We start from the raw sequence: 72089 nt of genomic DNA, 5'->3' as shown, positions 1-72089 counted from the left end.
CGAGAACGAGGCCTCCACCTCCAATGTCACCGCGGACGCCGACGAACTTCTGCCTCCTCCGCCGGCATTCACTGTCCCGCCCATGGACTGGCTGCTGGGCGGGCCAAGCGCCGGGTGGCTTGCCGACGACCCCGAGCGCGACGATGATGAACTGGAGATTCCGTCGCCGATGCTGCGCTACTTCAAGCGCCATGGGAACAGGCCGCGCCTCCCGTCCCCGACGCCCTCCGACGAGGTCGCGGAACACTTCGCGCCGCTGGGCTACGCCGACATGACGGAGTTCTTCGAGCCGCCGGCTGCGGCTCCCGTGGACGCGCTCCCGCCGGCGCTCACCACCAACCTCTAGACGGAGATGGAGGGGAACGAGGCCGTGGCAACCGCTCGTACCCGCACGCTCGTCCCCGACCTCAACCTCCTAGCAGCAGAAGATATGGAGGAGGGGAACGAGGACGCGCCGCCAGCGCCATCCCTTGCCCTCCCCACTCCCTCGCCGGAGGCCAGGGTGCTTCTCCGCCGCTTCGCCTCGGTCATGGCGGCCCGCCCCGCAGGCATCCGTCGAGGGACTTGGTCCCCCGAGGCCCTCGGCCTCACCAACGGCGTCGCGGAGCTCCGCCTCAACGAGGCCGCCTCTCACCTCCCATCCTCCTCCATGGAGAAACCAGGCCGCCGCTAAATCGCTGGCCACGGGCGCTGGCGCGGTGCTAACTAGGCAGAGAAATCGTGGGGACAGAGGAAGGAGACGACGGGATTATTTATCCTGTAGTCTGTGTCTATCCTGTACCACACCTTTTGACCTCTGGTCCAAACGGTGCCGCTGCCGACAGTGCTGGGCTTTCCATGCCACCACGATCGTATTAAATAAATAGAATGCTTATTTAGCTATTGTACATGTTGTAGCAGATTAGTTCATATATGTACAGAATCTGCACATCTACCACTTTAGATGTATCGTGTACTGTAAAGCAATGTCTAGCATAGTTTGTACTTGTTTAGTTTGACAAGTTAGTTTGACAATGTATTGCATTGTAAATTAATATTCTAGACCATATGTCTAATTGAATATGACATGTTATTTGTATATTTGCCTCTAGCATATAATAACATGTTGTTTGGTACAACAATTTTATCCCGCGCTGTAAATTCATCCGCGTTCAAATTGTTCATCAAGAACAAATTTGTTGTTTACCAAAATAAATTTTACTATCAAGTAAAATTAATTAAAATGCATGATCATACATGCAGGAAAAATGGGTGACATCAGTAAAAAAGAATTCCAAGAACTACAACTTGATGGAAGTAACTATCTATCATGGGCCATTGACAAGGGATTAACTTGTCAATGCCTATAGATTGTAGGCTAGGGTTTAGTTAGAAGTAGAGGGTAAGTAGATCTCGAAGGTTTCAGCCGAAAAGTACTCGACGATTGTGAAAACTAGGGTTTGCAGACAATGATTCGGTTGATTCTTTGTCCCTCGACTCCCCCTTATATATGAGGTGAAGCCGAGGGATTCGTGCTATACAAGTTTACAGAGTCCGGGACGGTTTCTAACTCATCCCGCCAGATTACAAACAACACTTCCTATTACAACTCTATCTTTCCTTAGTAAATCTTGGGCTCCCGAATCTTCTTATTCTTCGGGTATTGGGCCTCCAGTAAACCCCGGGTACCATCTTCGGCAGGCCCATTTGGGATGCCTATGTCAGTAGCCCCCGAGATTTTGCTTGAATCGTAGAGTCAGGGAAAATCTCCATTGTTTATTTTTACTCGAAAGCTTTAACCTTTTATATTTCTTCACATAAAATTCTATATTGTACAGGGATACTGGTAATTGGGGCTAGTTCATCTGACGGATCAGGTACTAGTTAACTGCTCTAGTGGCAATCCGCAAAAACCTACTTCAAAATCACGTCCCCGGACATGATCTCGGGATACTGGTGTAAACGTCGACAGGTGCCGCTTAAGGTCTTACCATTCGTCGAGTCCCACCAAATTTATCGGGTACCTAACGCGTCCGTTAGGATTTTTCTTCGTATCTGTTGATACGGATAAAAGTAGCAGAGCGCAGTCTTTGGCGATGCCACGCCCAGCAGAACGGATCTGGGGTCTTACCTTCGCAAATTTGCGGCATTCAGAAATTGATCGCAACTTCGGCGTTCTGAGAATATATTGTCGAGTGCTTTTCCGGCTGTTGGAATGGCACATTTTATCGAGTCATATATGACTTATATTGTTCTCCCGATGGGAGTATATGTAGAGTTAATTATAACTCGAAATATACTCTCTTGTTTTTCTATTTTTGTTAATTTCATCGGGCACGCGAACAGCGTTCCCGATGGGAGTAGCTTCGAGGCTACAACCAAGAACTTGTGCTTGGTTGTAGGCTCAACATTTTAGTCCACCTTGTCGCTATATTTTCATTACTTCCCAATATGATCTCTTTCTTCTTCTCTCTTTTTTTTTATCTCTCGGGTGCGCGAACAGCGTTCTCGATGGGAGTAGCCCCCGAGGCTACAGCCAAGGACTTGTGCTTGGTTGTAGGCTCCCGCAATTTCTATATTTATCATACTCGAAAATTTACTTTTTTCTGAAGTAGCCCCCGAGCATTTGGGCAAAAACTTGTATTTGACCAAAGGTTCCCGAGGTATTGAATAATTCTTTCTGTCGCCGTTTTTCTTGTCGACATACTTCCCTTAATCAAATTTACTTCATCCTCCTCGAATAGTCGTGACTTTTCTGCCCTGTGGGTCCATTGCTTCGACTACGTTGACACGTCGTGCAAGTAGTGGACACACGTCCTCCGCTTTTCCTGGCGCACGTACGGTAACGCCTATTTCAAGAAAATACTCTTTTGCCCTTGTGTCTAGAAGATCCATCCTCACCACACGATTTCTTCATCCAACGGCACACCGTTTCACCCGAATCTTATATAAACCCTTCTTCAACCTTCGTTCATCCTCGCTTGCGCCGCTCACTGTTCCTCTTCGCAAAACTTCCCCTGCGCCCAACTCTCTCCAATCTTCCGTACGCACATACATTGCTCTGCCCACCGCCGTTGATGCCACCGCGCACGCGTCGACTCGCCACAAGCACGCCGGAATCCAAGATGGCCGCCGAGGATCTTGAGTGGGAGAGATCCAAAATCTCCAATCAAGACATCAACACGCCGAAGAGGCTCGGCCTCATGACGAAGGAGGACGCCATCCGCTTTCCTAGCGAAGAAAGCTACCCCAAGCCTCCAATGGAGTATCGGGTTAGTTTTGTTGATCACCTGATCCGCGGCCTTTCAACCCCAATCCACGATTTCCTCCGCGGCCTTCTTTTTGTTTATGGGATTCAACTGCACCAGTTGACTCCCAATTCCATCCTTCACATTTCTATTTTTATCACACTTTGCGAATGCTTCCTCGGAATCACTCCCAATTGGGCTCGTGGAAGCGCATTTTCTCGCCTCCGCCGTAATGGCTCCCACAACGTCACTTATAACATAGGTGGCGTTGTTATCTGTGTTCGGACTGATGTCGATTATTTCGACGTCAAGTTTCCGATTCTGTCCAAGGATGGCGCAAAAAGTGGCTCTACATCCACGAAGAAAGCGCCAATTCTGTGGAGCACAACATAGTTCCTTTCGACGGAAGTGCCGGGATTCAGCGTCGCCGTTCTGGGATGCCGAAGCTTCGAAGAAGAGAAAAAGCGACAGAGGCGCTCATGGCTCGTATCCGTCATCTTCAAAACACTCGAGGCAAAGAGCTATCTGGTGTTCAAATTATCGCCTACTTCCTTAGGATTAGAGTGCAGCCTCTTCAGCTCGCAAAAATCCCCTTTGGACGTATTCCGGTGAAAATGACGCCAACAGAATCTCCAGTGATCTTTCTGTAAAGGACTTGGAAAAATTGGTTCGAAGAATTTCTCGATTAGGCAAGAAGGATCCTATTCCCTCCTCCTGTCGAGTGGAACCATACAGTGCTTCCAATCCTCTTCCCGAGGTATTTTGTCTTCTCGAAGTTTTATCTTGTTTTGAACTGTTCCTCGTATCTTATTTGCAGTGGTATCTCATTTATTCTCTTTTGTCACTATTTCTTTGTAGAATCATCCTACTATGGCTTCCCTTCCTCCTCTTCCTGAGGATGGAGAGGTCGAAGAAAGAGCCGTTGTCGATGATGTCAACCAGGAGACCCCCTCTTTTGTGAATGAACCCGCAGATTCTCGAAAATCTGCGGGATCTACTGAGAAGGATGCTGCCTCTGAAGATACAACATCAGCGCAATCTCCTCCTCCTGCTGTTTCTCCGAAGAGCAAAAGGAAAAGGAGCAATGCCGAAGATTCCGGGACCTCGAAACCCGAAGAAACCGCTCCGCACCTCGAAAAGCAGCTTATGATCCATACATCGAGAGTATCATCAGCTCGTAGGTTCCTTGCTCTTTTCCTTTTTTATTTGAAGAATTTTATTTTGCCTTGCTTTTATGCTGCCACTACTTTGTCACAGTGATGATGAAGAAACACCAACTTTAGATGTGGCTGCTCGAACGAGCACGTCACATACTTTAGTTATTTCAGAAAAACCAGTTGAAGGGGAGGAATCGTCGCCTCCTCAACAAAATGTTGATACATCTACTCCTTCGAGCCCCCGTGCCCCTTCACCAAAAAGGGCACGGGTTGAAAAGATTGTTGATCCTGCCCCTCAGTTGGGCAGTTCGTCGCCCCCGCTCCTAGATGATGTAAGTTTGTCGACATCTATATTTTCTTTATTTTGTTTCTTCACATCTTTTTTTTTTTTTTTTTTTTTTTTTTTTATGCCGATGTTTCTCTTAAGGTTTTAACGTTGAACAGCCTATGATAAAGGATATTATCCGCATCGGTTCCCAAATTATTGGGTACCGTGAATATGCTAATAGAGCCGAAGGTAACAGCTTTCATACTTGTCGTTTTTCCTTAATTTGTCACTCCTGTTACTTGCCGCGATTTTTTGATCTTTCTTCTCTCTTTTTTCCATATCTCGACAGAGAAACTTGCAGAGGCTAACGAACGCGCCGACGCACTGGCTCAAAAACTTGAGCAAAGTGAGGCGGCTCGCAAGAAAGCCGAACTCGCTGCTAGCAAAGCCAAGGTCGAAGCTGATGAAGCTAAGGCGAAAGCTGCCGTGTCGAGGAACTGCAGAAGAAACTTGAGGATGCGACAACTGCCTTGGATGAGCACAAAGCTGCACAAGCTTCTCGTGACGAAGGAATCCTCAAGCGTTTGAAGTCGCAAAGTCGACGTACTCGAGTAATATTATCAATCCCTTTTATTTTACCGCACTTCTGTTTCTTGGTTGTTGGTGATGTCTTGTCTCGTGTGGCAGCCCAAACAAACCAGGATTTTGATCTGGATAATCCTGTCAACGATCCTCTCCTTGACGCACTTTCTCTTACGGAGTTTCACGGGCGCGAAATTCGTGAAGGCGTGGCAAATGCTAATGCAGGATTGTCGCCGTTGTTCCCTTATTTCTTCCCGAAGAAAGAGGAACCCGCAACTTTCCTTAACCTCGCCAAGATGTTTAATGCTTCGGAAGACCTGGGATTGAAGATGCGTCAGAGAATATGAAGGTTCTTGTCGAGAGTACTGTTGCCCTGGTTGCTGATAGCCAACGTACGCTTGATTGGATGAAGGTTGGCGACACCGATCAGATAGAGCGATCAAGATGGAGGTCGCTGATCAAGGCGGCCAAGCCCAACACGAAGAAGATCTTGGCGTATCCGGGGATCAAGCCGGCTTCAACTCCTAGCTCCTCGAGGCCGGAGGTCTAGTTGCATGCCTCTGTTTTTCTTCTGTTTCTTTTGCTTCGTCGCCAAAGTAGTCATTTGGCGACACGTACTTTCTTAACTCCACCGTAATGCCCTTGTAATTATTCCAAGAGATTAATGAAGACTTCTATCTTTGCTTGTTATTTGATGTTGTCTTGTTTATTTTTCAGTTGATATTTGATAACTATACTCCATCTTCTCGCTCCTTCCAATGTTTCGCCTTCTTCTTCCCGCGCGAGGAAAGCTTTTGGTGATACCGCTCCTGTCGACGATACCTTGTCGCAAGAACTGGATGAACTTCGGCAACAACTTCGGTATGCGAAGAAGCAAACACTTGTGATGATGGAGCAATTTCGTAAGTCATCTGAAGCCGAAAAAATTGCTCTTCAACAAGCTCGCGAGGCCGTAGCTGCTAAGGAAATTGCTGCTTCCGAGGCTGAAAAGGCGACTATTCGAGAAAATTTCATGCTCGAATTAATGAATGAAGCCAGCGAGATATGTCGGGTATGCCTGTTTCATCCGCTGATATCCTTTATCTCGCATACTATTGTTTCTTTGAAGGTTTCCGCTTTTTGTTTTGATAGGTGCCTTTACCGATGCTGCTGCCGAGGAAGAAAGGGTGAATGCTAGGACAACCCTCCTTGTTAATCTCTCCTTGGACCATGGTTCTTTGTTTTGGGCTACCCGGAAAGGACCCGCCAAATTGTCAGATTTCAAGATCGCGCCTCTCAAACTCGCGATTTCCTCGACTTCTGTACCAAGACCTTGTCCATGGTTTACAACTCCATGTTTCCTCGCAACGTCCAACCAAAAACTCTTCCTGAATTGATGGAAAGGTTCAAGGATGCTCGCAGTATCCATGATTTTGTCAAAGCTCAACTAGTAGCTGGCGCAGATTTGCTCTTATCATGCTCCAAATCTGCCACTCGAAGCTTGACCTTACCCAGGTTGTCGAGAAGGTTCACCAAAAAGTAAAACGGCGGAGAGTTGGTGTTGACAGGATTAACACGAAGGTTACGCCTATAGCCGAAGAAATGATTGAGGACCTACTTCGGATGGATGCCGACTTTTTGCCGATGGCCATTATGCCGATTTTCTTGGTGCTGCTCCTGAGGAAAACAGGTTACTCTTGATGACATATTGAATCAAGACTAGTTAGTTTCTTCTTGTAGATATTTCTTCTTTGTAATCCATGACTATATTGTAAAGCAATCATTATATTTCTCTGTTTGTTTAGCCCCCGAGTGTTTCGGTGACTCTTTACTATATTTGTATACTTGCGAGGTTTTGAACCAGGGCATTTATATATTTAAGGCGAATATGAGCCCCCTAAGCTTTTTATTGAGCACTATTTTGTATTTTTGTTGACTCACGAGGTATTTGAATACCAAGGCAAGTTTTTCCTTTTGTCGATGAACTATATTGAAATTCGTCGGAGCGAAGACTTTGGTCATGTCGATAAAGAAGAAAAGTTATATTGTCACTATCTTTATTATATTGCAGCACCGCGAGCCCGCCTCATTAAAAACCTTCTCCGGCCCCACTCGGTGCCCCGAAAAAGGAAAAGAGTGCGTCTGAAAACTCGCGGGCGTTTCAAGACATTGAAGCTTTACAAAGACTATATTTTGACTCTAGGCGTAAAAACGCCTAAGTTGCGCCACGTTCCAGGGGTTTGGCTCCTCCACCCCTGTCTTCTTGTCCTTTATTCTGTATGCTCCTCCTCCAATTACTTCCGTGACAATGTAAGGGCCAAGCCATGGTGACTCGAGTTTTTCATGACTTTTTTGCGTGAGCCGAAGAACTAGGTCTCCCACCTGAAAAGATCTTGGCCGCAAACGTCGACTGTGGTAATTCTTCAAGTCCTGTTGATATTTGGTTACCCGAGATAATACTTCATCTCGAGCTTCATCAAGTGCGTCGACGTCGTCTTCTAGCACTCTTCTCGACGTTTCTTCATCATATTCAGCGACACGTGGAGAGTTGTGCTCTATCTCGATTGGTAGTACTTGCCTCTGCTCCATGAACCAGGAAAAACGGAGTTTCTGCGTTCTTGTGTTTGGTGTTGTTCGGATGCTCCACAACACGCTTGGTAGTTCTTACGGCCAGGTATGTCGAGCTTTTTCCAAGTGGTCCTAACAAGCGCTTCTTGATACCATTGCAGATGATGCCATTGGCTTTCTCGACTTGCCCATTGGTTTGAGGATGTGCAACTGACGCAAAGTTCAGCTTAATACCCACCTCTTCGCAATAATCTTTGAATTCATGGGATGTGAAGTTGCTGCCGTTGTCCTGTGACGATCTTTGTGGGGCACTCCAAATCTGAAGACGAGGCCTTTTACAAATTTTACTGCGGATGCTCCATCTGGTGAATTTATCGGCTTCGCTTCTATCCACTTTGTAAACTTATCGACAGCTACTAGCATGTACTCCTTTCCTCCTGGCCAGGATTTGTGTAACTTACCCACCATATCAAGTCCCCATTGAGCAAAGGGCCAAGACAATGGTATTGGTGCTAGCTCTGCCGGGAGAGTGAGGTTTTGCGGCGAACCTTTGACATGCGTCGCAAGTTCTTACTATGTCCTTGGCGTCCTCGATTGCTGTCAACCGGTAGAATCCTGCCCGAAAAACCTTGGCTGCGATAGCTCGACTACTTGCGTGGTGGCCACATATTCCTTCGTGTACATCCTTCGTGATTACTCTTCCTTCTTCGGGTGTAACGCACCTTTGCAAAACGCCTGAAATACTTCGCTTATACAATTCTCCCTTGACCACCGTAAAAGCTTTGGAGCGTCGAATTACTCGCCTTGCTTCAACTGGATCATCGGGTATTTCTTTCCTCATGATGTATGATATGTACGGCTGCATCCACGGTATCTGTATCACCATGACCAAGTCCTGATCCTCTTCTTCGTCCTCTTGCTTTTCCTTGGCAGCTCCCGAGGGTTTCTTCTCCTTCTTTTTGACTTTGTTGGCTTAGTAGATCTCTCTGTTATCTCTTCCCGTAATACACCTGGCGGGACTGGAAGGCACTGTGACCCGATGTTTGCAAGAACGTCGGCTTCGTCGTTGCTCAACCTGCTAATATGATTTACTTCGCATCCATCGAATAACTTCTCAAGCTCGTTGTACACCTCCTTGTATGCCATCATGCTATCATTGATTGCATCACATTGGTTCATAACTTGCTGAGCCACCAACCGTGAATCGCCAAAGATTTTTAAGCGAGTTGCTCCGCAGCTTTTGCCATCTTCATCCCGTGTATGAGAGCCTCATATTCTGCTTCATTGTTAGATGCGTTAAGGAACGTCATCCGGAGGATGTACTTCAATTTGTCGCCTTCAGGTGATATGAGTACTACTCTGCGCCAGCCTCCTTCTAGTCTCTTGGACCCATCAAAGTTCATGGTCCAAGTTCTCGATAAATCTGGAGGTCCTGTATTTTGCAACTCCATCCATTCTGCGATGAAGTCTGGCAGTATTTGCGACTTTATTGCTTTTCTTTTTTCATACGTGATGTCCCGAGGGAAAGTTCTATTCCCCAAAGGGAGACACGACCCGTAGCTTCTGGGTTATTCAAGATATTTGATAAGGGAGCTTCATTGACCACTATGATCGGGTGTGCCGAAAAATAGTGGCGCAATTTTCGTCTTTATCGTGAACACTCCATATGCTAGTTTTTGGTACTGAGGGTACCTTTGTTTTGAAGGTGACAAGACTTCGCTCACGAAGTATACCGCCGCTGCACTCCATGGATTTTCCCTTCTTCTTCTCTTTCGACAACTAATACCGTGCTAACCACTTGGGGCGTGGCTGCAATATATAGCAGGAGAGGTTCCTTTTCCTTTGGAGCCACCAGGATTGGTGGTGTCGAGATTTTTCGCTTCAGATCCTCGAAAGCTCTGTCGGCCTCTTCGTTCCACTGGAATTTATCTCCTTGTTTTATCAGCGCATAAAATGGTAACGCTTTTTCTCCTAACCTCGGCGACGAACCTGCTCAAAGCTGCGACTACTTGATTAGCTGCTGTATTTCTTTCAACTTTGTTGGCTTTCTCATTGTTACTATGGCTTGTATTTTGTCGGGATTTGCTTCAATCCCTCTTGCCGAAACTAGAAACCCCGAAGTTCTCTCTGGGACGCCAAAAGAACACTTCGTCGGGTTCAGTTTGAGGCAGAATTTGTCGAGGTTGTCAAAAGTTTCTTTGAGATCCTCGATCAATGTTGTCCCCTTTTTTGATGTTATGACGACATCATCGATGTATACTTGCACGTTTTTCCCGATCTGTGTTGCTAAACACTTCTGCATCATCCTCTGATATGTTGCTCCCGCATTTTTTAGACCAAAGGGCATTGTCTTGTAGCAAAACACGCCGTAAGGTGTAATAAACGCTGTCTTGGCTTCATCATCTTCTTTTAATCTGATCTGGTTATAACCAGAGTATGCATCCAAGAAGGAAAGACGTTCGCAACCTGCCGTGGAGTCGATAATTTGATCGATCCTTGGGAGGGGAAAGTGATCCTTAGGACAATGTTTATTGAGACACGTAAAGTCGACGCACATGCGAAGGACTGTCGTGTTTTTCTTCGGCACCATCACTGGGTTAGCTACCCATGTGGCTTCTGTAGATATTTCTCTGATAAAACCAGCTTCTTCGAGTCGATTTATTTCTGAAAGCATGGCTTTGCGGTTTGGTTCCGAAAAACGCCGCAAAGGTTGTCTGATTGGTTTTGCTGTTGGATCCAAATTTAGGTGGTGCTCGGCAAGTTCCCTGGGTACTCCTGGCATGTCAGCTGGACACCATGCAAAGATTTTCCAGTTCTCACGGAGGAACTTGACGAGCGCGCTTTCCTATGCGATATCCATATCGTTTGCGATAGATGTCGTCTTTTTTGGATCTGTCGGGTGAATCTGCACCTCCTTAGAATTTTTCTCTGTGTTGAAAGTTGATTCTTTATTTGCCCTTCCAGCGTCTGGCAGTACGTCGTAATCAGTCATGCTTTTTGACGCCAAGTACTCGGCTTGCATCCCGAAAGTTTACGCCAACTTTGTGAAAATCCTTGTCGCACTTATCGGCTAAGGCAAAGCTTCCCTTGACTGTGATTGGTCCTCTTGGTCCGGGCAACCTCCACAACAGGTATGTATAGTGTGGTACTGCCATAAATCTAGCATATGCTGGTCGTCCCAACAGAGCGTGGTATTGTGATGGAAAATCCACGACTTCAAATTCGAGCTTCTCGATTCTATAATTTTCTCGGGTCCCAAATTGAACATCGAGATTGATTTTTCCCAATGGATAACTTGGTTTCTCTGGTGTGATGCCGTGGAATCTTGTGTCTGTTGGTTTCAAATTTGCTAAGGATATGTTCATCTTCCTCAATGTATCTGCATACATGAGGTTCAAGCTGCTGCCGCCGTCTATGAACACTCGAGAGACATCAAATCCTGCGATAACCGCCGCGAATAAGTGCCGACTGCCCTGGTCGAGGAACTTGCTGCGGATGATCTGCTATTGTGAAGCCGATATCTTGTCCTGACCAATTAAGGTACTCAACTGTTGGTGGAGGCATTTTCTCTGCCATAAACACCTGTCGTGAGATTACTTTTTGAGCTCTATTGGACGGCCTTCCCTTCGAATCATCAACACCGCTCCGTTGGAGTTAGGATCAACATAGGGTGGTGGTGCAAAGCTGCCGCTATTCTTAGCTGGTGTCTATTGTACTCTGTAATCTCGGGTGGTGGCTGTTGATGATACTCGCTCCTTGGCTACCTAGGGTTTCTCTGTGCTGCTCGAGCGTGAGCATTTTCTGCGTATCTGAACATTGCACGAAAATTTCGATGCCTTTCTGCAGGTGCCCTGACTGTCTTTTCCCGTTGCTGTCGAGGAAGAAGTGCATCTGGCACGGTCCGTTCAGCATTTCCTCGGGGGACACGAAAGGTCTTGGAAACCTCGGCCCACTATTTTGCCTGTTGCGTGAATCATCCCTATTATCACCTCGCTGTTCACTGCTTCTCTGGTAATCATCTCTGTTGCCTCCTGTATTTGTCCGAAAACCTGCCGAAATTTGTCCTGGGGCGTCGTAGTTCTGGTACGTCCGAGGAAATCTTCGCCTCGGTTGATAGTTTCGACCACGGTCCTCCTCTGGCGACCTGTGTCGTTTGTTGTGGACAGCGTCTTCTCCATCTGCCCATTTATTTGCTATCTCCATCAACGCGGATACTGTCCTTGGATTGGTCCTTCCCAAATCCTCGACAAAGTCTCCACGCCTGACTCCTGCGACAAACGCATCTATTGCTCTCTCGTCGATATGTTTTCTGCCGAGTTTTTGATGATATTCCACCTCTGGATGTACTTTCTCATTGGCTCATCGGCTTTTGTCGACACGCTCTCAACTCCTCTAACGATGCGGGTTTTTTGCACGTGGATCTGAAGTTCTTGACGAACACGTCCTCGAAACTTTCCCAGCTGTCGATGGATCCTGGAGCGAGTTTCTTTATCCATGATCGTGCGGCACCACTCAGGTGCACCTGGATGCTTTGCATGGCTGTTGCCCTAGTTCCTCCCGTCAGCTTCACCGTCTCCAGATAGTCGACTAGCCAATCCTCTGGATCTTGAAGGCCGTCGAATTTCTTGAAATTATCGGGTAACTTGAATCCTGAGGGGACTCGCGTTTTTCGGACTCTCCTCGTGAAGCATGGTAAGCCGCACATATCTTCGTCGTTAAGTTCTGGGGATTGCCGATGATCCCTTCTGCTTTGCCGCGCTCTGTCGACTCTTGCTTGTGCTGCTGTGTCTCTTGCTCCACTTGGCCCTTCAAAGCCGCCGCCGTTGCTTCTGCGGGTCGCGGACTGTTTTGCCTTGCCACTCCTTCGGGAGGCGTTGATATAAACGCTGTCCCCATAGCTCCAACTCCTGCTACCGCCATATTGTACAGTGTTTCCCTTGGGTCACCGGAGGTGGTTTAGATGCAAGGATAAAAGCATGTGTCGCCATATACCCAGCCTCCGGTGTCTTAGGGATGATGTTTCCTCTTGTATCTATCGACATAAAGGACATGTCGAGGTTTTGAACAAATTGTTCTCTTTACGCCTCGGGTATGTGTTGCAGCCTTGATCTTGCTCTGTTCCGCGCCTCCCGATGGCTATCACCCGTAGTTCTAGATTGTCGACTTAAATCTGCCCTTCTCCCGCTGGATGCGAAGCTGCCTCCTTTCTCCGTTCAACTCAGCTGTCTGTTTTTCCAATTCCCTGGCAGCTCGTGCGAGCCTATATTGATATGCTTGCAATTCTTCTGGTGTGGCTGTGGTAGCCATTGGTTCTGTGCCGTTCATAGCTCTCGCAGCTCTGTCCCACGCTGCTTGTGAAAGTTGAACTCTATCTCGCGGCTCTGGCCCGACGTATTTGTTGCCCAAGCCTTGTCGCAGATTGGAGGGATCGACGTATGGATTTCCCAAACTGTCGAAAGCCTCAGATGTCTCCTCTTGACCTTCAATGGCGTAAATCTGATGATACCTTGTACTCAGATCTATGTTGGGTTTGGTGACATCATCGTTGAGATTGATGAAGACCTTGCCCACTGTGAGAGATTTGTCGATGAAGTCATGACTGTCGACATCGCTTGAGCCATCGCTTATATACGAGTCCGCAGATGACTCAAACGATATGTCGTTGAAGATCTTGGCGAGTTTCTCTCTTGCTCGACATCGACGTAGCGTGTCGCCGAGGTTTCTTCTTCTCCTGACTCGTTTGACGATGCATAGCTTGAAAAATCGGAATCGGCCACTGATGATCCCGACGAAATCGGATTCTCGACACGATACGATCCTTCCTTCTCGACGCGAAAGTGGAACCTTCCGAACGTCATCTCCATGGGCTCCGCCAGATACGCATATGCATCCAAACGGGAGGGTGGGTGAGGAACAAAATCGACAAGACCAGTAGCGATCTGTTTACCTCGATCCATTGTGTTGCTTGCGGTTGACGATGTCGAAGATCTTGAGCGTGCCATCGAGATCAGCTCCTTACGCCTCTAATTCCCACAGACGGCGCCAATTGACAAGGGATTAACTTGTCAATGCCTATAGATTGTAGGCTAGGGTTTAGTTAGAAGTAGAGGGTAAGTAGATCTCGAAGGTTTCAGCCGAAAAGTACTCGACGATTGTGAAAACTAGGGTTTGCAGACAATGATTCGGTTGATTCTTTGTCCCTCGACTCCCCCTTATATATGAGGTGAAGCCGAGGGATTCGTGCTATACAAGTTTACAGAGTCCGGGACGGTTTCTAACTCATCCCGCCAGATTACAAACAACACTTCCTATTACAACTCTATCTTTCCTTAGTAAATCTTGGGCTCCCGAATCTTCTTATTCTTCGGGTATTGGGCCTCCAGTAAACCCCGGGTACCATCTTCGGCAGGCCCATTTGGGATGCCTATGTCAGCCATGGATATGAAAATAAATTTAAATGGTCGTGGCCTTGGTCCCGTGATTATCACACCCCCCGAAAATGCTCCAGAAATACCCCAAGTGGCAAAGTATGCGGCATTACATTTCATAAGGCACCACCTCCATCCCGATTTAAAAAATGAATATTTGATGGAGGAGGATCCACTAGCTTTATGGAACTCCCTCAAGGAGAGATATGATCAACAAAGAGCGGTTATGTTGCCGGAAGCCGAGAGAGAATGGTCTCTCATGAGGTTTCAGGACTTTAAGTCCGTTGCAGCATATAATTCTGCCGTGCATAAAGTTAACTCCAAACTGAGATTTTGCAACAAGCAAGTTTCAGATGAAGATTTAATCGAGAAAACCTTATGCACTTTCCATCCCTCGATGAGGATATTGCAACAGCAATATCGTCAACACAAATACACGAAGTATTCTGAGCTTATATACACATTACTTTAGGCCGAGAAGCATGATGAACTTCTCATGAAAAATCACAATGCTCGCCCAACGGGTGCCATGCCGATCTCTGAAGCACATGCTAATGCTCATTTTACTAATAAATTTGGAAACCGTAAGAGGAACTTCCGAAAATTCAAGGGAAAGTGGAAAAACAATGGTCAAAAGACCAATGGTCAATTTAAGGGGAAAGGTCATTTCAAGAAAAATGATCAAAATGACAACTCTCAAGTTTGTCAAAGGTGTGGATGTGCGAATCACCGTACAACCAAATGTCGTATTCCCAAGCACCTAGTGGATCTATACATGAAGTATGGAGGAAAAGGGAAGCAAGTTCATGGAAATAAGGCTGAAGCTCACTTCAATGCCATTGAAGACAACCCTCAAGCTAGTCCTTCTCAAAGCGCTGTTGAAGAATTCAAGCCAAAGGACAACATCATCCTCGATGAAGACATGCTTGTGGACTACACCCAAGATGTTTTTGGAGACCTCAATTGATCTCCTAAACAATTGATGTCACTTAGCTACTCAAATACTACGATTTGTTATATATTGTGTAACAATAAGTAGAATAAAATATTTGAGACTACATGTATTGTATTATGTGAATCAGACATAATATTGTAATGTATTTATATTTCGAATATGTAATATAAATACTATGTATGTAATTTGATGAATATATGAATAAAATAAATTTATTCTAAAATATTCTCTTTCTATTTTTAGAAATTTACGGGAAAAATCCGATGGAAGAAGAATTATGTTTAGTGGATAGTGCTACTACTAACACAATTTTAAGGGAAACAAAATACTTCCAAACTCTTACTAAGAGAAAGGAAGATGTTATGACTATAACCGGGAGTAAGAAAGCAATAATTGGTTCAGGAAGAGCCACATTCACACTCCCTATGGGTACTACTATCGTAATTCAGAATGCACTCTTGTATCCTGAATCAACGCGTACCCTTATAAGTTTCGAAGATATCCGATCAAATGATTTCCATCTTAAAACTGTTAAGATGGATAAGAAAGAATATTTGCTTTTAACAAAAAGTGACGGATATGAGGAACAAACTCTTGAAAAATTCCCTTCATTTTCATCCGGATTATACTTTACATACATTAAACCCGTACCTTTTGTTGCGTACAAAATAATTTTTCAAAATCTTGATAAATTCAAGACTTGGCATGATCGCCTTGGTCATCCTGGAATAGGTATGATGAGAAAAATTATAAGCAATTCTATTGGTCATAATTTACCAATTAAAAGATTTCCCAAGTCATCAGATTTTGTATGCACCGCATGTGCTACCGGGAAATTAATTATTAGGCCATCCTACCTCAAAGTTAAAAATGAGTCACTTAATTTTCTTGAAAGAATTCAAGGAGATATATGTGGTCCAATACAACCTTTATCTGGACCATTTAGGTACTTTATGGTGCTCATTGATGCATCTACTAGATGGTCACATGTGTGTTTATTATCAACACGTAACCATGCCTTTGCCAAATTAATATCTCAAATTATCAAATTAAGAGCAAATCATCCTGAACACAGGATTAAAACAATAAGAATGGATAATGCGGCTGAATTCAGTTCACGCGCATTCAATGATTATTGTATGGCCTTAGGCATTCATCTAGAACATTCTGTACCTTATGTTCATACTCAAAATGGATTGGCTGAATCTTTAATCAAAAGAGTAAAATTAATTGCTAGACCATTATTGCAGAATTGCAATTTACCAACCTCTTGTTGGGGACATGCGGTTTTACACGCCGCAGATCTGATGCAAATCAGACCAACTGCATATCATGAAACTTCCCCATTTCAAATAGTACGAGGCAATCAGCCAAGTATTTCCCACCTGCGAAAATTCGGTTGCGCTGTATACGTACCGATATCACCACCGCAGTGTACCTCCATGGGCCCCCATAGAAAAATTGGAATCTATGTGGGATATAAATCTCCGTCAATTATAAAATATTTAGAACCCCTAACAGGGGACCTGTTTACAGCCCGGTACGCTGATTCAATTTTTGATGAGGATCATTTCCCGGCATTAGGGGGAGAAACAAACCACAAAGAATGCCAGGAAATAGATTGGAATGTAACAGGCATCCAATTCTTAGATCCACGTACTAAAGAATCTGAATCTGAAGTTCAGAGAATAATAGATTTGCAACACTTTGCAAATAACTTGCCAGACGCATTTACTGATCACAAAGGTGTCACTAAATCATATATCCCTGCAGTCAACGCACCAGAACGAGTAGAGGTACCAACTAAAACTACTGAACTCCCAATTACAAATAAAAGGGGGAGAAATCTGGTCTCAAGGGAAAAGGCTTCTCAAAAGCCACCGCGGAAACAAAGGAAATCTATGACGGTAATTGCATATCAACCTGAAGTTGATAGACACCAAGATGATGTTCAACATCAAGAACCTAGCATAAATGTGCACACAAATTCTATTGCTGGGACATCGAAACAACCAGACACCGTTGTTATGGGAAATCACACGGTGCCTGAATAAATCAATGAAATTTCCATAAACTATATCGATTCGGGAGAATCATACAATAGAAAGACTACACTTGTCGACACATATTTCTCCTCTAAAATTGCTAAAACCCTTCAACTGGATCCAGAGCCAAAATCTATGAAAGAGTGCCTGAAGCGCTCGGATTGGCCTAAATGGAAGGAGGCAATTGAGGCAGAACTGCGCTCGCTTAATAAAAGAGAGGTATTCTCTAAAGTAATACCTACTCCTCAAAAAGTCTTCCCTGTGGGAGCTAAATGGGTTTTCGTTCGAAAAAGGAACGAAAATAATGAGGTGGTGCGATATAAAGCGAGACTAGTAGCACAAGGGTTTACGCAGAGACCCAGTATCGACTACGACGATACATATTCTCCTGTAATGAGTGGAATTACGTTTCGATACTTAATATCATTGGCAGTACAAATGAATTTATCAATGCAGTTAATGGATGTAGTGACCGCATATCTATATGGGTCACTCGATGCGGATATTTATATGAAAGTCCCTGATGGACTTAAAATCCCTAATCCAAATATAAATCGCAACATGTATTGTGTAAAATTACAAAAGTCACTCTATGGCTTAAAGCAGTCGGGTAAAATGTGGTATAACCGGCTTAGTGAGTTCCTTCTTCAGAAAGGATACTCAAATAATGATGATTGCCCATGCGTTTTCATAAAGAAATCCTCAAAAGGATTTTGTATCATCTCAGTTTATGTTGATGACCTCAACATCATTGGTAACGCGACAGATATATCTGTAGCACGCAATCATTTAATGACGGAGTTTGAGATGAAGGATTTGGGAAAAACCAAATTCTGCTTAGGTTTACAACTTGAGCATCTTCCCTCAGGAATACTCGTTTATCCTATAAGAAGAATCAAGATATGACTTTGACTGGCTATACTGATGCCGGCTATCTTTCTGATCCCCATAATGCTAGATCACAAACTGGATTTGTATTTTTATTCGGTGGAACTGCTATCTCATGGAAGTCAACTAAACAGACTCTAGTAGCAACTTCCACTAACCACTCTGAAATAATTGCATTATATGAAGCTTCACGTGAGTGTGTATGGCTTCGCAGAGTGATTAACCATATCCAGACCTCATGCGGCATAGGTTCATTAGAATCACCAACTATTATATATGAAGATAATGCTGCATGTGTTGCTCAAATGAATATGGGATATATTAAAAGTAATATCACAAAACATATTGCTCCAAAGCTGTTCTTTCCTCATGAATTACAGAAAAATGGAGAAATTGATATTTTGCAAACAAAATCATGTAACAATCTTGCAGATTTGTTCACTAAGTCTTTACCAGCAGCTGCATTTCAAAAATGCATTCATGGCATTGGTATGAGACGACTTAGAAATTTGCAAAGTTCAGGGGGAGAAATCTCCCAGGACTGAACTTACTATCTATCATCCGATAATAATATATTGTACTCTTTCCTTATGAGTTCTCCAACGGATTCCTCATATAGGTTTTAGTGATACAATTATTATACCAACGGTATATCGGATTCCTATATTCTCCTTTTATTTTTCCACAGGATTTTTGGAGGACATACTTGGATTGAAGAAAATCAAGTTCTTACAAGATTAAGGACTATCAGGATGTTCGCATTCAAGACGCTATGGATTTTGAAGACAGCGTTGTCCAAGGGGGAGTGTTAGGAATAAATTAGCTTTAGATTTAGGCTAATCAAGCATTTAGCAGATTCCTTGGAATATTCCCTATGGCAGTTAGCACATTAGTAATTTGTCCAATCGCTGTGCATTGTGAAAAGTTGCGTCCCTTCCGAACAGACGCATGTAAAGAAACCGACCTTGTAACCTGACTGTTGGCCTACTATAAATAGCCGCAGTCTCTATCAATAAAGTATTCCATTCGCTTCAATCTCTCTCGCTTCTCTCGTTTCTTCACAGAAATAATGAGAGATTCGGGACTCTGCCACGCCAGCATTGAGGGTGTGCAGAAGAGGTTGACAGCGTGTGGAAGAGGTTGATGTCGGTTGTGTGCCATCCACGAACAAGATGTGTACAACAGTCCACCCAACATTGTCACGCGGCCGAACGCGCTGTGAAAACAGAAGGAGAGAGATGAACATCTTATATCAGATCACCCTTCACCTACCACAGAGCAACCTCCCACTTGCTCAGGCGCTCCCCGCGTCGCCAGCCGAACCAAACCTAGATCGGATTACCAGAACCTTGTAGCGGCGAAGCGGTACACCGACCGAGCACAGAATAGTAGGAGTAGAGAATTTGGATAACATCGCGTGATAACATTTAATACGTGATTGGACTGCACAAGACCAGCGAGGAGGCGCCCCATGGGGCGCCCCAACCACTAGTGATTATAATGGTAGTAGTCTTTTGGTGCCACCTACTATGGAGGATAAATTAATTATGATTACAATATGCCTCCTATATTTGATGATAGCTACCTTGTTGAATTTGCTCCCATTACAATTAATAAGAATGACTATGCTTATGTTGGGAGTAGTAATAATTTTATGCATGTAGCTCATGATAAGAATGTTTCATGTGATAATTATACTGTTGAGTTTGTTCATGATGCTACTGAAAATCTTTATGATAGAGGAAAATATGGTTGTAGAAATTTTCATGTTACTAAAACACCTCTATATATGCTAAAAATCTTGAAGTCTCGCTTGTCTAGTTTTCCTATGCTTGTTGCATTATGCTTAAATGATTTGTTTATTTACAAGATTCCTATGCATAGGAAGCATGTTAGACGTAAATGTGTTTTGAATTTGCTTCTTGATGCTCTCTTTCGCTTCAACTCTCATCTTTATGAGTGCATCATTTAATTTGCTGAGCCCATCTTAATGGCTATAAAGAAAGCACTTCTTGGGAGATAACCCATGTTTTTATTTTACTATAGTAATTTTGTTTTATATTTGAGTCTTGAAAGTTGTTACTACTGTAGCAACCTCTCCTTATCTTTATTTTATTGCATTGTTGTGCCAAGTAAAGTCTTTGATAGTAAGGTTCATACTAGATTTGGATTACTGCGCAGAAACAGATTTCTTTGCTGTCACGAATTTTGGCCTAATTCTCTGTAGGTAACTCAGAAAAATCTGCCAATTTACGTGAGTGATCCTCAGATATGTACGCAACTTTCATTCAATTTGAGAATTTTCATTTGAGCAAGTCTGGTGCCTCTAAAAAATTCGTCTTTATGGACTGTTCTGTTTTGACAGATTCTGCCTTTTATTTTGCATTGCCTATTTTGCTATGTTTGATGGATTTCTTTATTCCATTAACTTTCAGTAGCTTTGTGCAATGTCCAGAAGTGTTAAGAATGATTATTTCACCTCTGAACATGTGAATTTTGATTATGCACTAACCCTCTAATGAGTTTGTTTCGAGTTTGGTGTGGAGGAAGTTTTCAAGGGTCAAGAGAGGAGGATGATATATGATCAAGAAGAGTGAAAGCTCTAAGCTTGGGGATGCCCCCGTGGTTCATCCCTGCATATTTCAAGAAGACTCAAGCATCTAAGATTTTCATCGACAAATTATCAGGTCACCTCTAGTGAAACTATATTTTTATTCCGTCACATCTTATGTGCTTTACTTGGAGCGTCTGTTTGTTTTTTTTGTTTTATTTGAATAAATTGGATCCTAGCATTCATTGTGTGGGAGAGAGACACGCTCCGCTGGTTCATATGAACACATGTGTTCTTAGCTTTTAATGTTCATGGCGAAGGTTGAAACTGCTTCGTTAATTGTTATATGGTTGGAAACGGGAAATGCTACATGTGGTAATTGGTATAATGTCTTGAATAATGTGATACTTGGCAATTGTTGTGCTCATGTTTAAGCTCTTGCATCATGTACTTTGCACCTATTAGTGAATAAATACATAGAGCTTGCTAAAATTTGGTTTGCATGATTGGTCTCTCTAAAGTCTACATATTTTCTAGTAAGGGTTTGAACAACAAGGAGGACAGTGTAGAGTCTTGTAATGCTTGCAATATGTTTTTATGTGAGTTTTGCTGTACCGGTTCATACTTGTGTTTGCTTCAAACAACCTTGCTAGCCTAAGCCTTGTATTGAGAGGGAATACTTCTCGTGCATCCAAATCCTTGAGCCAAAAACTATGCCATTTGTGTCCACCATACCTACCTACTACATGGTATTTCTCCGCCATTCCAAAGTAAATTGCTTGAGTGCTATCTTTAAACACTTCAAAAGTCATTACCTCTTATTTGTGTCAATGTTTTATAGCTCATGAGGAAGTATGTGGTGTTTATCTTTCAATCTTGTTGGGCAACTTTCACCAATGGACTAGTGGCTTCATCCGCTTATCCAATAATTTTGCAAAAAGAGCTGGCAATGGGGTTTCCAGCCCCGAATTAATTAACTTTCATAATTTTACAAATAGACACTCCTCCATGGTATGTGATTGTTGGACGGCACCCGAGGATTCGGTTAGCCATGGCTTGAGAAAGCAAAGGTGGGGAGGAGTGTCATCTAAATAAGAACTAAAATAAAAGGCACTCCTTCATGGTATGAGATTGTTGGAAGGCACCCGAGGATTCGGTTAGCCGTGGTTTGTGAAAGCAAGGTTGGAAGGAGTGTCACCCAAAAATAAAAAAATTCATGGGAGCCGCTCTTTGAGAGTCTGTCTGGCAAGGGGGTTAGAGTGCCCACTACCATTCGTTGACAACAACAAACACCTCTCAAAATTTTACTTTTTATGCTCTCTTTATGATTTCTAAACTTGAAAAGCTCTAGCACAAATATAGCAATCCATGCTTCCCTCTGCGAAGGGCCATTCTTATACTTTTATGTTGAGTCAGTTTACCTATTTATTTCTATCCCAGAAGCAAACACTTGTGTTAACTGTGCATTGATTCCTACATACTTGCATTTTGCATTCATCATATTACTTTATATTGACAAATATCCATGAGATATACATGTTACAAGTTGAAAGCAACCGCTGAAACTTAATCTTCCTTTGTGTTGCTTCAATTCCTTTACTTTGAATCTATTGCTTTATGAGTTAACTCTTATGCAAGACTTATTGATGCTTGTCTTGAAAGTATTATTCATGAAAAGTCTTTGCTATATGGTTCAGTTGTTTAACCGTTATCTTTACCATTGTCTTGAATCGCTGCATTCATCTCATATGCTTTACAATAGTATGATTAAGATCATGTTGGTAGCATGTCACTTCAGAAATTATTCTTTTTATCGTTTACCTACTCGAGGACGAGTAGGAACTAAGCTTGGGGATGCTGATACGTCTCCAACGTATCTATAATTTCTGATGTTCCATGCATGTTTTATGACAATACCTACATGTTTTGTTCACACTTTATGATGATTTTATGCATTTTCCGGAACTAACCTATTGACGAGATGCCGAAGTGCCAGTTGCTGTTTTCTGCTGTTTTTGGTTTCAGAAATCCTACAAAGGAAATATTCTCGGAATCGGACGAAATCAACGCCCAACATCTTATTTTTCCCGGAAGCTTCCAGAAAGTCAAACGGGGACCAGAGGGGAGCCCTGGGGGCCCCACACGTGTGGGCAGCGCGGCCCAGGGGGGAGCGCCCCCCTAGTGTGAGGAGGCCCCGTGGCCCCTCCGACTCCGCCTCTTCTCCTATAAGTTGCCTCCTGACCTAAATCTTCGACACGGATTGACGAATAAGCCACGGTACGAGGAACCTTCCAGGGCCGCCGCCATCGCGAAACAAAAATCTGGGGGACAGAAGTCTCTGTTCTGGCACGCCGCCGGGACGGGGAAGTGCCCCCGGAAGGCATCTCCATTGACACCACCGCCATCTTCATCACCGCTGCTGTCTCCCATGAGGAGGGAGTAGTTCTCCATCGAGGCTAAGGGGCTGTACCGGTAGCTATGTGGTTAATCTCTCTCCCATGTACTTCAATACAATGATCTCATGAGCTGCCTTACATGATTGAGATTCATATGAGCTTTGTATCACTATTAATCTATGTGCTACTCTAGTGATGTTATTAAAGTACTCTATTCCTCCTCCATGATGTAATGGTGACAGTGTGTGCATCATGTAGTACTTGGCGTAGTTTATGATTGTGATCTCTTGTAGATTATGAAGTTAACTATTACTATGATAGTATTGATGTGATCTATTCCTCCTTTCATAGCTTGATGGTGACAGTGTGCATGCTATGTTAGTACTCGGTATAATTGCGTTGGTCTATCATGCACTCTAAGGTTATTTAAATATGAACATCGAATGTTGTGGAGCTTGTTAACTCCGGCATTGAGGTGCTCTTGTAGCCCTACACAATTAATGGTGTTCAGCATCCAACAAGAGAGTGTAGAGTGGTTTTATTATGTGATCAATGTTGAGAGTGTCCACTAGTGAAAGTATGATCCCTAGGCCTTGTTTCCAAATACTGCAATCATCGCTTATTTACTGTTTTACTGCATCTTTACTTCCTGCAATATTACTACCATCAACTGCACGCCAGCAAGCTATTTTCTGGCACCGTTACTACTGCTCATATTCATTCATACCACCTGTATTTCACTATGTCTTCGCCGAACTAGTGCACCTATACATGTGACAAGTGTATTGGGTGTGTTGGGGACACAAGAGACTTCTTGTATCGTGATTGCAGGGTTGCTTGAGAGGGATATCTTTGACCTCTTCCTCCCTGAGTTCGATAAACCTTGGGTGATCCACTTAAAAGAAAACTTGTTGCTGTTCTACAAACCTCTGCTCTTGGAGGCCCAACACTGTCTACAGGAAAAGAAGCGTAAGTAGACATCATTAGCATGTAATTCTTTGTGCCTTTCACATAACGCAATGCCTTCTTTACCATTTTCCAGTGTTCAAAACCTGGATTTTCTTGATATCTACCGAGTACTCCGGTGATAAATGCTAAGTCAGGGCGAGTGCACACTTGTGCATACTGTAGGCTTGCAATGGTCGAAGCATATGGAACCGCTTTCATTTGATCGAGCTCGTATTGATTTTGGGAACTTTGATGTTTCCCAAAACTGTCGCCCTTGACTATAGGGGCAGGTGTGGCCCTGCACTTATGCATATTATACTTACTTAGAATCTTTTCTAACTAAGCCTTTTTGCGATAGTCCTAATACTCCATTGTTCCTATCTCGGTGAATTTCTATGCCCAAAACATATGACGCTTCACCAAGATCTTTCATATCAAAATTTGAGGACAAGAACTTCTTTGTCTCTTGCAGTAGACTAACATCACTGCTGGCAAGCAAAATATCGTCCACATACAAGATTAGGAAAATATATTTCCCACTTTCAAACTTTGCATAAACGCATTTGTCCTCAATATTTTCTTTAAATCCAAATCTCTTAATTGTCTCATTGAACTTTAGATACCACTGTCTGGAGGCTTGCTTTAATCCATAAATGGATTTCTTTAGGCGGCATCTCATTTCTTCCTTGCCTTCCATGATAAAACCCTTGGGTTGTTTGATACGTCTCCAACGTATCTATAATTTTTGATGTTCCATGCTTGTTTTATGACAATACCTACATGTTTTTGTTCACACTTTATGATGATTTTATGCGTTTTCCGGAACTAACCTATTGACGAGATGCCGAAGTGCCTGTTCCTGTTTTCTGCTGTTTTTGGTTTCAGAAATCCTAGTAAGGAAATATTCTCGGAACTGGACGAAATCAATGCCCAGCATCTTATAATGCCACGAAGCTTCCAGAACACCCGAGAGGGACTAGAGGAGGGCCACAGGGGGCCCACACGTGTGGGCGGCGTGGCCAAGGAGCTAGGCGCGCCCCCCTACTGTGTGGTGGCCCCATCAGCCTTCCGACTCCGCCTCTTCGCCTATAAGAAGCCCCCTGACCTAAATCTTCGAGACGAATAAGCCACGGTACGAGAAACCTTCCAGAGCCGCCGCCATCGCGAAGCCAATATCTGGGGGACAGAAGTCTCTGTTCCGGCACCCTGCCGGGACGGGGAATTGCCCCCGAAAGCCATCTCCACTGCCATCTTCACCGCCATCGCTGTCTCCATCATGAGGAGGGAGTAGTTCACCCCCGGGGCTGAGGGCTCTGCTGTAGCTATGTGGTTCATCTCTCTCTCTTTGTGATCTAGTTGAATATCATCTATGTGCTACTCTAGTGATGTTATTAAAGTAGTCTATTCCTCCTCCATGATGTAATGTTGACAGTGTGTGCATCATGTAGTACTTGGTATATGCTATGATTGTGATCTCTTGTAGATTATGAAGTTAACTATTACTATGATGGTATTGATGTGGTTATTCCCCATTTCATAGTCTGTCGGTGATGGTGTGCATGCTATGTTAGTACTCGGTATAATTGTGTTGATCTATCATGCACTCTAAGGTTATTTAAATATGAACATTGAATGTTGTGGAGCTTGTTAACTCCGGCATTGAGGTGCTCTTGTAGCCCTACACAATTAGTAGTGTTCATCATCCAACAAGAGAGTGTAGAGTGGTTTTATTATGTGATCAATGTTGAGAGTGTCCACTAGTGAAAGTATGATCCCTAGGCCTTGTTTCCAAATACTGCAATCATCGCTTATTTACTGTTTTACTGCATCTGTACTTCCTGCAATATTACTACCATCAACTGCACGCCAGCAAGCTATTTTCTGGCGCTGTTACTACTGCTCATATTCATTCATACCACTTGTATTTCACTATCTCTTCGCCGAACTAGTGCACCTATACATCTGACAAGTGTATTGGGTGTGTTGGGGACACAAGAGACTTCTTGTATCGTGATTGAAGGGTTGCTTGAGAGGGATATCTTTGACCTCTTCCTCCCTGAGTTCGATAAACCTTGGGTGATCCACTTAAGGGAAAACTTGCTGCTGTTCTACAAACCTCTGCTCTTGGAGGCCCAACACTGTCTACAGGAATAGAAGCGTGCGTAGACATCAAGCTATTTTCTGGCGCCATTGCCGGGGAGGAAAGGTAAAAGGTACTCATGAAGGAGATATGCCCTAGAGGCAATAATAAAGTGGTTATTATTTATATCTTTATGTTTATGATAAATGTTTATATATCATGCTATAATTGTATTAACCGAAACATTAGTACATGTGTGATATGTAGACAACAAAGAGTCCCTAGTATGCCTCTTAACTAGCTTGTTGATTAATGGATGATTAGTTTCATAATCATGAACATTGGATGTTATTAATAACAAGGTTATGTCATTGTATGAATGATGTAATGGACACACCCAATTAAGCGTAGCATAAGATCACGTCATTAAGTTATTTGCTATAAGCTTTCGATACATAGTTACCTAGTCCTTATGACCATGAGATCATGTAAATCACTTATACCGGAAAGGTACTTTGATTACATCAAACGCCACTGCGTAAATGGGTGGTTATAAAGGTGGGATTAAGTATCCGGAAAGTATGAGTTGAGGCATATGGATCAACAGTGGGATTTGTCCATCCCGATGACGGATAGATATACTCTGGGCCCTCTCGGTGGAATGTCGTCTAATGTCTTGCAAGCATATGAATAAGTTCATAAGAGACCACATACCACGGTACGAGTAAAGAGTACTTGTCAGGAGACGAGGTTGAACAAGGTATAGAGTGATACCGATGATCAAACCTCGGACAAGTAAAATATCGCGTGACAAAGGGAATTGGTATCGTATGTGAATGGTTCATTCGATCACTGAAATCATCGTTGAATATGTGGGAGCCATTATGGATCTCCAGATCCCGCTATTGGTTATTGGTCGGAGTGAGTACTCAACCATGTCCGCATAGTTCACGAACCGTAGGGTGACACACTTAAAGTTGGATGTTGAAATAGTAGAACTTGAATATGGAATGGAGTTCGAATATTTGTTCGGAGTCCCGGATGAGATCCCGGACATCACGAGGAGTTCCGGAATGGTCCGGAGAATAAGATTCATATATAGGATGTCATTTTATGTGAATTAAAATGTCGCGGAAGGTTCTATGGAAGGTTCTAGAAGGTTCTAGAAAAATCCGGAAGAAATCACCAAGGAAGGTGGAGTCCACATGGGACTCCACCTCCATGGCCGGCCAACCCTAGTGGGGGAGGAGTCCCAAGTGGACTCCCCCTTAGGGGGCCGGCCACCCCCCCCCCCCCATATGGAAGGGGGGAATCCCACCCCAAGTGGGATTCCCACCCTAGGTAGGTTTCCTTTGCATATGGAAGGTTTTGGTTTCGGGTCTTATTCGAAGACTTGGAGACCAACACTTGGGGTTCCACCTATATAATGAGGGGCCAAGGGAGGGGGCCGGCCACCCCAAGCACCACAAGGTGGCCGCACCACTAGATGGCCGGCGCCCCCCTCCCAAACCCTAGCCGCCCCCTCTCTCCTCTATAGCTCCCGCACGCTTAGCGAAGCTCTGCCGGGATTCTCCACCGCCACCGACACCACATCGTCGTGCTGTCGGATTCAAGAGGAGCTACTACTTCTGCTGCCCGCTGGAACGGGGAGGTGGACGTCGTCTTCATCAACAACCGAACGTGTGACCGAGTACGGAGGTGCTGCCCGTTCGTGGCGCCGGAAGCGATCGTGATCAAGATCTTCTACGCGCTTTTGCAAGCGGCAAGTGAACGTCTACCACAGCAACAAGAGCCTACTCTTGTAGGCTTTGGAATCTCTTCAAGGGTGAGACTCGATAAACCCCTCGTTGCTACCGTCTTCTAGATTGCATCTTGGCTTGGATTGCGTGTTCGCGGTAGGAAAATTTTTGTTTTCTATGCAACGTTATCCAACAGTGGTATCAGAGCCGTGTCTATGCATAGATGGTTGCACGAGTAGAACACAATGGTTTTGTGGGCGTTGATGCTCTTGTTATCTTTAGTTTGAGTACTTTGCATCTTTGTGGCATAGTGGGATGAAGCGGCCCGGACTAACTTTACATGACCGTGTTCATGAGACTTGTTCCTCGTTCGACATGCAACTTGTATTGCAAAAGAGGCTTTGCGGGTGTCTGTCTCTCCTACTATAGTGAAGATTCAATTTACTCTTCTATTGACAACATTAGTATCACCGTTGTGGTTCATGTTCGTAGGTAGATTAGATCTCTCTCGAAAACCCTAAACCACGCAAAATATGCAAACCAAATTAGAGACGTCTAACTTGTTTTTGCAGGGTTTGGTGATGTGATATGGCCATAATGTGATGATGAATATGTATGAGATGATCATTATTGTATTGTGGCAACCGGCAGGAGCCTTATGGTTGTCTTTAAATTTCATGTTGAGTAGTATTTCAAAGTAGTTGTAATAGTTGCTACATGGAGGACAATCATGAAGACGGCGCCATTGATCTTGACGCTACGCCGACGATGATGGAGATCATGCCCAAAGATGATGGAGATCATGTCCGTGCTTTGGAGATGAAGATCAAAGGCGCAAAGACAAAAGGGCCATATCATATCACATATGAACTGCATGAGATGTTAATCCTTTATGCATCTTATTTTTGCTTAGATCGCGACGGTAGCATTATAAGATGATCCCTCACATTAATATCAAGATAATAAAGTGTTCTCCCCTCGTATGCACCGTTGTAACAGTTCGTCGTTTCGAAGCATCTCGTGATGATCGGATGTGATAGATTCAACAATTCACATACAACGGGTGTAAGCCATGTTGCACACGCGGAATACTTGGGTTTGCTTGACGAGCCTAGCATGTACAGACATGGCCTCGGGACAACGGAAACCGAAAGGTTGAACACGAGTCATATGGATGATATGATCAACATGTTGATGTTCACCATTGAAGCTACATCATCTCACGTGATGATCGGTTTTTGGTGTAGTGAATTTGGATCGTGTACCACTTAACAACTATGAGGGATGTTGTATTAAGTGGGAGTTCATTAGTAATTAGATTAAAACATGAACTAATTATCATAAACATAGTCTGAGTAGTATTTTGAATTAATTTTGTAGTATTGACATCCGTTTACTACTATGCGCTAGTCCTGTAATTGAGATAGAAATACTGTTAAAATCTGACAAGAAACTTTACGGATTGGTACCGTATTGTTAAAGAATCAAGAATTAATTAAGTCCTATTGCAAATTTTTAGTAAACCTCACATTGTTGATTCAAAAAGCTATGGTTTCAATTAGTACCTAAAGTTATCTTGTCTCCGTGAAACTTGAAGTTCAAATCTGTTTGAAAAGTAAGGAGCTGAAAATTTAGTTTTCAGAAATAATCAAGGTATGAGATATATGTGATATCTAAGACCTTATTGCAAGATGATAGAATATAAATTTGGTGAGACTACATAAACTCATAAGTTTTATGGGAATGTATGAAGGTTGAAGACGCCAGGCGTCACAATCCTCCAACTATTGGGGCACTAATAATATTCGCATATCCATGAAGTTATCATCCTTAGTATGCACCGTTGCTAAGACTCGTCGTATCGAAGCATCACGTGATGATTGGGTGTTATAGATTCTACGTGTACTTACAACGGGTGCAAGCCAGATTTGCACATGCAAATACTAAGGTTAAACTTTATGAGCCTAGCATGTACAGACTTGGTCTCAGAAAGTTGTCATGAATTGATGGATAAAATTATGAGTGAAATTGTTCATCATATTACAAAGTTACTAATAGTGAAATCTAGAACACTTTGATCATATGATGATCAACTTCAAAATAAGAACCTCAAGGTTATTGGTATTAGACCAACAAACCTAGAAGTTATTAGTGTTGAAGTGTTTTTCTGAATAATGAGGAAAGCTAAAAGAGAAACTGCAAAAGATATTTTGGCAGAAAGAAAGAAAAGACTAGAAAGTCTAGCTCAGGTGTATATAAATGATATACATGTTATGGTTGTATTCCTAGTTAGGTCACACTATGAAATTCTTGGGTATTATTACTATATTGGTTGGTATGAAGTGTCATACAAAACAACGCAATACAAGAATACAATGGCCTAAGTGACTGACAAGGAATATGATAGAAATGCACGTCTGGAATAAAATAAAGTGTTATTATGTTCGTCGTTGGCATTTTATCTAGCCCTTAGAATTTATAATAAAGAACTTAATAATTGTTATTTTGCTCTCGTCAAATGAAAATAATGAGTTGTTTAAATTATGACATTACTCCATATATGATGGATAAGTTACTATAAATCTTAATGGTGAAACACACATACATAACACTGACGCTAAAATGCCATAAGGCAAATGATTTGAATTCCACTTATTTGTGGAACCGCCATTTAGGTCATGTTAGAAAGGAACGCATGAAGGAACTCCATGCAAATGGATTTTGGAGTCATTTGATTTTTGAATCATTTGGCGCTTGCAAATCTTTTCTAAATAGAAATGATTAAAATGCCGTTCATAGGCCAAGAGTTGAACGGGCAACTAACTTAGTGAAAAATACATAAAGATATATGTGGTTCACTGGGCATAGTTGTGTGCGGGAGATTCTTCTACTTCATGAAAACTTCAAACAATGAATTGAGTATATATATGTGGATATATTCGATAAGGAAGAAGTTTGAATAGATTCAAATAAATTCAGCATGAAGTGGAAATCATCGTAATAGAAAAGTCAAATATCTATGATTGGATCATGGTGAAAATATTTGAATTACGAGTTTTAGCGAACATCTAAGAGAGTCATGAAATTGCTCTACAACTCACATTTCTTGGAGCATCATAATGATGATATAGTATCCGAGAGATGTATCCAATCCTTGTTGGATTAATGATGAAATAAAATATTATGATGCCATTATATTTTTGTGGATTATGCTTTAGTGACTACCGCTTTTTCACTGAATAGAGCATCATCATGATCCGTAGAAATGACACCATACGAGTTATGGCATGGGTATAAACCCTAATAGTCCTTTCTTTAAATTTTGGTCTAAAAGTTAACAACCAAAACCGGATGAATGTCTTTGTTGGTTATCCCAGAGAATTGATAGGGAATTCTTCCCACTATGGAGACAAAGAAAAAAGTGTTTGTCAATGTTTCTTATTTCCAATAAATTGTTTCTAGTGAAGTATTTGAGTGGGAGGACAATATAATTTGATAAGGTTTATGAACCTGAGCATAATGATCAGAGTAGCGCAGCATCGGAATTGGTTTCAGAAGCGGCCATGATGATCATGGCTCCCATGACTACAAAGTGTTTTAGCCATGGAGATCGAAGTACATATTTAACCTTGTAGGTATGGTTTACTTTGTGATCAAATAAATGATTTGTGGACAAAGGATTGATTTTGAACAATGATAAACCAACTACAAACAAAGAAGTTATGATGGGCCCTGACTCCGTTAAAATGGCCATACGCCATGAAATCCAAGATAGATGAATACTTTTTGAAAGTAAATGGATCTATGAAATTGATGGACTTGGATGAAATATCCTTGAAGAAAGCTTGACTTGTCAAAAAATTGTTTACGACAAAGTTCAAAGAGTTGACTACGATAAGATTAGATCTTCCGTAGCAATGCTTATAGTCTATGTGGATTATTCTAGTAATCACTACATATTTCTTTTATGAGATATGCTAGTAGGATGGCAAAATACATTACTTATCAGAAGTATGTATTAAAGGTGTATACAAGATACAACCAAGAGTTTTGCTGATCCATGGAATACTAGATAGGTATACAAACTTCAATTGGATGAAGTGAGTATCGCGGAATTAGAATCTTCACCAGATGAAATAGTCAAAGAGTTTTTGATTTCATCAAGAGACGATGAAGAGGCTTGCGTTTGCAAGAAATTAAGTGGGAGCGCTGAGACATATTTATAATACTTATGTAGATGACATATAGTTGGTTATAAATGATGTAATTATATACTTGATTAAAAGGTTTCATTGAGAAATTAACTTCAATGAAAGGATATAGACAGAAACAAATTTTGTGTCAAGATCTATGAAGATAGATTAAAACACATAATATGTTTAAGTCAAAAGTACATTGAATAGATATTGAAATAGTTCAATATAGAAATATTAAGAAAATATTCTTGTCATGTTAAGTTTTAACAAGACTTGAGTGTATCTGACACTCAATGAGTAAAAACACATGAGTGATTATAGATCACGAATAATATGTACACAATCAGATGTCATGTGCTATAAAGTGTTATGAGCATATACCAGAATGATTCATATGATGATCATTGAAAAACAGTAAGAATATTCTTGAGTACTTGAGAAGAACCAATGATATATATATATATAGTTTTGTATGGAGAAATGACAAAACAAATCGCTGTAAGGTGTTGCACCGATATTGGTTTTTTCACATATAAAATATAATTTCAATCTCAAATTTGACTAAGTGTTGTTTAAAAGGTAGCACAATGAGTTAGAAGTTGTCTATGTTAGATTTAGAAGAGTTCTAAATAATGTGATGGATTCTACAAATGAAAGGCAGAGTATATTATTGTTTTGACAATGACTGAGGATGTTAAGTCAAGAAGTTCTTTGAGAACTTGGTGTAGTTCCGATAGAGTCAGAACTTTGAAGCTATATTGTGTGTGACAATATTAGTGACATATTTCAGACCGCGGAATTAAGGTTTCACCAGAAGACCAAACATATTTAATGCCGACTCATTTGGAAATGAGTGATGCGTTGAGACGCAAATGAATTACAAAATACATACGGTTCTGAGCATGTCAGATCCATTGACTAAAGCTCTCCCTAGGGCAAAGCATGACCAACACCAGAATGCCATGGGTGTTAGGTATATTACAATGTAATCTAGATTATTGACTCTAGTGCAAGTGGGAGACTGAAGGAGATATGCCCTAGAGGCAATAATAAAGTGGTTATTATTTATATCTTTATGTTTATGATAAATGTTTATATATCATGCTATAATTGTATTAACCGAAACATTAGTACATGTGTGATATGTAGACAACAAAGAGTCCCTAGTATGCCTCTTAACCAGCTTGTTGATTAATGGATGATTAGTTTCATAATCATGAACATTGGATGTTATTAATAACAAGGTTATGTCATTGTATGAATGATGTAATGGACACACCCAATTAAGCGTAGCATAAGATCACGTCATTAAGTTATTTGCTATAAGCTTTCGATACATAGTTACCTAGTCCTTATGACCATGAGATCATGTAAATCACTTATACCGGAAAGGTACTTTGATTACATCAAACGCCACTGCGTAAATGGGTGGTTATAAAGGTGGGATTAAGTATCCGGAAAGTATGAGTTGAGGCATATGGATCAACAGTGGGATTTGTCCATCCCGATGACGGATAGATATACTCTGGGCCCTCTCGGTGGAATGTCGTCTAATGTCTTGCAAGCATATGAATAAGTTCATAAGAGACCACATACCACGGTACGAGTAAAGAGTACTTGTCAGGAGACGAGGTTGAACAAGGTATAGAGTGATACCGATGATCAAACCTCGGACAAGTAAAATATCGCGTGACAAAGGGAATTGGTATCGTATGTGAATGGTTCATTCGATCACTAAAGTCATCGTTGAATATGTGGGAGCCATTATGGATCTCCAGATCCCGCTATTGGTTATTGGTCGGAGTGAGTACTCAACCATGTCCGCATAGTTCACGAACCGTAGGGTGACACACTTAAAGTTGGATGTTGAAATAGTAGAACTTGAATATGGAATGGAGTTCGAATATTTGTTCGGAGTCCCGGATGAGATCCCGGACATCACGAGGAGTTCCGGAATGGTCCGGAGAATAAGATTCATATATAGGATGTCATCTTATGTGAATTAAAATGTCGCGGAAGGTTCTATGGAAGGTTCTAGAAGGTTCTAGAAAAATCCGGAAGAAATCACCAAGGAAGGTGGAGTCCACATGGGACTCCACCTCCATGGCCGGCCAACCCTAGTGGGGGAGGAGTCCCAAGTGGACTCCCCCTTAGGGGGCCGGCCACCCCCCCCCCCCATATGGAAGGGGGGAATCCCACCCCAAGTGGGATTCCCACCCTAGGTAGGTTTCCTTTGCATATGGAAGGTTTTGGTTTCGGGTCTTATTCGAAGACTTGGAGACCAACACTTGGGGTTCCACCTATATAATGAGGGGCCAAGGGAGGGGGCCGGCCACCCCAAGCACCACAAGGTGGCCGCACCACTAGATGGCCGGCGCCCCCCACCCAAACCCTAGCCGCCCCCTCTCTCCTCTATAGCTCCCGCACGCTTAGCGAAGCTCCGCCGGGATTCTCCACCGCCACCGACACCACGCCGTCGTGCTGTCGGATTCAAGAGGAGCTACTACTTCCGCTGCCCGCTGGAACGGGGAGGTGGACATCGTCTTCTTCACAACCGAACGTGTGACCGAGTACGGAGGTGCTGCCCGTTCGTGGCGCCGGAAGCGATCGTGATCAAGATCTTCTACGCGCTTTTGCAAGCGGCAAGTGAACGTCTACCGCAGCAACAAGAGCCTACTCTTGTAGGCTTTGGAATCTCTTCAAGGGTGAGACTCGATAAACCCCTCGTTGCTACCGTCTTCTAGATTGCATCTTGGCTTGGATTGCGTGTTCGCGGTAGGAAATTTTTTGTTTTCTATGCAACGTTATCCAACAACTCACACACCAGATCCTGGCAACTAAGCTATTTTCTGGGTGAGTGCTCGAAGCTATTTCCTTTAGATCCTGCAATTGCATCTTTTTGTTTCTTGTTAAACACTAGTTAGGCATAATGGAAAACAACTGTGAGCTTTTTAATCTATTTCCTGAGTTAAGACATAAATGGTGTGTTGCAAAAATTAAAAAACCTATGGAACCTTATTTGCATGCTAATGGCAATGTTATTAGGTTGAATGCTTTGAACACCACTGTTGCTAATGATATGGAAAATTCTAAGCTTGGGGAAGCTGGTTTTGATGAGCATGATATTTTTAGTCCCCCAAGCATTGAGGAGAAAATTTTCTTTGATGATACTTTGCCTCCTATTTATGATGATTATAATGATAGTAGTCTTTTGGTGCCGCCTACTATGGAGGATAAATTTGATTATGATTACAATATGCCTCCTATATTTGATGATAGCTACTTTGTTGAATTTGCTCCCACTACAATTAATAAGAATGACTATGCTTATGTTGGGAGTAGTAATAATTTTATGCATGAGACTCATGATAAGAATGCTTTATGTGATAGTTATATTTTTGAGTTTTCTCATGATGCTACTGAAAATCTTTATGAGAGAGGAAAATATGGTTGTAGAAGTTTTCATGTTACTAAAACACCTCTCTACATGCTGAAATTTTTGAAGTTACACTTGTTTTATCTTTCTATGCTTGTTGCATTATGCCTACATAACTTGTTTATTTACAAGATTCCTTTTCATAGGAAGTGGGTTAGGCTTAAATTTGTTTTGAATTTGCTTTTTGATGCTCTCTTTTGCTTCAACTCTCATCTTTATGAGTGCATCATTTAAAATTGCTGAGCCCATCTTAATGGCTATAAAGAAAGCACTTCTTGGGAGATAACCCATGTTTTTATTTTACTACAGTAATTTCGTTTTATATTTGAGTCTTGGAAGTTGCTACTACTGTAGCAACCTCTCCTTATCTTTATTTTATTGCATTGTTGTTCCAAGTAAAGTCTTTGATAGTAAGGTTGATACTAGATTTGGATTACTGCGCAGAAACAGATTTCTGTCTGTCATGAATTTGGGCAGTGTTCTCTGTAGGTAACTCAGAAAAATCTTCCAATTTTTGTGTGTGATCCTCAGATATGTACGCAACTTTCATTAAATTTGAGAATTTTCATCTGAGCAAGTCCGGTGCCTCTAAAAAATTCGTCTTTACGGACTGTTCTGTTTTGACAGATTCTGCCTTTTATTTCGCATTGCCTCTTTTGCTGTGTTGGATGGATTTGTTTATTCCATTAACTTCCAGTAGCTTTGAGCAATGTCCAGAAGTGTTAAGAAAGATTGTGTCACCTCTGAACATGTGAATTTTGATTATGTACTAACCCTCTAATGAGCTTGTTTTGAGTTTGGTGTGGAGGAAGTTTTCAAGGGTCAAGAGAGGAGGATGATATATGATCAAGAAGAGTGAAAAGTCTAAGCTTGGGGATGCCCCCGTGGTTCATCCCTGCATATTTCAAGAAGACTCAAGCGTCTAAGCTTGGGGATGCCCAAGGCATCCCTTTCTTCATCAACAATTTATCAGGTTTCTTCTCTTGAAACTATATTTTTATTCGGTCACATCTTATGCGCTTTACTTGGAGCGTCTGTGTGCTTTTATTTTCGTTTTGTTATTTTCATTCTCTGAATAAATGCTTGTGTGGGAGAGAGACACGCTCCGCTGGTTCATATGAACACATGTGTTATTAGGTTTTAATTTTCATGGCGAAGGTTGAAACTGCTTCGTTAATTGTTATATGGTTGGAAACAGAAAATGCTACATGTGGTAATTGGTATAATGTCTTGAATAATTTGATACTTGGCAATTGTTATGCTCATATAGATCATGTTTAAGCTCTTGCATCATATACTTTGCACCTATTAGTGAAGAAATAAATAGAGCTTGCTAAAATTTGGTTTGCATGATTGGTCTCTCTAAAGTCTAGATATTTTCTAGTAAGGGTTTGAACAACACGGAAGACAGTGTAGAGTCTTATAATGCTTGCAATATGTTCTTATGTAAGCTTTGTTGTACCGGTTCATACTTGTGTTTGCTTCAAAAAACCTTGCTAGCCTAAGCCTTGTATTGAGAGGGATTACTTCTCATGCATCCAAAATCCTTGAGCCAAAAACTATGCCACTTGTGTCCACCATACCTACCTACTACATGGTATTTCTCTGCCATTCCAAAGTAAATTGCTTGAGTGCTACCTTTAAATTTCTATCCTTTGTCTTTGCAATATATAGCTCATGGGAAAAATAGCTTAAAAACTATTGTGGTATTGAATATGTACTTATGTATCTTATTTCCTAATAAGTTGCTTGTTGAGCGATAACCATGTTCCTGGGGACGTGATGTGCGTGGTTGACGTATTGTCTTTCCGTTCGACACGCGTCCGTTGGGAACCCCAAGAGGAAGGTGTGATGCGCACAGCGGTAAGTTTCCCTCAGTAAGAAACCAAGGTTTATCGAACCAGTAGGAGTCAAGAAGCACGTGAAGGTTGATGGCGGCGAGATGTAGTGCGGCGCAACACCAGGGATTCCGGCGCCAACGTGGAACCTGCACAACACAAACCAAGTACTTTGCCCCAACGAAATAGCGAGGTTGTCAATCTCACCGGCTTGCTGTAACAAAGGATTAGATGTATAGTGTGGAAGATGATTGTTTGCAGAAAACAGTAGAACAGTATTGCAGTAGATTGTATTTCAGTATAGAGAATTGGACCGGGGTCCACAGTTCACTAGAGGTGTCTCTCCCATAAGATAAATAGCATGTTGGGTGAACAAATTACAGTTGGGCAATTGACAAATAGAGAGGGCATGACCATGCACATACATATTATGATGAGTATTGTGAGATTTAATTGGGCATTACGACAAAGTACATAGACCGCTATCCAGCATGCATCTATGCCTAAAAAGTCCACGGTTATCATCCTGTTATCACCAGATTTTGGTCGAATCCAGAGGTGGGCCGTAAGAGAGATGGGCTTGGAAGATTACATGTGGAAGATCTTTGAAGCGGCCTTGCACGGAGAGTTTGGGCTAGTTTGCCCGTGTATCTTTAATTGTAGTAGGTTATATCTTAGATCAAGATTTAGAGTTTGTATCGCACACGGTGGGATATTCCCACGTTAGAAAGTCCGCTGGACTATAAATATGTATCTAGGGTTTATGGAATAAACAACAACACAACGTTCACCCCAAAACAAACCAATCTCGGCGCACCGCCAACTCCTTCGTCTCGGGGGTTTCAATCAGGTAAGCGACATGCTGCCTAGATCGCATCTTGCGATCTAGGCAGCACAAGCTCCACGTTGTTCATGCGTTGCGCGTACTGAAGCGTCTTTGATGGCGCGCAACGTAGTTATCATAGATGTGTTAGGGTTAGCATGGCTCTTCGTATAAACATGCTTACGTAGTGCAACCCCTGCATGTCTAGCCGCCCTCACGCCTATCTCAGGCGTGGGGGCGGCACCCTGCTTGTTCATCATCTAGTAGATCTGATCCATTACGATTGCTCCTTGTTATGCAAGGATTAGTTTAACTAGATGACCCGTTGCGCTATCGCGCAAATGGCAGAATACAGGCAAAATTTAAATTCTAAGTTTTAGCTTATATTTTAGTATTAATAATTAGCTTAAAATTTGACTGATTAGTATAATTGTAGACACATGATTCTATCAAGATGTTGCAATGATATGACAATTTTAGCGCAAAGGCAAAAGCGAAACAGTAGCTCATATATTTTTCAATGAAAAACCCAAGACCATACTGCTAAAGTTGACCAGTTATTTTCAAATCAAGCCAGGAACTTATAGGATGGCAATTCAAGGCAGGAACTTATAGGATAGCAATTCTGCCACTCATTCATTTCATCTCTTTTTGTGTGTGGTCTAATACAATCCCAGGAACGTATATGATGGCAATTGTGCCATTTATAAATGACCCGTTGTGCCCCGGCGCAAAGGCAAAACGGGACATTAATCCAGCCATAAGTTTTACACTAATTGGTTGCTCCATGTTCAGAAGTCAATAATCTTACTTTGCCACTTAAATGAGATGATGTTTAGATTCACTACACATGACAGTGCACACAGAGAAACACATAAGCCCAAAGACCTAAATACCATAGTCTGATTAGGCATGGGAAAACATACCAAATTCATAAAGATTGCCACAAAATAAAGTATTGTAAATTCTCATTACTTCATTTGTTTCCATCCAAACTCAGCAAAGTTTGTCCAGATTATTTTGCAGCGTTGCAGAGAATGGTGTCATTTCGGGAACCATAGCAGATGCTTGTTGCATCTTAAAACAAAGATGAACTACTAAGTCTTCTCGTATTGGCTGCTTGCTGCTTGAGCTCGCTAAACCTTATGGATGATCATTTGTAAAATGGAAAAAACAACAAAACAAGATAAGACTTTATGATGCTCGGAGGAAACAATAATATAAGTGCATAATAGAAATACTCAGTATATCATAACCATATAAGTATATTTTCAAAGAATCATGCACTAAGAGGTTCATCTCTATGTGCACTGTGTCCAAAGAACAAATATATACCGGAACAAGCATTACACACCAGCATATGCGTGCACCATTCAATGGTCAATGAGAATAAGTCATAAAGTAATACAAGAGAATCTTCTTCCTTCATGCACCTGTGCATGCATATGAATCGCTCAAATAATTAAGGATTTTATAACATAATAACTGAAGGGTCTCGCTGTTACATAAGAACCACAGTTCAGCGAGCTCAATGGACACAATTAAAGAGGTTGGAGAAAACGAAATACATTTGAAGGATAAAAGTTTGAAAGCAAAATCTATAACCTGGAATGGAGACATTGCACATTACCAAACATGTTCTAAATATATCTTGGGCATCTACTTTATGCCTAACTAACATAGAGAGCACTTTACATGGCAGGAAAATGAAAACGTTGGAAAAAATATTGGTACCAGTTGTAGATACAACTATCAAAAGGGTCAAAAAAAAAGTTTGCACGAGGACAGGACCTACAAGGCCCCAGATATCCATTCAATCCATACGTGGCGGGTAGAAATTGCAAAGAGGACCCTTTACATCTCTCGCCCTGAGAAACCTAGAATTTGAAGAAAGGCCCTCTACATTAACAAAAAACACCCTAGGACAAAAAATAGAAAAGCAATCGGGTCCCTGGGCGCCGCGGCCACCATTCGCCGACATCCTCAAGCGTCGCCGCCGAGGATCCAGAGCAGTATGCTCAACAGCTCCATTCCTGACGAAGAGTCGAAGCCACCGGTCACCTTCAGTTCACCGGGGACACACCACTTGATGAAGAGGAGGCGCCAAGCTCCAGCAGCAGACTCGAAGAAGGCCTCCGCCGTGGAGGTTGTAGTTTCGCCGCCCTGCCGACAGAAAATCGCAGAAGCCCAGATGGCTCTTGCATGTTTGAGCTCGAAGAAGTAGCACCACTCAGGCAACAGCCTGCTCCAGATGGTATTGTGGCAGTAAAGAACAAACAGTTTTATGTTAGATTTTCAGCAAGTGACGGGAACAGATGAGCTTCTTCTCGCTCGGAAGTGTTGGGTCTCAGGAGCGGAGACAACCCACCAATTCTTCCTAGAATGGCGAGTTACACCTGCCAGTACATCTGCAGAAGGCAAACAAATGAGAAGAAACAAAGAAGCAGGCAATCAAAACCTAGAAATAAAGTACATAACAGTGAACAAATTTGTAGAGCTGCTCCGCAATGATATTTGAAAAAACATGCCCTTCTTACCTTGTATACATTGGAAAAAGGCACAAAAGCAATAGGAAAGGGATCTTCTATGTTCATGCTAAAAGGAAATGAATACATATAGCTATTTGGCAACCAACAGAAACTAAAAAAGCAGATGTTATTTCTATTTTGCAGAACTATTTTGACGGATGCATAACACGCAGGTGTGCACTAATTTTTGAAATAACCATTCCCCTAAATTTGAAATAGCCGTTGTTATTCAATCCAGTAGCTGTAAGCCTGTAACTGATGAAAAATGCAACGAACAGATCCGACAATCTCTTATATAACTCATCAAAACAGGCGACTATATCCCAAATAAATAGAAAAGATTTCTAAAAACTTAGGGTAAGTTAACAACAGTGTTAAGTAGTAAATGAATCAAGGCTGGCACGTGAACATATGTTACTTGCAAGGAAAAGGAACACACTGTAATAATGTCGTAATGCCCCATATGAATGATCAGCTATGCTTTCCTTTTCTCAGGGAAAAAAAGGCCACACGATAAATAATGATGGAGCTTTCTATTCAGCCTCCTTTGACTAAATAAAGAGAGAAGATTTTGACTACTCAATGGAAATCAAATAGTTTTGAAGAATAATTACCAGCAACCCTCCCTGGAAATAATATTATGTTGACACAGTTTCCGTACATAGCATGGGTCTGATGCTAATGATTACAGCAGAGATACACTTGAAGTATAGCTCAGTTCTCGCACTGAAATAACTTCAGCCAACAGTCACCAGCGTAGAAGAAGTTATCAAAAAACATGCTTGCTTCCAACATAAACCACTGATAAGGTCACACAGCAACCATCATTATGAGAGGAAGTTTTCAGCGTAAGCCACAGATACATTGCCAAACAATGACCTGGACCTTCTGATCTCACCCATGCGAGATGTATCCTATAAACAAAATAACATCAAGCATTATTAATTACCTGGCTACACAACATAGATATATCACAATCATTGGCATGGCACTAAACATCTAAGATACTTTATATAGCTGAGATAAAAAAAACCTAAATGTTAAATTCAGAGAAATACAATCAGCAGCTCCCAAAAATTAACAACATGAGCCTAAGCAAAATTAAACTCTAATAAAATCGAAAACCAAGAGCTCACTTTGGCACAACAGGGTCCAAAATACAGTAACTAATTTGCACTGAACATCCAAGATATATATAGCTGCGATAAAAAAAACTAAATATTAAATTCAGAGAAATTCAATCAGCAGCACCCAAAAATTAACAAGATGAGGCTAACCAAAGCACAGCTGAATGTTAAAAATAATTCAATCTAAAATATTGAAATAATTCGTAGTGTGTCTTCTTTCGACACATGTGGAACTGACCTATACAATTGACTGGTACACACATAGCCTTTCTTCAGAAGTTCTTTGAACTGACCTGTACGATTGGCTGGCACACATACCTCCATTGTGTTTCCCTGGAACCAAAAATGAAACTTTAATATTGCTTTGCACAGAAAATAAGTAAGTTTGTCAGCTGCAAATTACGCAGTAAGAAGAGAATTCTGTAAGTCTAAATAGTGAGAAGCATATGCGTAATTAGTTACTGTATTTTTGGCTCATGTAAATACTTGGAAACGCAACTACCTTTGCTCTCCAGAAGTGCCTCGTTTATGTTTGTTGGTGTGCAGTGAAGGTATTGAAGATTTGAATAGGTATATATTTTGTGATATCTTATTTCGGCAAAATGATTAATGCCTAGTTTACTGATCAATTTGTCGTGGTTGGACGGTAACGGAATCAAGCATGTGCACAACAACGGTGTCATTACTCATTAGTGCCCTAAAATGAAGGATAATAATATATTTATCGGAAGAAAAAGAGTCACATATTGTCTCTGGTAATGCAAGTAGTTTATATAGAGGAAAAGGGTACAAAGTTGAGACAACTCAACATTTTTACTATAGGCAGGAGTAAGTAAGTCAAGCGACTGAATTATGAGATGTACCTCATGGCAACAACATTGAAATCCAGCTCATATAAGTTTTGCCGCATATTTCCCAATACCTGTATTCCGAGAGACAACAACGCATCACCAAAAAGCCTTAAAAAACACGAACGGTAAGAACTAAAGCATAAACCAGACAAACCATTAGAATCAGCAGGAGTATTCAGCGCACCACCTGGCGAAATTGAATCGAGACCTAGATGCACTGCATGTTGGGCAGCTGAATACATTACTCTAGCCCACATAGACTAAATAAGAAATCTGAAAATAACTGCTTACGTTCTGGCATAACAACAAACACTTATTAGGCACCAAAATCACAAATCTGAGCACCTAACATGTTTGGAGTTGATCAGAGCCATGATGCGTTGAATGCTCCTGTTCATTCTACCATGGCTGAGACGGAAAAGAATGTTCCATAACCACTCTAAGAATGGCGGGGCAAAAAAACTGTGGGAACTCGAACCAGTATCTGCTGGACAGAAATGTAGGCGGTCGTGCATTGCCATGACATGTTGAACCAATCTTGCCGGGCCACTCCTCCTGCAAGCCAACCTCCGCGCAATCGTGCTTGCTGCTATATATGTCACCTCAGCGGCGGCGGACATGCCTCAGTAGCAGCGGGTCCGTGCGCCGCACCGCAGGTTGGTGGTACACACCGGAGGACGCTGGGTAAAATCACGGTGAGGCGCGAGCGAACTTCAAGAGAAATGGCCGCCGACTGGCTGGAGACGGTGGCGAAGTACACCGGTGATGCACTCTGACAAAGAGGAGCGCCGCTACTGGGTGACTTCGGGGTTGTGCCTTCTCGCAGCAGCTATGCAATTTATCTAGAAATATTTAGGCAACCATGCCACAACAGAAAAAGAGCAATCAAATTTTCCCTTATATGTATCTGAACTCACAGCGATTTAGTAATCCATAGGTCCTAGATTGTAAGCCCATATGGTACCCTACGATTTTTTCTGTTAGATCTACTACAAGATCGAAATTGATCATCGATATCACGATTTAATAGATGTTTCATTTCCTTAAACTATGGGAGTTGAGCATCCAACGGAGATACTGGAAGAAAATATAGAGGATACAATCAGCAAAATAGCCAAATCTCAACATCAAACCAAATCTTGTGGGAGAAAAAAAATAAAGACAGGACACATGTTAGAGATTAGGATGGAAAGCTGGCCAGAATAAATCAAGGCGGAGAAGGCTGCACCTGCATCTGCATGTACAATCGAACGGAACAGAAGATTGTAGGGAAGTGTTTCCATGGTTGGCTCCGCCACTGTTGGGAAACAGGCTCCTCGCGCGGATGAGAAGTATGTAGGGCAGCGCTTCCATGGTTGGCTCCGCTAGTGCGCCTCCTGGTGGGAAAATTACGGGAGAAGACAGTCAAAATCGATATAGACTCCAAATCCCACCTGTATATTTACAGGAACCTGCAATACCAATCAGGGTTATAAGTAAGCAGAAGGATCCCACCTGTATATTTACAACAAAGAAAAAATTGTTACGCGCGAATCAGAACCTGCGAAGTGATAAATAGTAAACATGCATATACAGCAGAACCGGGAGAAGATTTACCTGAAGCTAGCAACAACACATGTTTAGAAAGGCGTGGTAGATAATGAGAGAGTTAAACTTGCAAGGGGGAATTTAATCATACAACTTTGTACATTGGCACCTGGTCTATACAACAGAACTGGGAGAAGATTTACCTGAAGCTAGCAACAACACATGTTTAGAAAGGCGTGGTAGATAATGAGAGTTTAACCTGCATGGGGGGATTTAATCATACAACTTTGTACATTGGCACCTGGTCATATTACACATTGTAAAATATAATTGCAAAAATAGCACTCCATAGTTTACCACTTAGGTAAAGTACTACATTTCCACAACTAAGCAGTTTTAAGCATAGACGAGTAAATGACCAGCTAATGATAATCAAAATGATCAACCTGAAACGCTTGGAAAAAAGAACAAAAATCATTATGCATTACGACACAAATATTACCCATAGAATACCCACTGATCATTCGCTTGTAGAGCCAAAATTAAAATCGAAGCATCTTATTTAAAAGTGCAAAACAAGTTGATGTTTCTGGTTGCATGCCTACTGAATGATCTAATATACCGGAGGAATGGAAAGTTTACATAAAAGGGAAGAGTGCAAAATTTTATTTAGCACATGCCAGATGGGGTAAGAGCACACTCCACATGATGGATATATTTTTTTCTTTGGTGTTCTACTAAATCCAATATATCCTGGTGTAGATATATATATGATTTTCACACTTCCTCAAAAACATGTTCCCAGGGAAATGGCAGCAAAAAGTAGCAGTAAGCCAGCAGCTATTCACGAAACAATATGAGGGTCTCGAAGCCCTCACCTCAGAGCAATTAACATAGTTGCCGGAAGAACACAATGCAGCCAAAGGGATAATTATTGGCAAGAAATCTGAACCAAAAATATGACTCCTCTTTTACCTCCTCCACAGAAACAACACTATATTTCAACAGAAGGCAAGGAACCTGCAACCCAAAGAAGATGATGACATAATGGGCTAGCCAACCTAAAATATACATTGCAACTTCATCATCTGTGCAATCTTATTGATTGATTCTCTAGTGAATGCTTTGCTTTTCTTAAGTTTCTATGGGTGTGTAGTATCTTGTTCATTCAGTGCAGTATAACATAATGATGAGCTCTCTGAATAAGTGCATCTAGTGAACATACTGAGTCAGTAGCATCTGCTACAGCAGGTGCGGAAAGAAGTGCATGGGGGTAATAAATCAACAAGATGATACTGTTATAAGGTCCAATTATTATCTATCTGAAACCTGAGGTTAAGTTCTTGATTTTTCACATATATTCTATACAAAGAAAGGAGCAAGTAATCACAACTGACAATAAAAGTTAATATCTATAGACGGTTAACATTTTGTATCACCACTGGAATGAGAAGAACCATCCCCAATTCAGATGGTTTAGCGGGCTTTCCCAATTTCCTCCTCTCTTTTCTTCACAGAGAAGTGTTTTCCATTCAAGTATATTACAGGGTGACTGGAGTATAGGAAGAAACAAGCATCTTTCCAGATCATTTTGTGTCTAGGAAGAAACAAACATCTTTCTCTGCAAGTCCCAATCAAACGACCTGGGTTCTATAATTGATGAAAGGGCCAGATTGCCACCGTTCCATAGCAGTACTTGCAACATGATGTGATTTAGCATTGGATAGTTCTAGAATTCAACAAATTTCCCTACTCAAGTTCAGGTAAACTCAAGTTCAAAGTTCAGCTGAGTGTAGAAGAATAATGGCATGCAGCCTCATCACAATTCACCATTGCATCCGAACAGGAACCAACAGGGGCTCTTAGCAGGTTAATTAGCAGGATTACCGGGGAGCCTTGCTGTCGGCAGTGGTGTCATGCTCGTGGTAGCCGTAACCGAGGTGGGCGCCGCACTTGCAGCACAGCAACCGCGTCCGGCGCAAGAAGAGGCGGAGCGCCCGCACGTGGAGGTGGGCGCCGCACTTGCAGCAGAACAACCGTCCGCCTCAAACACCACCACCCTCCGCCGCCGCCTCGTCGCGCCGGCCGCCGTGTACAGCACCAGAGAGCTCAGCTTTAGGTCGTACCCGCACGCCCTGCATCTGCACAGGGAACGGAGCAGGTGAGATCAACGCATCTAGCAGAGACGGCGGCCGCCACAGATATGAACGCCAGTACGGAAGCAAGGCGACGGCGATGTCTAGGACGGGCATCCCGGAGAGAGGCAGTGCGGGAAGAGGAGAAGAGGCCGACCTGGTCGTAGTCGCCGCCCACGAAAGGGTCTGCCGCTCCGTCCTCGGCGGCGGCCATCCTCGACGCGCTGAACACCGCCTCCAGCCGCCATCGCCGCCGCTAGGCGCGTGCTCCCAGCCTCCAGCCTCCAGCCGCCTCGACACGGCTCTACATGCCGCCGCTGGCTCCCGCATCCAGTCGAGGGGGAGAGAGGAGAAACGAAAATGGGGGAGGAGAGGAGGCTGCCATTGGAGAGGAGAGGAGGAGCGAGGAGCGAGCCCAGGATTGGGGATCTCGTTCGATCTAGATTCTCTCACCTCTGGTGGATAGGCGACCAGGCGACCGAACGAGAAATGACAGACTCACAGCACGAGCCCTCTTGCCTCTGCCACGCGACCCCACTCAAAGAAGACCCCAAATGTCATAGACTTCTCAGCACAGCGCTAACGTGAACGAGGAAGAGGTAAAATGGACGGTGGTCAATCGCTGCGGGAGGCAAAATTTACTGTCCAGCACCGATCGGACGACCAACGAAGGTTTGCCCCTTTGGATGCCCTGGTTGGCCGGGTAGTCTAGGAACATTTATAGAAGGAATATCTGCAATAGTTAGGCCTTACAAAGGGGGGGAGGATCCAGTGGCACGTAGGGTGGCATTTGCAAGTCCTAAACAGGATGTTCCGCGGATCAACATCATATGTTGGTTCTTTGGCCTTGTTTAGGATCGGTTTATGAGCACCGTGCGTGGCCGCGAGGCCCAACCTGGAGTAGGATGATCCGATTATGCGGTGAAAACCCTAAATCGTCGTAGATCTCATTAGCTTTATCTTGATCAAGCAGGATCACCAAGTATTCGTGCACCCCGTACGAATCATGGGTGAATCGGCTCTTTGAGCCGATTCACAGGATAACCTGAGAGCCGATCGAGGCTCGTATTTAATGTTTACGTGTATGCCATGCAGGAACTAAGCGAGGCATCCCCATCACCTTCCTGACCAGGTATAGGTCAGGTGGCACGCCCTTGCACTTCGCATCGCCGCGTGTGACCAGAAGAGCATTGCGGGCCGTCGCTCGGAGGGGTCTCAGCCAGCCGCAGCTCTAGGCTCTTCCCGGCTCTACCGTGTTGACAGGCCGCTGCCCGCCGGTGGGTTTTGGCGATCAACACATTCTGGCACGCCCGGTGGGACTATCATCTACATCAACCACATCGCCATCTACATCTGAGATGGCGACGGACGGCACGCCAGTCACCTACGAGGAGCTGCCTGCTGAGCTCAAGAAGAAACATGACGAGATCAAGGCCACCCTCGAAGCCGACCTCATCGGCTCTTTTCAGAGAACCCGTACCCATGGCATCAGATGGAAGGGGTTCTCACCACAAGGTGCACTCGATGGGATAGATCTCTCTGCCCCGTCGGAGGAACGCACCAGGGCCCTGCGGCAGGAGATCAACTACTTGGTGGCTCACTCGCTACACCGCCACTCTGAAAACTTGGTCAACGTGTTGGAGCGTCTCGCTCTGCGCGTGATCCAGGAGATCATGAGCCACCAGTACTCGCCGTCAGGACCAGCTCTCGGGACGCACCAAGGAGAGTTGCCACTCCAGTCCCGTCCACCGCTGCCATATGCGTTGGCAGCACCACCTGAAGTGCCGGCTACACCGGCATTCGTCGTCTACAAGATCGGTGGTGACCCTAGTGACTACCAGTTCTTGGCTGAGGCGCCTAAGGAGATCCCTCAAGGATACGCGTGCACGTATGTGCCAGATTGTGGCAACTGGGCACTCTCAAACCAGGCCACAACGTCAGGGACTCCGGCGCAGACAGGAGGGACGTCAGCGACAGAGCTTGAGAAGCAGACGTGGCTAACTAAGTACGCCACCCCGACGAAACTCCAGAGCCCAGCTCCTGCAGTTGGCTCAGAGCTGGAAAAGCAAACATGGCTGGCTAAGTACGCCACCCCGGCGAATCTTCAGAGTGCATCTCCTGCAGCCAGCACGGCGGATCAGATCAGTACCATACTGAGAGACCAGTTCGGCATTATGCCGAAAAGGAGGGCAATCGGCTATTCCAAGCCGTACCCCGACGAGTACGAGATGATCCCGCTGCCACCTAAATATCGGCTCCCTGACTTCTCCAAATTCAGTGGATCAGATGGCTCCAGCTCCATCGAGCACATCGGCCGATATTTGGCGCAACTAGGACCGGCTTCGGTGTCGGATCAGCTACGTGTGAGGCTCTTTTCACAGTCCCTCACAGGATCGGCTTTTGGATGGTATACCTCTTTGCCAGCAAACTCCATCCAGTCTTGGAAGCAATTGGAAGAACAGTTCCATATGCAATATCATTCAGAAGCTTCCGAGTCTAGCATTGCCGATCTAGCACAACTACGTCAGAAGCGCGGAGAAACGGTGATAGAGTACATCCAGCGCTTCAGGAATCTTAGGAACCGATGTTATTCGGTTCGTATAACTGAAAAGGAAGCAGTCGAGTTGGCAGTAGCTGGCCTTGCAACACAGCTCAAGGACATGGCCTCCCAAGCAGATTATCCCTCGGCCGGCGCACATGGTTCGAAACTATCAGCATATGAACAGCGCCACCCAGACCTGTACCAAGACAAGTTCAAGCGTGCAGTAGTCATGGTCGATACAGAGGAAGGTGAAGTGCCTGCGGGAGACCAAGAAGTAGCAGTGGCTGAATGGACTCGGGGAGGAACCCCTGTGTCCTGCAAATGGGTAAAGCCACCAGGGCCGCCCAGGGGATTTGATTTTGACGTGACCAAGACTGAACAAATCTTCGACCTCCTGCTCAAGGAGAAACAGTTGACGATTCCTGAAGGTCTCAAGTTCCCTACGGCGCAAGAGCTAAACGGAAAGCCATACTGCAAGTTCCACAACTCGCTTTCCCATGCCACCAACGACTGCAGGGTGTGGCGTCAGCACATCCAAGCGGCGATAGAGAAGGGGCGTTTAATTTTCAACCAGTACGCCATGAAGGTAGACACCCAGCCCTTCCCCGCCGTTAACATGGTAGAAGTCATCTACCCTGAGAGTTGCCAGCCAGGTCCCACGTTCAGCATCAACATGGTAGGACCTGGGAACCACTCTGGCAAAGATGGAGATGAGGGCAGCTGCTCTCATAGCAAGGATACAGAGGAGGCCGCTCCACGCGATCGGCTCCATCATGATGGCAAGCGCTACGTTACAGAGGGAGAAGTGAAGAATATAAGATATCAACGACCTCTCTCTGATCACCTCCTCAACAAATATGTGAGTCAGTATGACCAACACCGGCGGTCCAACTATGATGATGAAGGAGATCGTCTGGCTAGAGAAGCCAGAAGACATCGTCGGCAGGATCGCGATGAGGAGGAGCACGAGCGCCGTGCCACGGAAAAATCAAGGGAGCAAGATGACAACGCCAGACACTGGGACTGCCCTTTCTTCAGACACTGCTGGGATTCAGGAATGAGCCGATTGCCTACAATCGGCAATTGCCCAGAATGCAACAAGAAGAAGAAGGAGGCAGCCAACGTGTCTGTGTTCGAGCGTTTAGGGCCTCTCCCGTCACAAAGCAAACGCGCTGAGTCACCTCGTTGGGCAGATCTTGAGGATTCCGAAGACGAGGGACTAGAAGAAGAAGACAGGTACCACCGTCCAAGGTGGTGCCCTGACGGACTCAGCCGTTCACAAAAGCGCAGGGTTCAACGTTTGCGCGGCCTGGAGGAAGCCGAAAGGTTATACCTGCATACGCTAAGGAAGGCACGGCCTGATCTGGCCGCAAAGGTTCAGCGAGCCCTGGATGAAGAGGGTCGTCCACGAAGAATGGAGTGGCGTCCCAAGCAAAAGAAAGCCGATGATGAAACATCGGCTGGCACAAACATGGTGCTTGTCTTGCCGACGGAGCTTAGTGTTCCACGATTATACGATGCACTTAAGGTGGACGACAGCAGGCGCGTCAAGTCAGAGGTTGGGTTGGTTTTATCCAGCCTAACCGAGTAGCAAGATTAAACCAATGAGCAAACCGTGCGAGGCTGATCCTTGTGATCGGCCCCAAAAGTTTATGGAGGGACATTACGAAACCTTCATCGAACGAGCAAGGTGGAGGCCGATTCCAGCAATCGGCCAAAATTATCTTCTGCACATATTCTGTTTGTGGTCAGCAACGATCTACTGGGCAGTGGCCACGTCGGCAGATGAAAGTCAGCATAAGTCTTTGTGAAGCCGACGTGCAAGTACAGTGCCCTGACTAACCAAGAAAGCCGATATCTGCAGTCATTCAGCAGATTCGGCTCGGGGGGCAGCTCACCCTGAAGGTTCTCTGCTCTGGAGAGCCGATTTTGCTGAAATCAGCTGGTTCCGCATCATGACTTGGAAACCGATGGCGACAAATTTGGTCAGTCCACTGATATGCTCGCCTTGATAAAGGCTCGGGGGGCAACTGATGGCGCAGAGTTTGCCGTTCTTAAGAAGCCGATTGAGATTTCATCAGGCTGAAAACCCAGTGGTATCGACTTCAGGATCAAGTCGTTTTCGGCAGCAATTCTGGGGCTCTCGTGAGAACGACGATTTGCATAGTTGTCCGCCAGAGCTCAAAGGGGTGGGGCATTGAGATACTGGTGCGTTGTTATCGGCTCGTTGGGCATTGGCTAAGTGACGATCGGCAGGGTCAGCGGAAGAGGGAATCGGCTCGATTAAACTCCGAAGAAATCGGCAAACTCAAATTGGGGAAAAGTTCTTCATTGATAAACCAGATTTCTTACATAGAAGAGCTGATTGCTCTCAAAAGGGAGTACTAAGGGGATACATTGCCCCGTCTACTGTTGCTGATCCTATTCTAGAGGACCTATTCTACGGGCCGTCACTGCCCTCGTCGTCGCCATCGTCAGCGCTGTCGGCGCTGCTCCCGGCGAGCTCGTCGTCGCTGCTGTAGCTACCGCCGGCAGGACCTTCGTTGTCCTCGTCCTCCACGTCGTCGTCGTCGTCGTCGCTATCATAATCACTGAGATTCCCTGGCCAGGGGCAATGGCGCTTGGCCGGCGGCTCGTCGGAGAGGCTGTCGTCGTCATCCTCCTCTTCCTCTTCCTCTTCCTTCACCTCGGAGGAGGTAAAGTCATCCCAGGAGAAGCGATCGTCATCGCTCTCCTCTTCCGATTCCCCGTTGGCGAGGAAGCGGAGGTCGCTCTCCCCGTCCGTCGAGGATTGGTCGTCCTCGGACCAGATGGAGAAGTCATGGTCTGACTCCTCCCCGGCCTCAATGGCGCGGCGGATGTTGGCCGCATGGACTTTTTGTGGGCTCAGTGCTGGCATCGGCTCGGGAGAAGAGAACTCGAAGGAAAGTCCCGACGAGGTAGAGGAAGAAGAGGACATGGTGCGCAGAAGGGTTTTTTGGAGTGCCGATGGCTGGAACAGAGGAAGGGGATAAAGATGACTATTCAGTCGGCACGGTTAAATAATGAGAAACCTGGTGGGAATTACTGCCATCACAGTTTCCGAAGGGGTAATGTCAGAGCTGTCAAATTTTGCAGAGAAGCTGAAAGGACAGGGCATAATGATGACGGAGGCTGCAAATGGCTCTGTTCTGCCACGACATGACCCTTCGAGAGGAAAATATAATGATTTTGGAAAAATTATTTCCAAAACCAGGGGGGCATGTGTTATCACCAGATTTTGGTCGAATCCAGAGGTGGGCCGTAAGAGAGATGGGCTTGGAAGATTACATGTGGAAGATCTTTGAAGCGGCCTTGCACGGAGAGTTTGGGCTAGTTTGCCCGTGTATCTTTAATTGTAGTAGGTTATATCTTAGATCAAGATTTAGAGTTTGTATCGCACACGGTGGGATATTCCCACGTTAGAAAGTCCGCTGGACTATAAATATGTATCTAGGGTTTATGGAATAAACAACAACACAACGTTCACCCCAAAACAAACCAATCTCGGCGCACCGCCAACTCCTTCGTCTCGAGGGTTTCAATCAGGTAAGCGACATGCTGCCTAGATCGCATCTTGCGATCTAGGCAGCACAAGCTCCACGTTGTTCATGCGTTGCGCGTACTGAAGCGTCTTTGATGGCGCGCAACGTAGTTATCATAGATGTGTTAGGGTTAGCATGGCTCTTCGTATAAACATGCTTACGTAGTGCAACCCCTGCATGTCTAGCCGCCCTCACGCCTATCTCAGGCGTGGGGGCGGCACCCTGCTTGTTCATCATCTAGTAGATCTGATCCGTTACGATTGCTCCTTGTTATGCAAGGATTAGTTTAATATCTGCAATAGTTAGGCCTTACAAAGGGGGGGAGGATCCAGTGGCACGTAGGGTGGCGTTTGCAAGTCCTAAACAGGATGTTCCGCGGATCAACATCATATGTTGGTTCTTTGGCCTTGTTTAGGATCGGTTTATGAGCACCGTGCGTGGCCGCGAGGCCCAACCTGGAGTAGGATGATCCGATTATGCGGTGAAAACCCTAAATCGTCGTAGATCTCATTAGCTTTATCTTGATCAAGCAGGATCACCAAGTATTCGTGCACCCCGTACGAATCATGGGTGAATCGGCTCTTTGAGCCGATTCACAGGATAACCTGAGAGCCGATCGAGGCTCGTATTTAATGTTTACGTGTATGCCATGCAGGAACTAAGCGAGGCATCCCCATCACCTTCCTGACCAGGTATAGGTCAGGTGGCACGCCCTTGCACTTCGCATCGCCGCGTGTGACCAGAAGAGCATTGCGGGCCGTCGCTCGGAGGGGTCTCAGCCAGCCGCAGCTCTAGGCTCTTCCCGGCTCTACCGTGTTGACAGGCCGCTGCCCGCCGGTGGGTTTTGGCGATCAACACATCCGAACCCCTTCCAGTATTAAGTTGCTAACAACAGACAATTGCATTAAGTATTGCGCGTAATGTAATCAATAACTACATCCTCGGACATAGCATCAATGTTTTATCCCTAGTGGCAACAGCACATCCATAACCTTAGAGGTTCTTGTCACTCCTCCAGATTCACGGAGACATGAACCCACTATCGAGCATAAATACTCCCTCTTGGAGTTACAAGCATCAACTTGGCCAGAGCATCTACTAGTAACGGAGAGCATGCAAGATCATAAACAACACATAGATATAAATTGATAATCAACATAACATGGTATTCTCTATTCATCGGATCCCAACAAACACAACATATAGCATTACAGATAGATGATCTTGATCATGTTCGGCAGCTCACAAGACCCGACAATTAAGCATAATGAGGAGAAGACAACCATCTAGCTACTGCTATGGACCCATAGTCCAGGGGTAGACTACTCACAAATCACTCCGGAGGCGACCATGGCGGCGTAGAGTCCTCCGGGAGATGATTCCCCTCTCCGGCAGGGTGCCGGAGGCGATCTCCTGAATCCCCCGAGATGGGATTGGCGGCGGCGGCGTCTCTGGAAGGTTTTCCGTATCGTGGCTCTCGGTACTGGGGGTTTCGCGACGAAGACTATTTGTAGGCGGAAGGGCGGGTCAGGGGGCCACATGAGGGGCCCAGGAGACAGGGTGGCGCGGCCAGGGCTTGGGCCGCGCCGCCCTATCATCTGGCCGCCTCGTGGCCCCACTTCGTTGACTCTTCGGTCTTCTGGAAGCTTCGTGGCAAAATAGGCCCCTGGGCGTTGATTTCGTCCAATTCCGAGATTATTTCCTTACTAGGATTTCTGAAACCAAAAACAGCAGAAAACAGCAACTGGCTCTTCGGCATCTTGTTAATAGGTTAGTTCCAGAAAATGCACAAATATGACATAAAGTGTGCATAAAACATGTAGATATCATCAATAATGTGGCATGGAACATAAGAAATTATCGATACGTCGGAGACGTATCAGCATCCCCAAGCTTAGTTTCTGCTCGTCCCGAGCAGGTAAACGATAAACAAAGATAATTTCTGGAGTGACATGCCATCATAACCTTGATCATACTATTGTAAGCATATGTAATGAATGCAGCGATCAAAACAATGTAAATGACATGAGTAAACAAATGAATCATAAAGCAAAGACTTTTCATGAATAGTACTTTCAAGACAAGCATCAATAAGTCTTGCATAAGAGTTAACTCATAAAGCAATAATTCAAAGTAGAGGTATTGAAGCAACACAAAGGAAGATGAAGTTTCAGCGGTTGCTTTCAACTTATAACATGTATATCTCATGGATATTGTCAATGTAAAGTAGTATAACAAGTGCAATATGCAAGTATGTAGGAATCAATGCAAAGTTCACACAAGTGTTTGCTTCTTGAGGTGGAGAGAGATAGGTGAACTGACTCAACAATTAAAGTAAAAGAATGGTCCTTCAAAGAGGAAAGCATCGATTGCTATATTTGTGCTAGAGCTTTGGTTTTGAAAACAAGAAACAATTTTGTCAACGGTAGTAATAAAGCATATGTGTCATGTAAATTATATCTTACAAGTTGCAAGCCTCATGCATAGTATACTAATAGTGCCCGCACCTTGTCCTAATTAGCTTGGATTACCGGGATTATCGCAATGCACATGTTTTAACCAAGTGTCACAAAGGGGTACCTCTATGCCGCCTGTACAAAGGTCTAAGGAGAAAGCTCGCATTGGATTTCTCGCTATTGATTATTCTCAACTTAGACATCCATACCGGGACAACATAGACAACAGATAATGGACTCCTCTTTTATGCATAAGCATGTAGCAACAATTAATTTTCTCATATGAGATTGAGGATATTGTCCAAAACTGAAACTTCCACCATGGATCATGACTTTAGTTAGCGGCCCAATGTTCTTCTCTAACAACATGCATGCTCTAACCATTAGGTGGTAAATCTCCCTTACTTCAGACAAGACGAACATGCATAGCAACTCACATGATATTCAACAAAGAGTAGTTGATGGCGTCCCCAGGAACATGGTTATCGCACAACAAGCAACTTAATAAGAGACAAAGTGCATAAGTACATATTCAATACCACAATAGTTTTTAGGCTATTTGTCCCATGAGCTATGTATTGTAAAGGTAGAGGATGGAAACTTAAAGGTAGCACTCAAGCAATTACTTTGGAATGGCGGAGAAATACCATGTAGTAGGTAGGTATGGTGGACACAAATGGCATAGTGGTTGGCTCAAGGATTTTGGATGCATGAGAAGTATTCCCTCTCGATACAAGGTTTAGGCTAGCAAGGCTATTTGAAACAAACACAAGGATGAACCGGTGCAGCAAAACTCACATAAAAGACATATTGTAAACATTATAAGACTCTACACCGTCTTCCTTGTTGTTCAAACTCAATACTAGAAATTATCTAGACCTTAGAGAGACCAAATATGCAAACCAAATTTTAGCATGCTCTATGTATTTCTTCATTAATAGGTGCAAAGTATATGATGCAAGAGCTTAAACATGAGCACAACAATTGCCAAGTATCACATTATCCAAGACATTATAGCAATTTACTACATGTAGCATTTTCCAATTCCAACCATATAACAATTTAACGAAGAAGAAACTTCGCCATGAATATTATGAGTAAAGCCTAAGGACATACTTGTCCATATGCAACAGCGGAGCGTGTCTCTCTCCCACACAAAGAATGCTAGGATCCATTTTATTCAAACAAAACAAAAAACAAAACAAACCGACGCTCCAAGCAAAGCACATAAGATGTGATGGAATAAAAATATAGTTTCAGGGGAGGAACCTGATAATGTTGTCGATGAAGAAGGGGATGCCTTGGGCATCCCCAAGCTTAGACGCTTGAGTCTTCTTGATATATGCAGAGGTGAACCACCGGGGCATCCCCAAGCTTAGAGCTTTCACTCTCCTTGATCATGTTGTATCATCTCCCTCTCTTGATCCTTGAAAACTTCCTCCACACCAAACTCAAAACAACTCATTAGAGGGTTAGTGCACAATCAAAATATACATGTTCAGAGGTGACATAATCATTCTTAACACTTCTGGACATTTCACAAAGCTACTGAAAGTCAATGGAATTGAAAAATCCATCGAACATAACAAAACGGGCAATGTGAAATAAAAGGCAGAATCTGTCAAAACAGAACAGTTCGTAAAGACGAATTTTATTGAGGCACCAGACTTGCTCAAATGAAAATTCTCAAATTGAATGAAACTTGCGTACATATCTGAGGATCACTCACGTAAATTGGAATAATTTTCTGAGTTACCTACAGAGAATTTTGCCCAGATTCGTGACAGCAAAGAAATCTGTTTCTGCGCAGTAATCCAAATCTAGTATGAACCTTGCTATCAACGACTTTACTTGGCACAACAAAACACAAAACTAAGATAAGGAGAGGTTGCTACAGTAGTAAACAACTTCCAAGACTCAAAAATAGAAACAAAGTACTGTAGTAAAAACATGGGTTGTCTCCCATAAGCGCTTTTCTTTATAGCCATTAAGATGGGCTCAGCAATTTTAATGATGCACTCGCAAGAAATAGTATTTGAAGCAAAAGAGAGCATCAAGAGGTAAATTCAAAACACATTTAAGTCTAACATGCTTCCTATGCATAGGAATCTTGTAAATAAACAAGTTCATGAAGAGCAAAGTGACAAGCATAGGAAGATAAAACAAGTGTAGCTTCAAAAATTTCAGCATATAGAGAGGCATTTTAGTAACATGAAAATTTCTACAACCATATTTTCCTCTCTCATAATAACTTTCAGTAGTATCATGAGCAAACTCAACAATATAACTATCACATAAAGCATTCTTATCATGAGTCTCATGCATAAAATTATTACTCTCCACATAAGCATAATCAATTTTATTAGTTGTAGTGGGAGCAAATTCAACAAAGTAGCTATCATCATATATAGGAGGCATATTGTAATCATAAAAGAAAATTTTCTCCTCAATGCTTGGGGGACTAAAAAGATCATGCTCATCAAAGCCAGCTTCCCCAAGCTTAGAATTTTCCATAGCATTAGCAACAATGGTGTTCAAAGCATTCATAGTAATAACATTCCCATTAGAATGCATATAAAGTTCCATGGTTTTTTTAATTCTCTCTTCAAACACATCATGTCCTAATTCAAGATAAAGTTCATAAAGATCTCTCATATTTTTGTTGTTTTCCATTATGCTTAACTAGTGAAATAAAAACATGCATGATATTAAGTAAAGTAAAACAAGTAACTAATTTTTTTGTGTGTTTTTTTTAATATGGAGAACAAGATAGTAAATAAAGTAAAACTAGCAACTAATTTTTTTGTATTTCGATTTAGTGCAGCAAACAAAGTAGTAAATAAAACTAAGCAAGACAAAAACAAAGTAAAGAGATTGCGATGTGGAGACTCCCCTTGCAGCGTGTCTTGATCTCTCCGGCAACGGCGCCAGAAATTTTGCTTGATGCGCGTGGTTGACGTATTGTCTTTCCGTTCGACACGCGTCCGTTGGGAACCCCAAGAGGAAGGTGTGATGCGCACAGCGGCAAGTTTCCCTCAGTAAGAAACCAAGGTTTATCGAACCAGTAGGAGTCAAGAAGCACGTGAAGGTTGATGGCGGCGAGATGTAGTGCGGCGCAACACCAGGGATTCCGGCGCCAACGTGGAACCTGCACAACACAAACCAAGTACTTTGCCCCAACGAAACAGCGAGGTTGTCAATCTCACCGGCTTGCTGTAACAAAGGATTAGATGTATAGTGTGGAAGATGATTGTTTGCAGAAAACAGTAGAACAGTATTGCAGTAGATTGTATTTCAGTATAGAGAATTGGACCGGGGTCCACAGTTCACTAGAGGTGTCTCTCCCATAAGATAAATAGCATGTTGGGTGAACAAATTACAGTTGGGCAATTGACAAATAGAGAGGGCATGACCATGCACATACATATTATGATGAGTATTGTGAGATTTAATTGGGCATTACGACAAAGTACATAGACCGCTATCCAGCATGCATCTATGCCTAAAAAGTCCACCTTCAGGTTATCATCCGAACCCCTTCCAGTATTAAGTTGCTAACAACAGACAATTGCATTAAGTATTGCGCGTAATGTAATCAATAACTACATCCTCGGACATAGCATCAATGTTTTATCCCTAGTGGCAACAGCACATCCATAACCTTAGAGGTTCTTGTCACTCCTCCAGATTCACGGAGACATGAACCCACTATCGAGCATAAATACTCTCTCTTGGAGTTATAAGCATCAACTTGGCCAGAGCATCTACTAGTAACGGAGAGCATGCAAGATCATAAACAAGACATAGATATAAATTGATAATCAACATAACATGGTATTCTCTATTCATCGGATCCCAACAAACACAACATATAGCATTACAGATAGATGATCTTGATCATGTTCGGCAGCTCACAAGACCCGACACTTAAGCATAATGAGGAGAAGACAACCATCTAGCTACTGCTATGGACCCATAGTCCAGGGGTAGACTACTCACACATCACTCCGGAGGCGACCATGGCGGCGTAGAGTCCTCCGGGAGATGATTCCCCTCTCCGGCAGGGTGCCGGAGGCGATCTCCTGAATCCCCCGAGATGGGATTGGCGGCGGCGGCGTCTCTGGAAGGTTTTCCGTATCGTGGCTCTCGGTACTGGGGGTTTCGCGATGAAGACTATTTGTAGGCGGAAGGGCAGGTCAGGGGGCCACACGAGGGGCCCAGGAGACAGGGTGGCGCGGCCAGGGCTTGGGCCGCGCCGCCCTATCATCTGGCCGCCTCGTGGCCCCACTTCGTTGACTCTTCGGTCTTCTGGAAGCTTCGTGGCAAAATAGGCCCCTGGGCGTTGATTTCGTCCAATTCCGAGAATATTTCCTTACTAGGATTTCTGAAACCAAAAACAGCAGAAAACAGCAACTGGCTCTTCGGCATCTTGTTAATAGGTTAGTTCCAGAAAATGCACAAATATGACATAATGTGTGCATAAAACATGTAGATATCATCAATAATGTGGCATGGAACATAAGAAATTATCGATACGTCGGAGACGTATCAGGACGCCATCAACTATCTCTGTTGAATATCATGTGAGTTGCTATGCATGTTCGTCTTGTCTGAAGTAAGGGTGATTTATCATGAGTTGAATGGTTTGAGTATGCATATTGTTAGAGAAGAACATTGCGCCGCTAACTAAAGCCATGATCCATGGTGGAAGTTTTAGTTTTGGACAACAATCCTCAATCTCTTATGAGAATATTATCTGTTGTTGAATGCTTATGCATTAAAGAGGAGTCCATTATCTGTTGTCTATGTTGTCCCGGTATGGATGTCTAAGTTGAGAATAATCAAAAGCGAGAAATCCAATGCGAGCTTTCTCCTTAGACCTTTGTACAGTTGGCATAGAGGTACCCCTTTGTGATACTTGGTTAAAACATATGTATTGCAATGATAATCCATGTAAATCCGAGCTAATTAGGACAAGGTGCGGGCACTATTGGTAATCTATGCATGAGGCTTGCAACTTGTAGGATATAATTTACATAATGCATATGCTTTATTACTACCGTTAACAAAATTGTTTCTTGTTTTCAAAATAAAAGCTCTAGCACAAATATAGCAATCAATGCTTCCCTCTTCGAAGGGCCATTCTTTTACTTTTATGTTGAGTCAGTTTACCCACTTCCTTCTATCTTAGAGGCAAACACTTGTGTTAACTGTGCATTGATTCCTACATACTTGCTTATTGCACTTATTATTTTACTTTTTGTTGACAATTATCCATGAGATATGCATGTTGAAAGTTGAAAGCAACCGCTAAAACTTAATCTTCCCTTGTGTTGCTTCAATGCCTTTATTTAGAATCTATTGCTTTATGAGTTAACTCTTATGCAAGACTTATTGATGTTTGTCTTGAAAGTACTATTCATGAAAAGTCTTTGCTATATGATTCAGTTGTTTAATCATTGTCTTTACCATTGCTTTGAATCGCTGCATTCATCTCATATGTTTTACAATAGTATGATCAAGATTATGTTGGTAGCATGTCACTTCAGAAATTATTCTTTTATCGTTTACCTACTCGAGGACGAGTAGGAACTAAGCTTGGGGATGCTGATACGTCTCCAACGTATCTATAATTTCTGATGTTCCATGCTTGTTTTATGACAATACCTACATGTTTTGTTCACACTTTATGATGATTTTATGCGTTTTCCGGAACTAACCTATTGACGAGATGCCGAAGTGCCAGTTCCTGTTTTCTGCTGTTTTTGGTTTCAAAAATCCTAGTAAGGAAATATTCTCGGAATTGGACGAAATCAACGCCCAGCATCTTATAATGCCACGAAGCTTCCAGAACACCCTAGAGGGACCAGAGGAGGGCCACAGGGGGCCCACACGTGTGGGCGGCGCGGCCAAGGAGCCAGGCGCGCCCCCCAACTGTGTGGTGGCCCCGTCAGCCTTCCGACTCCGCCTCTTCGCCTATAAGAAGCCCCCTGACCAAAATCTTCGAGACGAATAAGCCACGGTACGAGAACCTTCCAGAGCCGCCGCCATCGCGAAGCCAAGATCTGGGGGACAGAAGTCTCTGTTCCGGCACCCTGCCGGGACGGGGAATTGCCCCCGGAAGCCATCTCCACCGCCATCTTCACCGCCGTCGTTGTCTCCATGATGAGGAGGGAGTAGTTCACCCCCGGGGCTGAGGGCTCTGCTGTAGCTATGTGGTTCATCTCTCTCTCTTTGTGATCTAGTTGAATATCATCTATGTGCTACTCTAGTGATGTTATTAAAGTAGTCTATTCCTCCTCCATGATGTAATGTTGACAGTGTGTGCATCATGTAGTACTTGGTATATGCTATGATTGTGATCTCTTGTAGATTATGAAGTTAACAATTACTATGATGGTATTGATGTGGTTATTCCCCCTTTCATAGTCTGTCGGTGACGGTGTGCATGCTATGTTAGTACTCGGTATAATTGTGTTGATCTATCATGCACTCTAAGGTTATTTAAATATGAACATTGAATGTTATGGAGCTTGTTAACTCCGGCATTGAGGTGCTCTTGTAGCCCTACACAATTAGTAGTGTTCATCATCCAACAAGAGAGTGTAGAGTGGTTTTATTATGTGATCAATGTTGAGAGTGTCCACTAGTGAAAGTATGATCCCTAGGCCTTGTTTTCAAATACTGCAATCATCGCTTATTTACTATTTTACTGCATCTGTACTTCCTGCAATATTACTACCATCAACTGCACGCCAGCAAGCTATTTTCTGGCGCCGTTACTACTGCTCATATTCATTCATACCACTTGTATTTCACTATCTCTTCACCGAACTAGTGCACCTATACATCTGACAAGTGTATTGGTGTTATCGCCAGATTTTAGCCAAGTCCGGAGATGGGCTGTGATTGAGATGGGCTTGGAGAATATGCACGGAAAATATTCATGAATCGGCCTTGTACAAGAGTTTGGGCTAGATTGCCCGTCTATCTGTAAATTATGGTAGGTTACGTGTCGGTTAGAATTAAGAGATAGAGTTTAGCTTGTACACGGTTGGGTTTATTCCCAAGTTAGAAAGTCTACGGACTATAAATATGTATCTAGGGTTATTGAGAAAGGAGGACGATCACGTTCGCAACAAACCAATCTAGGCGCATCGCCACCCCTTGTTTCGAGGGTTTCTTCCGGGTAAGCGCTATGCTGCCTAGATCGCATCTTGCGATCTAGGCAGTATCTTGTTTATTCGTTGTTCATGTGTTGCTCGTACTGAAGCCTTGTTGATGGCGAGCAACACCGTTATCATGGATATGTTAGGGCTAGCATTGGTACTTCCTCGACGTATTTGCTTAGTTATGCTACCCCTGGATATCTAGCTGCCCTTGCACCCATCTTGGGTGTAAGGGCAGCACCTTGCTTAGTCTTTATTTGGTAGATTCGATCTGTTACGGTTGTTCCTTGTTCTTCAAGGATTAGTTTGATATCCATATGGTTAGGCCTTGCAAACGGGTTGAATGATCCAGTAGTACGTAAGGTACGGTTTGCTGATCCTAGAAGGGATGTTCCGGGAATCAACTCCATGTTGGTTTTTAGGCCTTTTCTAGGGCTGGTTTTCTTGTTATCTTTCGTATCTGCCAGGCTCAACTACGTGTAGGACGTTCCGGTTATGTGGTGAAAACCCTAAATCGTCGTAGATCGTTTTAGCTTAGTATTGATCAAGCAGGACCACCATGTTATCGTAGATCCAATACGAATCATGGGTGGATCGGCTCCTTGAGCCGATTCACAGGATAACCTGAGAGCCGATCGAGGCTCGTATTTAATGTTTACGTGTCTGCCATGCAGGAAATTAATCGAAGCAACTCATCACCTTCCTGACCAGGTATAGGTTAGGTGGCACGCCCTTGCACCAGCTTGGACGTGTGCCGGAGCATTGCGGGCCGTCGCCCGAGGGACCAGGACCCACCAGCAGTCCTGGGAGCCTCCCGGCTCTCCGTGTTGCCCGTCGCTGCTCGCCGGTGGGTTTTGGCAGGCAACACATTCTGGCACGCCCGGTGGGACATTCTACATCAACTGCGTCAACATCTGCAACTGAGATGGCGGACGCACCAGTCACGTACGAAGATCTGACTGAGGAGCACAAGAAGAAATACGATGAGCTAAAAGCTCTCTTCGAAGCCGACCTCATCGGCTCTTTCGAGAGGACCCGTACACATGGCATTAGGTGGAAAGGGTTCTCAGCCGAAGGCGCCCTCGATGAGGTGGATCTGTCTACCGCTTCAGAGGAACGCACCAGAGCTCTGCGTCAGGAAGTTAACTACATGGTAGCTCATTCGCTACACCGTCATTCTGAGAGCCTGGTGAACGCTTTCGAGCGCATTGCGGTTCGCGTGGTTCAGGAGATCATGAAGCGTCAGTACTCTCCGTCAGGACCTACCCTAGGGACTCACCAAGGAGAAATACCGTTCCAGACCAGACCGCAGCTGCCGTTCTCGCTAGCAGCTCCAGAACCGCCGGGTTCACCGACGTACATCGTCTACAAGATTGGAGGCGATCCTGCTGATTACCAATTCCTGCTGGAACCGCCTAAGGAAATCCCGCATGGGTACATGTGCACGTACGTGCCAGACAGCAATAACCTGGCACGCACGAACCAGATTACAGCAGGAGGAATTTCTGGAGCAGCAGGAGGGATTACTGGAGTGGAGGCCGATAAACAGGCATGGCTAGCTAAATATGCCACTGCAACGAGTCATCAAAGCTCGGCCCCTGCAGCTCCTACAGCGGACCAAATCAGTGCAATCTTGAGAGATCAGTTCGGCATGGTGCCAAAAAGGAGGGCAATCGACTATTCCAAGCCGTACCCCAACGAATATGATTTGATTCCACTGCCGCCCAAGTATCGGCTCCCTGAGTTCTCAAAGTTTAGTGGGTCAGATGGATCTAGTTCAATTGAGCATGTGAGTCGATATTTGGCACAGCTGGGCATGATCTCCGCATCAGACCAGTTGCGTGTGAGGTTTTTCGCACAATCCCTCACAGGACCAGCTTTTGGGTGGTACACCTCATTGCCACCAGATTCAATCCGGACGTGGAAGCAGCTGGAAGAGCAGTTTCACATGCAATATCCCTCAGAAGCTACCGAGGCTGGCATTGCCGATCTGGCACAAGTGCGACAGAAGCGTGGAGAAACGGTGTCTGAATACATTCAGCGTTTCAGGACTGTCAGGAACCGATGTTATTCGGCTCGTTTGAATGAGAAAGAAGCAGTCGATCTGGCAGTTTTGGGTCTCGCAGCGCCGATCAAGGATCTGGCTTGCCAAGCGGAATACACTTCACTGGCGCATATGGTTCAGAAATTGTCTTTGTATGAACAGCGCCACCCTGAATTGTATCAAGACAAGTTCAAACGCCCTATAAGCCTGGTTGAGACAGGAGAAGCTGAAGACTCTGCAGAAGACCAGGAAGTAGCTGTGGCTGAATGGGCTCGGGGGGCAAACCCCGTGTCCTGCAAATGGGTGAAGCAACAAGGTCCTGCAAAAGGGTTTGACTTCGACGTAAGCAAGTCTGAGCAGATATTTGATTTACTGCTTAAGGAGAAACATCTGAAGTTACCCGAAGGCCACAAGATCCCTACGGTGCAAGAGCTGAACGGAAGACCATACTGCAAGTGGCATAACTCGTTCACCCATACCACCAGCGACTGCAAAGTGTTGCGTCAGCAAATCCAGATGGCGATAGAACAAGGCCGTCTGATTTTTGGTCAGTATGCCATGAAAGTGGACACGCAACCATTTCTACCGTCAACATGGTGGAGTACAGTCACCCCACGAGGCGTCAGCCAGGTTTCTCGTTCGGTATTAACATGGCAAGGCCTGTATACCACCCTGGCAAAGATAAAGAAGAGAGCAGTCGTTCTCGCGGCAAGGACAAGGAGGAGGCCGGCCCACGTGACCGGCCCCGATATGACGACAAACGGTACGTCACCGAGGAACAAGTGAGAAGCGTGCGGTATCAATGACCACTCTCCGAGCACCTTCTTAACAAATATGAGTGTCAGTATGACCAACGCCGGCGGTATGACACAGCCGACGAAAGAGATCGTCGGTCTAGTGTAAGCGACAGAAAGTATCGTCAGTATGATAGAGACGACGAAGGATATGAGCGCCGCGCTAAGGGAAGGTCAAGGGAGCAAGAAGACATGGACAGACACTGGGATTGTCCTTTCTTTAAGCATTGCTGGGATTCAGGAATGAGCCGGTTGCCTACGATCGACAACTGCCCGGTATGTAGACAGAAGAAGAAGGATATAGGCGACGTGTCAGGGTTCAAACGTCTAGGGCCTCTCCCATCTCAGAACAAACAAGCTGAGTCATCTCGGGTGGAAGATCTAGAGGAGTTAGAAGATGAAGATGAATCAGAAGAAGAAGATTGATACCACCGGCCAAGATGGTGCCCTGATGGACTCAGTCACTCCCAAAAGCGGAGGGTTCAGCGTCTACGTAGCTTGGAGGACGCCGAGAGGCAATACCTGCACACGTTAAGGAAAGCGCGGCCCGATCTGGCCGTGAAAATTCAGCAAACTTTGGACGCAGAAGGCCGTACACAGAAGAAAGAGTGGCGTCCCAAGCAAATGAAAGCTGATGAGAAGACATCGGCTGGCACAAATATGGTGTTCATCCTTCCGGCGGAGTTTTGTGCTCCAAGAGCAGAAGAAGCATCAGTAGCACAGTTTGACTGTGGTCCACGGCCAATTATCTTTGAAAAGCCACAGGAGAAGGGCTACAAACATCCGAAGGCCCTATACCTAAAAGGTTACATCAATGGGCAGCCCGTCGGCAAGATGATGGTTGACACCGGAGCGGCAGTCAATATAATACCGTACTCCATGCTGCGACGTTTGGGACCCTCCACAGAAGATCTGATCAAAACCAACATCACACTAAGTGACTTCAACGGCCAAGCATCAGAGACGCAAGGCGTTCTGAACGTGGATCTAACCATAGGCCGAAAAACCATCCCTACATCGTTCTTCATCATCGACAGCAAAAGCACCTACGCTGTCCTGCTAGGGAGGGATTGGATTCACGCCAACTGCTGCATTCCATCCACAATGCACCAATGCCTGATATAGTGGGATGGAGATGAAGTGGAAGTCGTTCATGCAGATGACTCTATCGAGATCTCAATAGCTGGCATGAACATTTGGGACGCGGAAGACCAAGGGCCGCTCTCCGGAATCAGTTTGGACGGCTGTGAGCGTATCGAAGCTACAAAAAACGGGGTGAGGCTGGTCTTCCGCCGGCCTGACAGAGTAGCAAGATCCAAGTCAATGGACGTACGTGGCAAGGCCGATCCCTGCGATCGGCCCCAAAAAATAAAAAGCAATGATCTAACCTCAAACATGTCACATAGTCCTAGTAGGGAGACTCCCTCCCGTAGTAGAACACGAACAAGTTGTAAACCTTCATTGAGCAATGCAATCAAAATGGGGGCCGATTCCAGCAATCGGCCCAAATTATCCTCTCCATACGTTTTGCCTGTGTTCAGCGTTGATCTAGTAGGCGACGGAAAGCTAGGATATGGGTTTACATCGGCTGATGAGCTAGAAGAGATTGACATTGGTCCTGGGGATAAGCCACGACCAACTTTTATCAGCAAAAAGTTAGATCCGCATCTGAGGAGCTTGATGATAGCTCTGTTGAAAGAATACCCAGATTGCTTTGCATGAGATTACACAGAGATGCCTGGGTTAGACAAGAGCATCATTGAGCATCGGCTCCCTCTCAAGAAAGGATTTTAGCCGTTTCAGCAGCGAGCACGACAGATGAAGGCCGACATTTTAGAAGAAGTCAAGAAAGAGATCGAGAAGATGTTGGCCGCCGGGTTCATCAGGCCATGCAGGTATGCTGAATGGATTTCCAATATCGTACCTGTGCAGAAAAAGGATGGCCGATGGCGAGTCGCCATAGATTTTCGGGATCTCAATAGAGCCACTCCTAAGGATGAATATCCCATGCCAGTAGCAGAAACATTAATCAATGCAGCTGCTAGTCACAAGGTTTTAAGTTTCATGGATGGCAATGCCGGTTACAACCAAATTTTCATGGCTCCAGAAGATATACACAAGACTGCATTCAAAGTGCCAGGCTCGGTCGGCTTGTTTGAGTATGTAGTCATGACATTTGGACTGAAAAATGCCGGCGCAACATACCAAAGAGCCATGAATTACATCTTTCATGATCTGATCGGCAAGTTGGTGGAGATATACATCGATGACGTGGTGGTAAAGTCTGTTTCATTAGAAGGACACTTGGACGATTTGCGACGCATCCTGGACCGAACTAGGAAATTCGGACTAAGAATGAATCCGAAGAAGTGTGCTTTTGGTGTAACGGCCGGTCAATTCTTGGGTTTCTTGGTTCATGAACGCGGAATTGAGATCGGCCTAAAAAGTCAGGAGGCAGTGCAGACAATGCAGCCACCTACCACGAAGAAGGAACTCCAGTCTCTCATCGGCAAGATCAACTTCGTCAGAAGATTCATCTCTAATCTATCAGGGCGAATCGAGCCGTTCATGGGACTGGTAAAAATTAAATCTGATGAGGAGTTTTACTGGGGGGCAGAACAACAGCGAGCGTTTGACGAAATTAAAGAGTATCTAACGAAGCCACCTGTGTTGGTTCTGCCCCAGCAAGACAGACCATTCTATATTTACTTGTCAGTAGCTGACACTTCCATCGCTTCAGTGGTGGTGCAAGTTTATGATGGTCTAGAGAGAGTCGCTTTCTACTTCAGCAGAAGGATGTTGGATGAAGAGACGAGGTACCCTGAGATTGAGAAGTTGTGCCTCTACCTGTTTTTTACCTGCACCAAGCTTCGTCACGTCTTGTTGACAGCAGAAATTATCATCATATGCAAGTCAGACGTCGTCAAACATATGATGTCGGCTCCTGTGCTGAAAGGCCGACTCGGTAAGTGGATGTTTGCATTATCGGAATTTGATCTCCGGTATTAGCCTGCGAAGGCAGTCAAGGGACAAGCGTTGGCCGATCTGATTGCTGAACGAATCAATACTGATATAGCAGCACTATCTGTACGTGCATGGGCCATGTTCTTCGATGGATCGGCTTGTGATGATGGTTGCGGCATCGGCATTCTACTCGTGTCGCCCGGGGGGCAACATATTCCTTCTCCATCATATTATCTACCCCTTGCACCAACAACGTTGCTGAGTATGAAGCAATACGCAAGGGAATGGAGTTGCTTATAGAAGCCGGGGCAGAAGCAGTGGAGCTTTTTGGAGACTCTAAATTAGTGATTTCCCAACTCACGGAGGAATACAAGTGTGAGAGCGAGTCGCTCTTCCCATTATGGATGCAATGCCGTGAGTTGATGGCACAATTTAGGTACATAAACTTCAATTGGATCCCAAGGTCGCAAAATACCGAGGCCAACGATCTCGCATAGATGGCATCAGGCTACAAGGACGTAGCAGAAGGAGCCGATGTTCAGGTACAGTTCCTGGAACCGGATGACTGGAGAGTCGATATCTTCAATTACTTGAAAGATCCGGCTCGGGGGGCACCTAAACGGATAAGATACAAGGCCATGAAGTATGTCCTTATAGGAGATGACATGTTCTACAGGACTTTGGAGGGATTACTTCTCAAATGTCTGGGACCAGCCGAGTCGAATCGGCTCTTACACGAGGTACACGAAGGCGCCTGTGGAACTCACCAGTCGGCTCATAAGATGAAATGGCTGATCAGGCGATCAGGGTTTTACTGGCCCACCATGCTTGAGGATTGCTTCAGGTACTATAAAGGATGTCAAGCGTGTCAGATGTTTGGGAAAATTCATATGGTACCTGCATCAGCAATGAACCCCATCATCAAGCCTTGGCCATTTCGAGGTTGGGGCATGGATATGATCGGCAAAATCCATCCTTCATCGAGCAAAGGCCACGAGTGGATTTTGGCCATTACAGATTATTTCAGTAAATGGGTGGAAGCCGTCCCTATGAAATCAGTGGCGTCGAAAGATGTTATCAGTTTTGTGAAAGAACATGTCATTCATAGATTCGGGATTCCCCAGACTATCGCGACCGATGGAGGTTCGGTCTTCATTTCTAAAGAGTTCAGAAAGTTCTGCGACGACATGGGAATTAAGTTGATCCGATCGTCTCCATACTATGCTCAAGCAAATGGGCAAGCTGAAGCGTCCAACCAGAGCCTTATCAAGCTGATTAAGAGGAAAGTTGACGAGCACCCTAGACGTTGGCATGAGGTATTGTCGGAAGCTTTGTGGGCTTATCGCATGTCATGTCATGGAGCTATAAAAACCTCGCCTTACCATCTGGTTTATGGACAAGAAGTCGTATTGCCTTGGGAAATTACGGCTGGATCGAGACGAGTTACGTTTCAGAACGATCTAACAACCGAAGAATATGCAGCCCTGATGAGTGACAGCATTGAGGATCTAACGGAACTTAGACTTTGGTCGCTGGAGAAGATTAAAGAGAACAAAGCCAAGGTAGCCCGCGCGTACAATAAGAAGGTGAGACCAAAGGAGTTCCAAGTTGGTGACTTGGTATGGGAAGCTGTATTGCCATTGGGGACTAAGGATAAAGTGTATGGTAAATGGTCTCCTAATTGGCATGGGCCGTACAGAGTCGACCAAGTTCTAAAGGGTAATGCATACATGCTCGAGCAGCTGGACGGTGTTAAATTCCTAGTAGCTGTCAATGGCCAGCATCTCAAGAAATATTTCCCAAGCATGTGGGATGATGGACAGTGAAATGTGGGGGCCGATGCATAAAATCGGCCAGTAAAAAAAAATACATACAAAGCACAGCCGATGCACAGACATCGACTTTAGAAAAATATGTAAAAACAGCAGGATACAAGTACAGCCGATGCACGGACATCGACTTCAGACTAAAAAGCCGATGCACAGACATCGACTCTAGAGTTACAAGCTCAATTGAGCAGTTATCAGATTACATAGAGAGGCTCTACTGAAGGAATGCCTCGAGGGCATGGAGGGCGTCAGCACGCACACGATCCACCTCGGCGATCTTGGCCTCATCATCTTCGTCCTTGCCTGTCACCAGCTATCTGTTCAAGGCACGTATGTCGGCCAGATCAGTCTTCAGTTCAGCTTTGAGGCCTTCTGCTTCCTCTTGAGAGCGTGTAATAAGGGCTTCCTTATCATGGATGAGCTGTTTGGTTGCCCGGACCCTCTCTTCAAGATCCTCCAATTCCTTTCGCAAGGCCTCAAGTTCAGCAGTGCTGACAGAGGTGTCAGTTTTGGCGTCCAAAGCTGCCTTTTTCTCATTAAGCCGCTGACACTTGTCTGCAATATCGGCTTTCAACGGAAGCTGGGCGTGGCGTAGGTCGATTCTCTAACGAGCCAACTTCACCCTTGACCTGAAGGCTGACAGAGTAACAACTGGCCAGAGTTTCACCTGCAACGTCACCGGGAGATGAGGCTGGATGTCTTCAAGGATGCTCTTCACTTCCTCGGGGTTTTCAACCAATGTCTCAATTGAGGAGGAGAGCAGGGCCTTGAGACGCTGGAGTTGACCATGGGTAGCACTAGGTCCTGACTCTTCACTTGCCTTTGAAGTAGCTGGTTCGATTGATTCAGGGTCGAACGTTAGCAAGCTTGAGAGGTCATAACCCTGACAAACAGCAAGAACAGCGTCAGTATGCAGCAAAAGAGAGGAGTAGAGCCAAGAGAAAGGAGTCTACCTCTCCTAAAACCAGAGGAACAGCCGATGATGAGGTGATCGGCTCTTGTGTTTCTGCCGTGGGCTTGGCCAAGTTGGCAACCTTGTCAGCTACACTTTTAGAAGTTGCTAGGTCCAAGGTGGCGGATGACATCAGTACTTCCTCAACTTCCCCACTAGAGGTGTCATCGGTCTGCAAAGGAAGCGGTTAGCCAATGCGAGCAGCGATAGGCCAGCATGAAATATGAGCCGAGGAGAGTATGGAGAGTAATTACATTTGAAGCCCCTTGATTTGATGCAGGGGCTTGCGGTTCCTTTCGAGCTCTCTTGATGCATCGGCTCTTTGTGCGTATTTTGGTTGGAGCTTGGGGGGCAACAAGTTCAGTAACTGACCTTTTCTTGGAAGCCGATCGTGGCACATCTGGCTGGCTCTGCATGGTGGTTTTCCCAGAGTTGCCTGAGCTCGAATTCCTTCGGCTGGACTGTGTCTCCTCGCTGGAGGTGTCTTCGGTGGAGGCCTATAAAAGAAGAGTTGGTCAGCACAGGCATGTTGCAGAAGCCTAGAAGGATAGATGAAATCGGCCAAGGCGTTGGATCAGCTTACGTGCAAACTTTCTTGAGCTGGGGTAGCGGTTTGGCGCTTCAAGGTCTTCCTGGCAGCCACTTTCCTCACTGCTGTTCTCGCCTGGGTTGAGGCTCGGGGGGCAGCCGGCCCGGAAGACATTTTGCTCTTGAGAGCCGATTTTGGTGAAATCGGCTGGCTCTGCATCACAACCTTCTTCAAGGGTGGTGAGCTTTTGCAGAAGAGAACCACCAGAGCTGGTGGGAGGAATTTGAAGGGAGAGCCATCATCATGTACAGGTTCTGGACCATCTTGTTGCTGCGAGGAGACAGAGCAAGTTATAAAAATCATTATAAGCTACTGCAAGAAATTTGTGAGTAGTTGTACCTGTTCTCCAGGGATGTCACATTCAGCATGAAGTTGTTTCAGCAATGGTCCCAGAGCTCTTCTGAAGGCATGGGTCTTCCACATGGACCACCAGGTCTCAAAACCATCAGTGGATGAGGTGAAAGAGAGGTTGTGAGGGATTGGGATGGCCAGAGCATCAAAGAAGGAATAACACCTCTGGCCAGTAAGGACATCAGGCAACTCAGCTCTGCTCTCTGTCAGGTGGTGGAGGAAGAAGTGCGGAGATACCTGCCCAAGACCAAACTGCCGGGCTACTACGACCGGCTGATAAGAATCATAACCAGGTTTGATGATCCTGTTTGAGGTGCTCATGCCAACTGGGAGGAAGCAAGGACGGATCATAATTGAATACAAGTGCCGGGTGCTGGGGTCATCGGCAAAGCTGTCTAGCCTGAAGGAGACTGGATTTTCAAAATTTCCAGATTCAGCGTAAGGAAAGAACAGAGGGTTGTCCAGGCCTTGGAAGAAAATTCTGAACCACTCTGATGCTTCCTTAGGGATCAGCTTACTACCTAGAAGGCTATATAGAGCTTGGCCATAGCTAATGCATCGGAT

At 44.2% G+C, this 72089-nt stretch overlaps 1 long non-coding RNA gene across 10 annotated transcripts; it reads right to left on the bottom strand.

The window, feature by feature from the left end:
* Nucleotides 1-39805: 39805 nt before the first annotated feature.
* Nucleotides 39806-46753, bottom strand: LOC127307811 (uncharacterized). 10 transcript variants are annotated; one of them, XR_011746988.1, is made up of 8 exons: nt 46430-46753; nt 46025-46278; nt 42902-45157; nt 42765-42827; nt 42623-42681; nt 41998-42092; nt 41247-41546; nt 39806-40512 (listed from the first exon to the last, which is right to left on the bottom strand). It is a non-coding gene; the product is annotated as an uncharacterized lncRNA (long non-coding RNA). The 10 variants fall into 10 exon arrangements; XR_011746986.1 differs by having other exon boundaries at nt 42765-43687; nt 43839-45157; XR_011746989.1 differs by having other exon boundaries at nt 42765-43452; nt 43839-45157.
* Between the last annotated feature and the right edge of the window lie 25336 nt (nt 46754-72089).

Source organism: Lolium perenne, chromosome 6 (assembly GCF_019359855.2).
Source record: "Lolium perenne isolate Kyuss_39 chromosome 6, Kyuss_2.0, whole genome shotgun sequence".
Classification (NCBI taxonomy): domain Eukaryota; kingdom Viridiplantae; phylum Streptophyta; class Magnoliopsida; order Poales; family Poaceae; genus Lolium; species Lolium perenne.
Note: the sequence above shows the minus strand (reverse complement) of the source record. Positions and strands in the feature narration are given on the sequence as shown.